Genomic DNA, 72,089 nt, shown 5'->3' with positions numbered 1-72,089 from the left:
CAACTTCGACACTTCTACTCTGACTAATCCTTTCAACATTTGAAATGCTTCTATGAGGTCCCTCGCCCACCTCCTCCTCCCTCCCCTCCACTTCATTCTTCTGAACTCCAAGGAGTACAGACCAGGAGCTGGCAAATGTTCCTCATATGCTAATCCTTTCATTCCAGGAACCATTTTTGTGAATCTGGTCTGAACCCTTTCCAATTTTTTTCTTAAATAAAGAGCCCAAAAGTGTGGTCTCACCAGTGCCCCAATATCACATCCCTGCCCTTATATTCTATTCTTCTAAATATGACTGCCAACACTGCATTAGCCTTCTTCACCATCAACTCAACGTGGAAGTTAACCCTCAGAATATCCTGCACGAGGACTCTCAAGTTCTTTTGCACCTCCGAAGTCTGAATTTTCTCCCCATCCAAATAATAGTTTGCCCCTTTATTCCTTCTGCCAAAGTGCGCGACCATACAATTTTCAACATTGTATTTAATTTGCCATCTCTTTGCCTCAACTCCAAATCAGATTTTCAGATTACAGAGTACGTACATAACACCACATACAACCATGAGATTCTTTTTCTTGTGGGGAAAGGAGAATTACCATTGATTGTTAGTGCAAAAAAAAACTGTGCTCAACGTACAGCTGTAAACAAATAAAGAAATGTAAATAAACTGACTGCAATACAGCTAGAAAAATATAAAATGTGCAAAGTGAGAGTCCTTAGATGAGTCCCTAATTGAATTTGTTGTCGAGGAGTTAGATGTTGAAAGGGTAGCAGCTGTTCCTGAACATGGTGGTTTGTGTCTTGTGGCACCTGTACCCCTTTCCTGATTTTAGAAGTGTGTTCTGGGTGGTGTGGACCTTTGACGTTTGCTGCTGCTCACTGAGAGATTTTTGATGGTGGGGAGGGTTTTGCCTGTGACGTCCTGGGCTGTGCCCACTACATTTTGCAGGGCTTTATGCTCAGGGATATCGGTGTCTCCATACCAGACCTTAATACAGCCTGGTCAGCACACTTTACACCACACATCTATAGAAAGTTGTCAGAGTTTCTGATGTTAAACCAAACCAATGAAAACTCCTGAGGAAGTAGAGATGCTGACGTGCTTTCTTCACAATGCTGTTAGCGATCCTCCAAGATGGTGATTCTCAAGAACTTAAATTCGCTCACCCTATTCACCTCTGATCCCCCAATGATCACTGGACAGTGTACCTCTGGTTTTCCCTTTTTTTAATTTAAAAAAAATTTTTCACACTGTGAACCATATCAATCAAAATACATACAAACATTTCCCTCTTAAATATACACAGTGGCATTTTCTCCCCTTTTTTCCCCCCTACCTTCCCTCCTCCCTTCCCACCCCCTCCCAACCCATTAAACATTCAACATATACAATACAATAAAACTATAAACAATGTCATCACGCAATGAAAAATAAACCAGAAAAATGTGTCGATCTACTTTTACACACTGGATCAAGTCGTTTTGTCTTCTTATCATTTTAGGGGTCGAAGGTCTGAGGCAAGCCCTCTCTGTTATGTTCCATGTATGGCTCCCAAATTTGAAAGCCTGCTAAAAAGAATAAATTGGGAAATAGACTGAGATTACCAGAATGAAGCAGCTTTGAATATGCGATTACAGACACAATGATAATAAAAAGATTTATAACGAACATGTACATCAAGCTGCAAGAGAAGGAAAATTATGAAATAAGCTATAAACCCAAACAAAAATTGGAAAAAGATTTAAACATAAAGATAAAAAATGAAATATGGGAAAAGTTATGCTCTGGAACGATGAAGAATATAATAAGCACAAGGTTACGCCTGATACAATGCAATTGGTTACACAGTTTATATATCATGCCCCAAAAGTTAAATAAATGGGATCCAACAGTATCAGATGGATGTTTTTGCTGTAAGAAGGAAATGGGAACAGCAGTACATGCAATTTGGGCATGTGAGAAAGTAGAAAAGTTTTGGGAAGATCTAAATTAGGTATTAAATAAAATCACAAAAAACAACATATCAAAAAATCCAGAGATCTTTCTTCTAAGTAATATAAGAAGTAAAGAATTAGGCCTCAAACTGGATGAAGCGCAAAAAAGATTTATTATGATAGCCTTTGCTGTAGCAAAAAAATGTATAATGTCAACTTGGAAATCAGAAGAGAGCCTGAGAGTACAGTAATAGTACATGGAAATGAATAAATGTATTCCATTGGAAAAAATAACATCATTTAAAAAATAAAGTCACATTATTTGGTTTTCTCTTGTTGAAGTCAACAATCAGCTCCTTGGTTTTGGTGACATTGAGTGCAGGGTTGTTGTTGTTGCACCATTTTGCCAAGTTTTAAATCTCCCTTCTGCCTGCTGATTCATTGCCCCTTTTTATACAACCCAGTGAGTAGAGCAGGGGGGCTAAAACTGCAGCCCTGTGGTGCTCTAGTCTGATGGAAATTTGGAGAAGACATTGTTACCAATCCTCACTGATTGTGGTCTGGAGGTGAGGAAATCCAGGAGCCAATTACACAGTGGGGTGTTGAGTCCAGGTCTTGGGCTTTGCTGATCAATTTTGAGGGCGTGATGGTGTTAAATGCCAAATTCTTGTTAATGAATATCATCCTGATGTATACATCTTTGCTGTCCAGGTGTTCCAGGGCTTTGTGCAGAGCCAGTGAGATGGTATCCACTGTAGACCTGCTGCTACAATAGGTAAATTGGAACGGATCCATGAGTCTTTGACTAGCAACCTGATGCTGTGAGCCCTGAGTAATTTTTTTTATTTTTCACGACTTTAACCAAACTGGTTAAAGTTTATTTTTAAGACCGTCAATTACTACTAGAAGAACTCTCATGCTGAAGAGAGTAGCTGTGAGCACTGCTACACAAATAATTCTGATGCAAAGTTCACAGACAGTACAACAGGCTTTAATTAGCTTGAACTTATAAACACCAGGTCTCAGTCCACTCCTGGCTCCATGTGTCTGCCTGCTCCCAAAGGGGCTGGCTCAAGTCTTTCTACGGGCCAGTGATAGGTGGGGCCAGCTTCCCAGGTTGTCTATCTATAGGTACAGTGGTTGCCCCTGGCAGTAAGTTGGTGAGAGTGTGGCCAGTATAGTGGTTGTATAACCACATTCATCCCCTTATTAAAATGAGTCCGGGAGGGGTGGTGTTCTCAGTACCGAATAGTACCTACATGTTCAGGCAGTTCAGCAATTGTCTGTGCCTCTGGGACCATTGCAGGACAGGCTCCTGGTTAATGGTTGGTAGGGGCAGGGGTGCCTGTGGGTTGGCTGGCTCCAGGGTGGCCGGGGCGACCGGCAGTGTTGGCAAGATGGTGTTTGGCAGAGTGGGGGTATCTACCAGTGTGGGGTGGAGGTATGGCATGGGTCCACAGGGAGTGGGGCCCTGTGGAGAGGCAGAGAGAAGGTGCTGGCTTCTGGGGGCATCCTGGATGAGCCAGGGGTGCCTGGGGTGGGGGACTTGGCACCTACTGGTTCCAGGTCTCTGGTCAAGGCAATGTCCTCACGTTCATTGGGGTATCTGACGTAGGCGTAATATGGGTTCACATGGAGGAGGGTGGACCTATTCAACCAGGGGGTCAGATTAATGGATCTTCATGTGTTTGTAGAGGAGTACTGGTCCCAGAGATGTTAGCTTTGCTGGTATGGAGATGCCAGTCACCAATTTCCTAGGAAAGGAGAAAAGGCATTTGTGAGGGGTCTGATTGGTAGCCGTGCACAAGAGCGACTGTATGGCATTGAGCACCTTGAGGAGGGCCATCCTTTTGACTTCAGGTCCAGGAGGACTGGCTTCCAGATTACCCCGTTCTCATGTTCCACCAGCCTGTTGCTTCTGGGGTTGTAGCTATTCGTGCGACTAGCCGCGATGCCTTGCACCTCCAGGTACAGGTACAGCTCCTCACTTGTGAAGCCGGACACCTGGTCGCTGTGGATGAATGCCAGGTATCTGAACATGGTGAAGATCAGCACCAGTGCCTTGATATCGGAGGTGGTGGAGATATCAGGGAAAGGAATGGCAAAGGGAAAACTGGAGTATTTTTCTATGACCGCGAGGAAATAGATGTTCTTATTCATGAAAGGCAGAGATCCCTTGAAATCGAAGGGCCAAGTGGCTTTTACTACATGGGTCTGTGGCGGGTGGGAGAAGCGCGGTTTGCACTCTGCACAGACCTTGCAGGACTCAATCATGGTCCAGACTTCTTGGATGGTGAAGGGGAGGTTCTGGGACTTAATATAGTGGTACAGGCATGTGATGCCAGGGTGCAGCACCTGAAACTGTTTGGACTGCGTACTGACACAGGTCCAGGACAGAGCATCAGGGGAGTCACTGAGCTTCCATGGCCTATACTGGATGTCACAGCTGAAAGGCCACCTCAACTCTCCAGCGCAAGAATTTGTCGTTCTTGATCTTGCCCCTGTGGGTGGTGCTGAACATGAATGCCATTGAGTGCTGGTCTGTGAGAAGGGTGAACCTTCTGCCAGCCAGGTAGTGGAGCTAGTGGTGGACTGATTCCATGATGCCTGGGCCTTCTTTTTGATGGCAGAGTGTCTGAGCTCTGAACTGTGGAGGATGCTGGAGATAAAGGGTCTGCTCCCTTGTTTGAGGGTGGCAGCAAGGGCAACATCAGAGGTATTGCACTCTACCTGGAATGAGGTGGTCTCATCCATGGAATGCATCGTGGTGTTGGCAATATCCTGTCTGATGCAGGCAAGGCCACTTGCACCTCAGTTTGGAGGGGAAAGGTGATGGCTTTAGCCAGCAGGCAGACCTTGTTTGAGAAGCGGGGGACTCACTGGGAGTAATAAGAGAAGAGGACGAGGCACCTGCAGAGGGCCTTGAGCATGTGGGGAAGGGGCAGTTGCATTAGGGGGTGCATGCGTTCAGGGTCAGGACCGATGACATCATGTTCCACGAGGCACCACAGGATGGCGAGGTGGGCGGTGATGAACACACACTTCTTGTTGTAGGTGAGGTTGAGTGCCTCTGCCGTCCGGAGAAATCTCTCCAGGTTGGCATTGTGGTCCTGCTGGTCGTGGCCGCAGATGGTAATATTGTCCAGGTACGGGAAAGTTGCTCTTACCATGTGGTCCATCTGCTGAAACACAAACTCCATTTGTGACCCCAAATGGGACCTGGCAGAACTGGTAGAAGTGTCTGTCTGCCCCAAAGGCAGTATAAGGTTTATCCGGGCATGGATGGAGAGCTGATGGTAGGCCGACTTCAGGTCAATTGTGGAGAAAACACTGTACTGGACTATCTCATTGACCATGTTGGTGATGTGGGGAAGAGGGTAGGCATCCAGCTGGGTGTACTGGTTGATGGTCTGACTATAGTCGATGACCATTCTCAATTTTCCACCCCTTTTAAGTCAAGGACCTGGGCTCTCCAAGGGCTGGTGCCGTGCTCTATAACTCCTTCCATCAGAAGCCGTCTCACCTTGGCCTTGATAAATGTCCTGTTGGCTGCACAGTTGCGCCTGCTCTTGACTGCTATAGGTTTGCAGTCCGATGTCAGGTAGTTGAAGAGGGATGGATGGGGCACCCATAGGATGGAGAGCCTACAGGAGGACTGGGGGCGGTTGCTGGACGGTGCTGTGGATGGTGAGTGGGGGGAGTGGGCACCAAAGGCTTGGGTGAAGCTGTGTGGAGGTGACACTGGAAGTCTAGTCTCAGGATAACTGGGGCACAGAGCTTAGGCATGAACCCTTGATATGTCTCCCCTCCCACTGTCAAGGTCACCAAGCAGCACCACAGTGCTGTGATGGAGTGGTCCTGGGCCGCGAAGGCGATAGAAAAGCTCACTGGGTATACTTTGAGTTTCACCGTACGGACCACATTAGGGTGCATAAAGCTCTCAGTACTACCACGATCAAACAGGCATTTTATCACCTTCCCATTGACACCGATGTCCATCATCCAGCACCAGCATCTGTGAGGAATGTCCTCCATTAGTGTGGTGAACACTAGGACTGCCTCGGGGTCTGAGTTGCTGCTCCCTGATGGTTGTGGTGAGCAGTAGCCAGTGGGTGTCTTTAGGAGTGTAGGGTGCGACGAGTGCACGGTTTTGTAAATGCTCATGTTGACCACGTCATCTGGTCAGCGAGCCAGGCATGTTGGGGTGGATGGGGGTCAACTGGCTCATGATGGCGACACCCAGGAGATGCACATGGCATCAGCGTAGTCTGGCAATCTGTCCGGAAGTGATGTCATTGGTGCGAGCGGAAGTGGCATCATCAGGGTGGGCAGAAGTTGGATGATGAAAGATGGCAGCTCCCGTAGTGAGCACAAGGCAGTGGCATGGTTGGACGACTGAGCCAGAAGTGACGTCGTTGGTGTAGGTGGAAGTGGCGGGTGGAGTAATGGCACTGTCTGGCATTTGCATGTGGGGGTCCCCAGAGGACTGCAGGGTTTGGAGAGGCACACTTTAGTGAAGTGGTCTTTCTTGCCACATCTGGAGCAATGCGATTTCCTCGAGGGCCAGTTCTTCCAGGATTGCTTGTCTGATGGACACCGGAACCCACAGTACTTACAGTGGGACTTTGTCGGCGATCATCTCTCCCACGTGGAGCTCCTCAGTGACTGCTGTTGGCAGCCAGGTTGGACGATGGGGGGGCGAGCATCGAAGACCTTTACATTGTGAGCTGCAGCTTCTAGGGAGCGGACCACCTCCATGATCCTGGCAAGGGAGGCATTATTCTCCTCCAACAGTCTCTGTCAAGTCACCCTCAACCTAAGCCCTCACACGCAGGATGAGTCACTCCACATCCCCAGCAGTCACCCCAGCTTCAATTGTGCACAGCCATGCCAGCTCTCGCAGTGCCCCCAGGTAAGTGTCTGCTGTCTCACCTGGCTGCTGTACCTGGATGCTGAGCAGGTACTGGCCATAAAGTATATTTGTTGGGAGCCAGTACATGCCTTCTAGGATGGCCATTGCTGGTTCAAAATCCGCGCAGTCTCTGATGGCCTGGAAAGTGCGTGGGCCCAGCTTGGTGCGTGGTACCATGAGTTTCTTCTGGTTTGTGTTGATGACCTCAGCCTGTGTGTGGATGATCACCTCAGTTGCATGCTTCCAGATCTCTAAGTATGTTGGAAGGTCCAGGTGCTGAGGGTTTATATCGAGCCTCTCGATGGTGAGGAACCTCTCCATGGTCTTTTAATTTTAAGCTAATTAAATTGTGAGAACTGCTGCGCGAATAATTACAACAGGCTTTAATTAGCTTAAACGTACACACCAGGTCTCAATTCACTCCTGGCTTCACAAGCCTGACTGCTCAGAAAGGGGCCGGCTCAAATCTTTATATGGGCCGATGATTGACAGTGGGCAGGTGGGGCCAACCTCCCAGGTTGCCTACCTGCAGGTACAGTGGTTGCCCCCTGCAGTAGGCTGGTGAGAGTGCGGCCAGTGTAGTGGCTGTATCACCGCAGTAGCCAAAGTACATAAATTAAAAATTATGAAAGAAAGAGAAGAGAAGGAAGAAACTTAGATTGAACAGGACACTCTTCTGGCATTTGGGATGGCTACTAAAGTGATTGGAAAGCAGGCACTGGATATTAACAAAGCTTTAAAAATGTAGGTCAAAGAAATTGAAAAGGAACTTTATACAGTTTTGGACTCACTACCACAAATAGAAGAATGCCTGACTGCATTGGAAACCGATGGCATCACGGTGAATAATAGGCTGAATAAACTTGAGCAACAAAATGTAGATTCTGATTGCTAATAAGAATAAGTTAAAAGTTTGAGAATTGACATTACAAGGACAGAGTCATCAAAATGATCTTTGTATTTTAGATCTGAATGAGGATGTTGAAAAGGATAAACCACCGATAAAGTTTTTGTGGGGGGGGGGGTGCGTGTGGCATGATGGCATAGGTGGGAGACATGAAAGGATATCTCTCCCAAAAGAATTGCTAAAAACCCGACATTAAAAGTTTTATAAACTTTAAAGTAAAAATAGATATTTTTATAAAGTGATATTAACAGCAATAATGAGAAAGACAAAGGCACAAACAGTAAAACAAAACCAATCCAAAACAACCTTCAAGTACTGAAGAATTTGGGCCTACCTTCGAGATGGAGCCTGGGAATTCGACTTCTCTTCACCTGTGTCCGCAACGACAATCTTCGGTGAAGGTACAGTTGACTCCAGTGCCGACTCCTTGGAGTGCCGGGAAGATGGTGCCAGAGCCTGAAGATGACTTCCTCTGGACTATGAGGAATAACCGCGCATGCATGGCATTATATCAAGTTCAACTCGTGTTGCAGGGAGAGCCGACCCCTCGGGGCCCAGTGATGCTGGACCATTAAGAGAGAGGACCAGTACCTGCTGACGGGTGGAGATGCCATTGATTTCTTTAGATGAGGAAGAAGGGGATATCATTTGTGGAACTGAGGAAGAAGATGTTTACCCAGGCACAGAGGAAGAAGAAACAGTGATATACAAGGGTAAGCCCTTACCTGAGTATATTCAAGGGAAGCCTGATGTTTCTCATGATGCAGATACTTTATCTAAACAAATTGAAACTATGTCAAAGAAGATGAATCAAGGTTTTTTTTTATTTTTGAAAGATAAATTTACTGGCATGAAGGAAGAAATGTTAACTATTAAGACTGTTGGGACAAAATGTCTGAAGCTGGTGGATAAAGTTAAGAAGATTGAAGAGGATTTTTTGAATGTCATGATGGTGTAGAGCAACGTAAAGAAAGGATGGGACAGATGGAGGATTCTTCGACTGGATGGGAAATTCCAAAAAATGATTTATTAAAGAAGATTGATGCTTTGGAGAATCAGAGTCGAAGGAATAATGTTAAAATTGTCGGGTTGCCGGAAGATTTTGAAGGTCAGGATCCGGTGCAATTTTTTCAGAAATGGATCCCTGTGTTTTGGGAAAGGAATATTTAGCAAATGGTTCAGAACTTCACAGAGCTCATAGAGCAATTAGGAAAAAAGCCTTTTCCTGGACAATCGCCATGCTCTATATTAATTAGATGTTTGCGTTATCAAAATAGAGAATTGATTTTGTGTGTAGCAGTTCAGAATGCAAGAAAAAATCAGGGTCCTTTGGTGGTTAAGAATAGTTGAGTCTTTTTCTGTGCAGACTTGAGTCAGCTATTGTTAAATGTTGTAAAGAGTTCAATTCTGACAAAGCTGTTTTGTGGAAGAAAGGATATAAATTTGTTTTTAGATATCCAGCTATTCTTAAAGTTTTTTATGGAGATTTTTAATCCCAGTTGTTTTAATGATGAATTTGAAGCTCTCACATTTGCTAATTCTTTGCCTGATAATAAACAGAAGAGAAGCCAAGAACGTCTTTCTCAACATCTGAAGCCAACTCAAGAAGAGAAGAAGAATGGTGTACAGGAGAGGGAATGCCATCAATTGGTGGAAATTGACATTAATGATGATCAAGTCAATAGAGACTTGGAGGAAGCTTACTATACCTGAAATGATTTACATGTTTTTTAATTGATCTGCTCGTGGGAGGTGGATTTGTTGCTTCTCCTTCCGAAGTTGTTGGCCACTTTGTGGCATTGGTCACTTCCCATACATTAGAGAGAGGTAGTACTGTGGTACAGTATTTTTTTAGGTGCTTTTTTTCTTTATATTTTTTTTCCTTTTATTGAGGTCTATACTTTTCTTTCTATTGAGGAGATGTATTTTTTTTTGCAGAATAATTATGGATTAGAATCCCACTACATTAGGCATAGAGGTTTATTTCTGTTATAATTAAAATGATGTCTAATTTAAATTTTGCCACTTTTAATGTTAATGGGCTCAATAATATGATTAAGAGAAAAAATAATTTTGACGTATTAAAAAGTGAGTGTTGATATTGCTTTTTTGCAAGAGACACATTTAACTGAGAAGGAGCATCAGAAATTGAAAAGAGATTGGGTTGGTCAGGTTATAGCTTCTTCTTTTAATTCTAAAGCAAGAGGTGTAGCCATTTTGATTAATAAGAAATTATCATTTAAGTTGGAATCAGTAAATGAATCAGTTGGAAGACTTTTGGTTGTAAATTGTAAAATTTATTCAGAATCATGGACAATGATGAATATTTATGCCCCTAATGTGGAGGACGAGAAATTTATGTTATATTCTTTTCTTAATTTGACACAGGCATATGAAAAAGTTATGATTGGAGGTGATTTTAATTATTGTTTAGATCCATTATTAGATAAATTTCCAAAAACAGTAATTAGGATTAAAATGGCAAAAGAGTTATTAATGTTAATGAAAGAAAAAAAAGTTTTTGGTGGAGTTGCTTGCTGAAGTGGTTGGAAATGATTTAGTTCTGGAAAGGCACACCGCTCCTTATCTTTAAAGAATGCTTTGGAATATCCAAGAGCAGTTATATTATGCTTTCATCATTCTCAAAAATAGGAACTAATCTTGAGAAGATTATGGCTCAGAAGTAATTGCTCTGTGCAAGGTCTACAATGAGGTAATGGTGGAGCTGTATAAAAATGATTTCAAACATGTCTTATTCTATCCGGCGAGATTGAGGATTATGCAAAGAGATCAGAAGATATTTCTACATTCACCTGAAGAGGTTTGGAAATTTGTGAAACGAGAGACTGCCGTGATACCATTAACCTCAATGTCAAGATGAGTGAACTTATCATACTTGAAACTGGCTGATTTCATTTAAAAGAGGGAGGATATTTACTTTCTTTCTCTTTCTTTGGTATTCTGAAGTAACATGTTTGTATAAGGGAAATTACTATAGCTGGGAAATATTCTTGATTTATATATTTAATCAATTATACATTAATAGTAGTATAAGATACCTTTTGGCACTCTGTATCTGTCAGTTTTACCAATCATTGATTTTTCTGGGCACATGTGCCTAGTACTTCTTTGTTCATATTACTTTTGGGAGATATATTTGCTTATATTTAAAAGTAATGTGAAACCATTTGATAATAAATTGTTCACGAGTGATAAATGGTCTGGTTGTTCAAAATGTTTCTTTTTAAGATATTTATATATTTTAACATTAAATGTTATAAGTGATATTTTACCAACTAACTGTTGCTAAATGAATGGATATGCACAAAGGGAAATTTGGAATATTTTTCTGACACTAGCAGGTGGTTATCAATGTTTTGATATCTTTGGTCTTATTAGAGGGAAGAAAATAAAATACATTATGTGCTTAATTAGGAGCCATTGCAATAACAATGGAAGCAATGGGGGTTGCATCAGATTTTTTTGAGCTGGTCACATTTTCTTTCAGTGACCTAGGAGGGGAGGGCTCGAAGGAAGGGATCTGTTTGGTTTTTTTAAGGTACAAGGCTGTTACTAACAATTTACTTTTTAATCTTTTGTTTTGTGCAATGTTTCACAGCTGTGGCCCCTGGAGTAAAGATGAAACATGTCCCAATGCATCCATTAATTTTGTTCTATACTATAAATTATTTGAATGACAGCACATATTAAAATTATATCATAGCTTAATGGACCCATAAAAAGGAGAAGGGTCATATTAAATACTTAAAGGCAGATATTATTTTTGTTCAAGAAACACACATTAAAAAGGCAGATTAAAAATAGTCTAATGTTTAAATGGGCAGGACAATGTTACCATCCATCTTCAGAAGCTAAAATCAGGGGTGTCTTCATTTTAATCCAACAAAGTGTCCCATTTCTTCTCCATAATAGCATCATGGATAAAATGAGATGCTATAACATTCTCATGGGGACAATACATAATAAATTTATTGTGGTGGCTAATACTTGCACATCGAATATGGATGAACCAGTGTTTTTCTTTTCAAAAATTATTTTGTCCTATACTGGATTTATCTAAATGTTCATTAATTTTATGTGAGGATTTTAATTGTTGTCTAAACACTGTGTTAGACCTTCAAATAGAAAGGTAAATCCTTCAAAATTAGATTTGGAATACAATCTTTCTCATCCGGTATGAGAGTGTCTGATGTATGGAGATTTTGAAATCCCACTAGTAAAGATTATTCTTTTTTCTTGAGTGTGAACCATGCTTATACCAGGATAGACTATTTTTTAATTGATAATCAATTGATTAAATCATGTGAATATCAAGGCATAGTTATATCAGACCATACTTGAGTAATTTTAAATTTGGAGTTTCCAAGAATTCCAAATACTAAAAAACAGTGGCAATTTGATACCATATTATTTAAGTGCAAAGAGTTTTTGACTTTTTTGGAAAATCAGATTAATTATTTTCTTGATGTTAATTCAACCGCAGAGATTTCCAATTTGATGATATGGGACGCAATGTAAAGCCTACTTACGTGGTCAAATTATTTCATATCGAGCTAATATAATCTAAAAGACCTGGACAGAAAGAATGGATTTGATCAATCAGATTAAACAGATTGACCTATAATTTGCCCAAAGTAGAGACCCAGAGTTATTTAAGAAGAGAAGTGAACTCAAAATCAAATTTGATCTACTTTCCATTAGACCAAATGAACAAAAGATATTGAGAGCTAAAAGTCAATTTATATCCATAGATAGAAATCTGGCAAATTGCTAGCCAATCAACTGAAAACTATTTTGATTTAAAAAAAAAATCAAATTAATAGGATTTCTCTCCCTGATGGTACAATAACTACTGATCATTCTAAAATAAATGTCTTTAGAGATTTCTATTTTAAACTTTACTCTTCTGAATTTAACAATGAATATGACCTGATGAATGATTCTTTTTTAGATCATTTGGATATCCCCATGATATCGCAGGAAAATCAACAAAGTTTGGAAGCTCCAATTTCACAAGAAGAACTGCAAATAGCAATATCCTTTCAGCAATCAGACAAATCTCTGAGTCCAGATGGATTTCCAGTGGAGTTTTACAGATTATTCTCTAAACGACTTATTCTGCAACTAAACCTAGTACTAAATTATTCATTTAGAGAAGATCCCATTTCAAGACGGGTTTTCATTTCTGAGTTCAGCCTATTCTAAATCTCTGTAGTCAATTGAAGCGGTTGTGGCTGGTTATTATGTTTCTCCTGTAATAGGGGAAAAAGAAGAACTCTTTGCAGTAACCTGGAAGAAAAGGTTATCTTTTGGAAAAACCCAAGAGGGGGCAAATTTCTTTGGTAAGACACCTCAGTTGTTAATTGAAGGAGATCAGTTTGTGTCCAACGAACAATGGATATCACTCTAGGCCACACATGTCAAATTCAGGCCCGTGGGCCAAATTTGGCTCGTGATATAATTATATTTGGCCCGCAAGATCATATCAAATATGTATTAGAGCTGGCCCGCTGGCTGCCACGCCAGTATAGCGCATGCACAGCTAATATTACAAATCCCAGAATGCTTTGCAAATGCGTTGGTGCCGGCCCGTCAGCCCGCTAATCGCCCCCACCTCCTCTCTTTACTTTCATTAGCACCTGTGACCTGTCGCCCAACTCACATGTAATAAACACCTTACGAAAAATGGCCAAACGAAAGACAGAAAACAGGATCTTTCAAGACAGGTGGGAGGAAAACTCTGACCCCAGAGTTTGATGAACTTGCATCTAAGAAGAGATGCCAAGTATCTGGTTTAGACCCAGGTGCATCAGAGTAAATCACAGTGTAGTAAGCTAAGCTTGGATTAATATTTTCTTTGGTTAACTTTGGACTGTTCATAGTTGAAAGATTGGATTTTCATTGAACCAAGTTGTTTTTTTTTTGACTTGTTGCCTTGTGAAAAAAAATACATTTAAAAGGAGCTTAAAAGCTATAGAGAAATATTATTTATTGAATATTTTATTTCTCATTTGTTAATGCTTCTTCTGGAAAGAGTTTAACCAAAACTATTATTAAACATTTATTTTAATAAGAAAAAGTTTAACATTACATATGTTGAAAGAAGAGAAAATATGCAGATGTTGAAAATTTTCAATAAATATTTAGTTTGGCCCACGACTTAGTCCAAGTTTTTAATTTTGGCCCTCTGTGAATTTGAGTTTGACGCCCCTGCTCTAGGCACTTTCAGGTGGCCAATTGCCCTGCATGTAAAGCCGCATGTTTAGGCAATATGCAGCTGTTTTGAGGCCACCTGAATGTTCAGGAGGTGCTCTTGAGGCGAGCTACGTAATCCTCCTCCGAGAGGGATAATCAGCTCAGCTCACTGGCTCCCTCAGCCACCTGCATGCAGCTGGCTAAAAGCGGATGTTAAAGGGTCAGGCTGCTGATCACAGCTGACACTGGGCAGGAGCCGGAGTGTGCTCAGAGTCGCATCCTGTACAGCTGTGTCCTTCAGGTGGCCAGCGTTGCGCTTTAAACGCTGCCACCTGAACGGCAATTTAAAGGGCCGCTTCTGCATCTTCAGGTGCATTCTACACTAAGAATGCACCTGAAAAAGCCTTCTGAAACCAACAAAAATCTTCCTAAGCGATAACAACTTAGGTTAAAGCACCAGAGCTTGGTGATTATAATATCTGTTCAATTCTGTGCATAGTATGGAAGATTGCCCGATATCAGTGAACTTGGAGGAGTGAAAAATGAATGATTAGACAGTGAAAATGAACTTTCTTGAACACGTAATCATTGCATACATGTGTGCTTAGAATTAGAAGTTAGGTTAAGTTAATTTAATAGTAATAAATTAAATATTGACCTTATTATTGTCTATTAAGAAAATAAAACCAGTTTTGTTTAAGTAAACATTGTCTTGGTGAATTTCTGTTGCTGCTGGTTTTTGAATCTTTTGAGCTTGTCACAAACCATGCCTCTTTTTTACTCCTTATGAACAGTAAAATTCCAAAAATCCAGACTGCCCAGGTGTTTGGGTCGGTCCGTATTTTCAGATTTTCTGGATTCTCATGCAGTAGATGTAAAATTAAACTCTAAGAAAGAGATGAAATGGTAAATTATGATACCTTATCAGTGGACACAGCATGCTTCATTTATCAAAATGAGCAGTTTAAAAAAAAAATAAAGTTAATACTTGTTGCTGTGCCTCTGATGATTACACATGTATGTACACACAAAATCATGTTAAATTTTAAAAGTTTGAGAGTTTACAGATTCTTGGGTGGTCCAGTTTTCTGGCATCTGGATGTTTGGACTGTCTTCTTTGGCTTGGCTTCGCGGACGAAGATTTATGGAGGGGGTAAAAAGTCCACGTCAGCTGCAGGCTCGTTTGTGGCTGACAAGTCCGATGCGGGACAGGCAGACACGATTGCAGCAGTTGCAAGGGAAAATTGGTTGGTTGGGGTTGGGTGTTAGGTTTTTCCTCCTTTGCCTTTTGTCAGTGAGGTGGGCTCTGCGGTCTTCTTCAAAGGAGGCTGCTGCCCGCCAAACTGTGAGGCGCCAAGATGCACGGTTTGAGGCGTTATCAGCCCACTGGCGGTGGTCAATGTGGCAGGCACCAAGAGATTTCTTTAGGCAGTCCTTGTACCTTTTCTTTGGTGCACCTCTGTCACGGTGGCCAGTGGAGAGCTCGCCATATAATACGATCTTGGGAAGGCGATGGTCCTCCATTCTGGAGACGTGACCCATCCAGCGCAGCTGGATCTTCAGCAGCGTGGACTCGATGCTGTCGACCTCTGCCATCTCGAGTACCTCGACGTTAGGGGTGTGAGCGCTCCAATGGATGTTGAGGATGGAGCGGAGACAACGCTGGTGGAAGCGTTCTAGGAGCCGTAGGTGGTGCCGGTAGAGGACCCATGATTCGGAGCCGAACAGGAGTGTGGGTATGACAACGGCTCTGTATACGCTTATCTTTGTGAGGTTTTTCAGTTGGTTGTTTTTCCAGACTCTTTTGTGTAGTCTTCCAAAGGCGCTATTTGCCTTGGCGAGTCTGTTGTCTATCTCATTGTCGATCCTTGCATCTGATGAAATGGTGCAGCCGAGATAGGTAAACTGGTTGACCGTTTTGAGTTTTGTGTGCCCGATGGAGATGTGGGGGGGCTGGTAGTCATGGTGGGGAGCTGGCTGATGGAGGACCTCAGTTTTCTTCAGGCTGACTTCCAGGCCAAACATTTTGGCAGTTTCCGCAAAGCAGGACGTCAAGCGCTGAAGAGCTGGCTCTGAATGGGCAACTAAAGCGGCATCATCTGCAAAGAGTAGTTCACGGACAAGTTTCTCTTGTGTCTTGGTGTGAGCTTGCAGGCGCCTCAGATTGAAGAGACTGCCATCCGTGCGGTACCGGATGTAAACAGCGTCTTCATTGTTGGGGTCTTTCATGGCTTGGTTCAGCATCATGCTGAAGAAGATTGAAAAGAGGGTTGGTGCGAGAACACAGCCTTGCTTCACGCCATTGTTAATGGAGAAGGGTTCAGAGAGCTCATTTGTTTGGACTGTACTTAAAAAAAAAAGCTTTCAGTATCCTTTTTGAAATTATTTGATTGTTTCCTTTCAACATTCATATCTTCCTTCCCAATGACCTTCTTAATGACCTCATTACGATTTTAAAAACCTCCCAGTCCTCTATCTTCCACTTAATTTTTGTTTCTTTGTATTCCCTTTCTTTTGCTTTTACTTTGGATTTAACTTCTCTTATCAGTCATAGTTGTGTCAATTTTCCCTTCAAATATTTATTGAATGTAAGAGGAATCTTAAGAGAGGAATTAGGAAAGCTAAAAGAAGGTATGAGGAAACTATGGCAAGCAGGGTGAAAACTAATCCAAAAGAGTTCTACAAATATGTTAATGGTAAGAGGAAAGCTAGAGACAAAATTGGTCCCTTAGAAAATCAGAGCGCAAAACTGTGTGTGGAGCCTAGAGAAATGGGGGAGATATTGAACAGTTTCTTTTCTTCGGTATTCACTAAGGAGAAGGATATTGGGAGATGTGAGATAAAAAAAGCAAATTGGGTAAATATGGGGAATATAGAGATTACAAAAGGTGTAGTTTTAAGGCTTTTGAAGAATATAAAGGTGGATAAGTCTCCGGGACCAGACGGGATCTTCCCCAGGACATTGAGAGAAGTGAAGGAGGAAATAGCAGAGGCTCTGGCGGTAATTTTCCAAATGTCATTAGATATGGGGATAGTGCCGGAGGATTGGCGCATTGCGCATGTGGTTCTGTTATTTAAAAAGGGTTCAAGGAGGAAGCCTGGCAACTATCGGCCTGTAAGTTTGACGTCTGTGGTAGGTAAATTAATGGAGAAAATTCTTAGAGATAGTACTTATAAACATCTGGATAGACAGGGTCTGATCAGGAGCACTCAACATGGATTTGTGGGAGGAAGATCATGTTTGACCAATCTGATTGAATTTTTTGAAGAGGTGACTAGGAATGTGGATGAGGGTAGCGCAGTGGATGTTGTCTATATGGACTTCAGTAAGGTCTTCGATAAGGTACCACATGGAAGGTTAGTTAGGAAGGTGCAGTCTTTAGGTATAAATTTTGAGATAGTCAAATGGATTGAAAGGGAGAGACCAGAGAGTGGTAGGGGATAATTGTCTGTCAGGTTGGAGACCGGTGACCAGTGGTGTGCCTCAAGGATCTGTATTGGGCCCATTGTTGTTCGTTATATACATTAATGATCTAGATGATGGGGTGGTGAATTGGATTAGTAAATATGCAGACGATATTAAGATAGGTGGAATAGTGGATAATGAAGAAGGTTTTCAAGGATTGCAGAGGGATTTGGGCTGCTTAGAAAAGTGGGCTGAAAAATGGCAGATGGAATTTAATGCTGATAAGTGTGAGGTGCTTCATTTTGGTAAGAAGAATCAGAATAGGACATGCGTGGTAAATGGGAGAGCATTGATGAATACAGAAGAGCAGAAAGATTTGGGAGTAATGGTACATCGTTCCCTGAAGGTAGAAACTCACGTGAATAGGGTGGTGAAGAAGGCTTTTAGTATGCTGGCCTTTATCAATCATTGCATGGAATATAGGAGTTGGGAGGTGATGTTGAGATTGTATAAAACGTTGGTGCGGCCTAACTTGGAGTTCTGTGTGCAGTTCTGGTCGCCTAATTATAGGAAGGATATAAACAGAGTGGAGAGAGTGCAGAGAAGGTTTACCAGAATGTTACCTGGGTTTAAGCATCTAGAGTATAGGGAGAGATTGGACAGATTAGGTCTTTATTCTTTGGAGCGTAGAAGGTTGAGAGGGGATTTGATAGAAGTATTTAAGATTATGAAAGGGATAGACAGAGTGGATGTGGATAGACTATTTCTGTTAAGAGGAGGAAAGATTAAAACAAGAGGACATGAGTTAAGAATTAAGGGGCAGAGGTTTAGAGGTAACATGAGGGGGAACTTCTTTACTCAGAGAGTGGTAGCCGTGTGGAATGAGCTTCTGGGAGAAATAGTGGCGGCGGAGTCAATTGTATTATTTAAGAAAAGGTTGGACAGGTATATGGATGAGAAGAAGATGGAGGGTTATGGGCATTGTGCAGGGAGGTGGGACTAGAAAGGGGTGTTTGGTTTGGTGTGGACTAGAAGGGCCTAATGGCCTGTTTCTGTGCTGTAATTGTTATGTTATGAATATACCTGGGCTACACCTTCCTTATTTCTCACAGAAACTCAAGGCACTGCTGCTCTGCTTTTCTCCCAGCCTCTGTGCCTTTCCAATGAACATTTGCCAGTTCTTCTCTCATAATGTTATAGACCCCTTTATTCCACTGGTACACTGACATCTCTGGTTTTAGCCTTTCCTTCTTAAACTGCAGGGCAAATTATATTGTATTAAGATCACTGCCTCTCAAGGGATCCCTTTCCTTCAGCTCCTATATCAACCCTGGTTCATTACACAATTGCTATTTCCCTGGTTTGGCTCAGCTACAAGCTGTTCTAAGAAGCAATCCTGAAGGCATTCGATAAATTCCTTCTCCTGGGATCCAGCACCAACCTGGTTTTCCCCATCAAGCATCCTCCATGATGATTGCTCTATTTGTATGTCTTCTCTAATTCCTTCTGTAGTATGCACGCCACATCCTGGATACGCCTTTGAGGCCTGTATACAACTCCAATCATGGTATTTTTACCCTTCCAGTTTCTTAATTCATCCCGCAGGGATTCTGTATCTTCTGATCCACTGTCTCCTCTCTCCAAAGATTGAATTTCATTTTTAACCAGGAGAACCACCCTACCCTCTTCGCTAACTTCCCATCCTTCCAATTCACTGTGTATTCATGGATATTTATTTCCCAGCTGTGGTCATCCTTCAGCCATGACTCTGATGACCACAATGTCAAATATGCCAACTTCCATCTACACTACAAGATCATTAACCCTATTTCTGATACAAGACCTTCAGTGCTGCATTCATCTCCCTTTTTTAATTTTGTTTCCAAAGAACACCATATTAAATCCTTAATCTTACACTTGTACTTTTGCCCTATTGATTGCCTTCCTCACAATCTCACTACACAGTGTATCTTCTGCTATACACTGCCCTCTTATCCTTTCTGACAATAATTTAACTATACTACCAATAATTTTCAGCACTGGGGTATTGAAATGTAATTACTGGGTGCAGGTACTTTATGCATTTATACATTTAGGCCTGCACTGGCTTTGGTGCATAGAGCTGCAGTTCCTAGAAAATGCCATGAAGGGATATGATCTGATACAATTCCTTTTCAATCTCAATGTGTCTCTAACAGTCTTGTTGAAGCACCCTTTGAAGTTTAGGCACTGTTGCAACAAGGGCGAATACTAAAAAAGATAAGGTCCAAAAAACTATTTTCCCTAGAGCAAAAGAGGCTGAGAGTTTACATGGCAGGGATACATAAAATTATGAGAGGAATAGATAAAATTCTGGTAAGTTGATAGCCAGTGCCTTCTTCCCTGGTGTGGATAAAATTAGAGGGTGTAGTTTTAAGATCAGAGGGGTGAATTTCAAAGGTGTGCTAATGGGTAAGTGTTTCACACAAAGAGTAGTTGGTATCTGCAATGAGCAGCTGGAAGAGGTGGCGGATGGGGGAAAGTGACATTTAAGAGCCAATGGGAGCTCACCTTAAACTTGTGCCCTCAAGTTCCACACTTCCCTGCCCCAAGAAATAAAAACTGCCTCATAATTTTGTAAACCTCTATATAAAGTCAACCCTCAGCCTCCCTTGTTCCAATGAGAATAAACCCAGCCAGTCCAATCTCTCCTAATAACTACAGCCCTCCACTCCAGGCACATTCTGGTGAATCTCTTCTGTACTCTCTCTCTCTTGGTACCACATCTTTACAGTAGTGTGCCCACCATGGTCAACACAACACTCTAAGCATGTTTTGAAAAGTTGCAACATGCTGTGGTCATGGTTCTATTCAAATGTCTCAGGACTTCTTCAGTATGCAGTCAGTGGCAGAAGGATCTCAGTCCCTTTTTATTCGGATGCCTGTCTGCTTTCTGCTCATAAGTAAAACACAAAAGTCTGTAGACATCATGATTGAAGTAAAACCACTAGGCTGAAGAAATGCAGCAGGTCAAACAGTGTAGTGTAGTTTATGTAGCAAAGATACATAACCAACATTTTGGGCTTGAACCCCTCATCAAGGTGAGCACAATGTAGGCAGGCACTTGAACAAAATGGTAGGGGGGGGGGGGGAAGATGACCATGGTCCCAAAGGCAAAAGGTGGATAAGGGAGGAAGATCATGCTGGCAAGCAGGGGAAGGAGGGATGCCTCTATGAATGGAGAGGGAAGGGGATGGAGAGCTCCTCCCTCCCTTATCCCACCTATTACCTCCTACCTTTTCAGAACATGCTCCTCCCCCTCCCCACCTACCATTTTGTATTTTTTCATACCTTGATGAAGGGCTCAAGCTCAAAATATTGTTTATATATATATTTATATTTGCCACAGAAAATACACTGCTGCCTTTCACCAGTGTTGTGTTTTCACTGTCTTTGCTTTCTGCTCACACATTGATGAAGTGCTCAGGCCCGAAATGTTGGTTATATAGCTTTGCTTCCTATGGACACTGTGTGACCTGCTGTGTTTCTCCAGCACTTTTGTGCATCAAGTTACAACCACAATGTCTGCAGGCGTTTCAGTTTAACCCTATCATTCACTATTCTTTTTTTCCTATCAAAGAGCAAATTTTTACTCTGACAGGGTCCCAGTTAATACTAGGGCATTTGAAATCCCCCTACTATTAGTACTTTAATGATTTTACACTTCTCAGAAATTTGACAACAAGTTCACTATCCAAACAGAAACACCCTACCACAATGACCTCTACCACCAAGGGAAGCATGTACATGAAAGCACCAGCCCCTTTCTATTCCCTTCGAGCCATACATTATCTTGACTGACTCAGAGAGTCTTCATTGCTGCCAGGTTTAAATCTTGGATCTCCCTGCCCAACAGCACTGTTAATGAAGTTCACTCTCAATAACATCTCCTTTGACATCCCACTTTCTCAATTAAAGGGTTGGCCATGGATACCCACATGGGTCCCAGCTATGCCTGCCTTTTAGGTTGCTACATGGAGCAGTCCATGCTACAAACATTCACAGGTAAGGTTCCTCAAATCTTTCTCCGCTGCATTGACATTACATTGGTGCTGCTTCTTGCACCCATGATGAGTTCATGGACTTTATCCACTTTGCTTCCAAATTCCACTCAGACTCAAATTCACATGGTAATCTCTAGCAACACCATCCTCTTTCTCAATCTCCCTGTCTCCACCTCAGGAGCCAAGCTCTTGACAGACATTTTCCATAAAACCATCAACTCCCAGTTACCTCAACCACACCTCTTCACACACTGTCCCCTCTATGGATTCTACCCTTTCACTCAATTCCTCCATCTTCAGTGCATCTGCTCCCAGCATGATGTCTTCCATGCGAGATCAACTGGGATGTCCTACTTCTTTAAAAAATGTGACTAATCTACTACCATTGACTCAGCCCTCACTTGCATATCCTCCATTTCCCACAAATCTGCCCTGACCTCCTCTACCCCAGATGCTACAAGCACAGGATTCCCCTTGTTCCACCCCACCAGCCTCCACATCCAACATATTATCCTCCACAATTTCCATCACCTAAAACATAATTGTACCACCAGATACATCTTCTTTTCTCCTGACCTCTCCACTTTCCGTGATGCCCTTGCATATTCGTCCCTTTCTTGGTACCTACCCCTGTGACCACAGGAAATGCTAAACTTGTGCTACACTTCCTCCCTCACCATCATTTGGGACCCCAAACAGTCCTTCCAAGTGAAGCAACATTTCATGTCTGAATCTGCAGGGGCTGAATCCGGTGCTCTGTTTGTGGCCTCCTCTGCACTCTATATTGGTGAGATGACACAGACTGGGAGAGCATTTCGTTGAGTACCTTTGCTCTATCCACTGTAATAGCAGGGATCTCCCAGGGCATTTCAATTCCCTGCCCCATTCCCTTGCCAGCATTTCTGTCCATGGTCTCAGGCACTCCCAAACTGAGACCACTCGCAAATTGGTTGAATAATACCTCATTCTGTCTGGGTACCCTCCAAATGGATGTCATTAATATCAACCTCTGGTTTCTGACAGGCACTTGCATTTCGCCCTTTCCCTATCCCTCTGTCTCCTGCTCTGTATTCACAGAGCTAACCCCTCCCCTGATCAATTCTCAGCTTTTCTCTCCTACCCTTCTATCCATGTCTACCTATGGCCTCTGGGCTGTTGGTGTATGCTCCTCCCCCTGCCCCTCCTTCCCTCCTCCCCCAGGCTTTTTATTCAGGCCCCTGAAACGTTGGTTATATATCCTTGCACCCTGTGGACCTGCTGAGTTCCTCCAACACTTTTGGAGTCTTAAGTCCAATCAGAGCATTTGCAGTCTTTCTTGTTTCACAGCAGTTCAAGAAGGCTCTGCTCTCCTTCACTTTCAGAAAGGCAGTTAGGAATGGCAATTAATGCTGGCATTACCAGCAATGCATAGATCCTGAAAATGAAAAAAAAACCTTCTCCCATACCTTTAGAATCACCGATAAATACCATTCCCTTGAACCTTCTTCCTGTTTCTTGTACAGCTGAGCTACCTTTGGTCCTGAGGTCATGGACACTTTTGGTTGCCTTCCTGGAGGGACTTGCCCTCCAGCTTCACTCAGTACTGTATTCTGGACAGAAAGAAATATGCTCTGAAAAGATAATTCATTTTCTTTGTATTTCTGGAATGTGAATTATAACATATAACCATATAACAATTTACAGTACGGAAACAGGTCATATTGGCCCTTCTAGTCCACACTGATTTACATGAAACTCCACTAGTTTCACCTACCCACTCCCTGCCCAAAACCCTCTCACATCCATGTACTCATCTAACCTCCTCTTAAATTGATCCTGCCAAATCTACTTCTTCCGGAAGATCATTCCACTCAGCCACCACTCTCCAAGCCTGAGAAAGGCTGCATTTGCCCCCAGTTTACCCACCTATTTTTAAATTATTATTTCTGTCTAATTTTTGATCTTCCATGTCTGTGACATACATTTCAAGCATTTATCATTTTATAGGTCAAAGGTTTGGCAAGTATAAGCTTCATGTTCGATATGTTACTGCTGCTTGCCTTTAGCTCCTGTTTCTGGCCACTGTAGCGTAACTTATCCTCTGATCCCCCCCCCCCCCCCCTCCCTGTGGATTGGAAATGTATTCCGTGTGGGGAAATACTTCCTCACCCTGTTTCTTGCCAGTAACCATAATGTTACCGCAGAGCCCACCTCACTGACAAAAGGCAAAGGAGGAAAAACCCAACCCCAACCCACCAATTTTCCCCTGCAGCCGCTGCAATCGTGTCTGCCTGTCCCGCATCGGACTTGTCAGCCACAAACGAGCCTGCAGCTGACGTGGACTTTTACCCCCTCCGTTAATCTTCGTCCGCGAAGCCAAGCCAAAGAAGACAAAACTAGCATAAAACTTCAATGTCACCATTTTTTTTCATATGACCTTTGTATCTTGAATAATTATGTACATTATTTTACACTTTTAATGAAGAGGGTCTTTCTGCACCTCTAATACTCTTGGACTTTTCAGCCACCTGCAGTTTGACTTAAGATGAACCTGCACAAGATCATCTGTTTCCAAGTAATTTTGGATTAATTAGGAGAGTGGAGGGCACGGGTCTGTGTGCTTTGTCATTCTGCACAATTTACTTCTCTCACCTTGTGCCCAGAGACAATGTATATTATTTTACCAAGGGAAGCACATGCTTTTGAGATTTCAAGACACAAGGAAATAATTGCCCATAAGTAAGGAAGAGAGCCATTATTTAATCAATAGATTGTGACTGCTGAGGAAAAGATTTCCCTAGAAAAAACAAATATTAAAGCTTTCACATTCTACAAAAACAAGGAAAGATTACTTACAGATCTAAGAACCCGAGTCACTGGTTTGATGTTGACATTGGGAACTGACAATTTCAAGGTAAAATAATATGGAGAAAATTACATGTAATAAACAGGGTTGGTGGTTTGGATTTATGAAACAAGAACGGTGATTGAATGGGTCAACTGTTTATTATGATTAAGCAGGTGGTATTCAGATATTCTGAACTCATAGTAAATTGGACATTGCATTCCTGGGTATAATATCCAATGTGAATTGTTAACTAATGCTTTTAGTATGATGTAAAATGGTCATAATGTACTTGCTGATCAAAGATTCCATACACACAGTACAGTTTTTGTGTGATAATTTTAAACAGATGAGTTGTTTAATCTGAAATCCGTTAAGTGCACTGAAGAGCAGCACAGAATGTAATCTGAGCTATTGTAGCTGAACTTTGTTTGGAAAATATTTATTTTTATGTACACTTTAGAGGTGGCACAGTGGTACATCGAGGAGAGCTGCTATCTCCCAACTCCTGCGGCATCTTTGCATCTTCTCCCTGTGACTATGTGCTCCAGATTCCAGGTGCTCCATTTTGTCCCAGGGATTGTAAGTTAATTTACAGGTTTGCAGGTTGATTTAACATATTAAATTGCATCATGCAATACTACATAGATGAATCTCAGAATTGGTGAGAGGTGGGGGAGTTGATGGGAATGTAGAGAGAATAAAGAGGCTCATGGTAAGATTAGAGTAAAAAGGGGTGTGTGAATCTCAGCAGAGACTCCGATGGGCTGAAAGGCCTTTTCTTTGTCCACTTAATTCAACCAATCTAAGGTTTACAAAAATGAGACTTCTTGGTGAGAGAGCGCTGAGAATACACAGAGGCTTATAGGAATTCAAATTGAATGAAGGTGCTAGAACAATAAGTTCAAGGGGAAATCTTTATCTGAGGTGCCCCGAAGGACTCTGTCTCTGAGGCAGACATGAAATTTCCACTGACTAGATACCTCTGCATTTTCCACCCAAGACAAGGAGTGACCTCCCAACCTCTCCGATATAGTACGTTTATTCTAGGTGGCCAAATCATTCTCCAGGTGATGCCTTTGACTCTGACCACTGATAATTTGCCATTTAGCTTGTTTTACTTGTTGATCCACCACAAAATAGAAACGTGGACAATGCTTGCTGAGAGATATCCTAACAGTCAGTACTGCCACTTCATGACCCTTGGACAATGATGTCACAATTCTTCAATGGACGGTGTGCTTGGAAGTGAGGCTGGTGCACATTGTTTGGCTATAGAATGATATGGGTGAGTTGGTAAAATGGGCACAAGAATGGCACATGGAACCTAAACCTGATAAGTGTGAGGTGATGCACTTTAAGGAGACTAAATAGGTTAGGGAATATGTACTGTAAGGGAGGACCTCAGCAAGTATTGAGGGAAAGCGGGACCTTGATGCACATGTGCAAGGATCTCAGAAGGAAGTAGCATAATTTGTTTAGATAGTGAGGAAGGATTATGAAGTTCTAGCCTGCATTAGTTGGAGCATAGAATATAAAAGCAGGAAATTATGGTATTTAGTTATGGTACATAAATGTGTTGGAGAAACTCAGCAGGTCACACAGCACCCATAGGAAGTAAAGGGTAACCAACATTTTGGACTTTTGTCAGGAAGGGCTCAGGCCTGAAGCATGGGCTACCCTTTACTTCAGATTTCAGACTTATTGTCAGAGTACATACAACCCTGAGATTCTTTTTCTATGGGTGAGGCAGAATGACCACTTATTGGTAGTGCAACAAAAACTGTACACAGCGTATACATATAAACAAATAAAGAACTGTAAACTGATAAGGAATGTAAACAAACTGACTACATAATATCGAGAAAATAAAAATATCAATAAAGTTCACAAGTAAGGGTCCTTAAATGAGTCCTAGATTAAGTTTGTTGTTGAGAAGTCTGATGGGGGAGGGGTAGAAGCCGTTCCTGAACATGGTGGTGTGAGTCTTGTGGCACCTTGACCTCTTTCCTGATGGCAACAGCAAGAACAGAGCATGTGCTGGGCGGTGTGGATCCTTGATGATTGTTGCCATTCTCCGACAGCAGTGTCCCCTGTAGATGTTCTCAATGGTGGGGAAGATTTTTCCTGTGATGTCAGGGATGCGTCCATTACTTTTTGGAGGTCTTTATGCTCAGAGTTATTAGTGTCCGCCTACCAGACCATGTTGTAGCAGCTCAGCGCACTTTCTACCACACACCTGCAGAAATTTGCTATGGATGCTGCGTGACTTGCTGAGTTTCGAAAGCACGTTTGTGTATTCTTTGTTGGAGACGGCTTTGCACCTCCCAAGCCTACCTGACCAGAGGTTTGCTCAGTCAGGGCCAGGGCATCCCCAGTGTGAGTGGCTCCCAGATTTTCCTGTTGTCCAATGCTCCAATCCCTCAGTCTGAACGATTCAAACCATTTTGCTCCATCAATCGCTGACACATGTTCATGGCCTGTAACAAGCATCTGTTTCCACTGGAAGCCCAACAATACACCATATCTAGAAAACAGAGAGTCTGATTCTGTTTTGATTTGCAACCACAGAGAGTGATTGAGATATTTCTGCAACTGATCTGGGCCTTCAATAGACTTGATTTTCTGCAGTAACATAATGCACACATGCCATTGCTTCCTGAAGGAGTCCTCAGCTGTTCTATCCTTATCACTTTCTCACATGTCAGAATCAGAATTAGAATCAGAATCAGAACCAAGATTTATTGTCATGAACAAGTCATGAAATTTGGTGTTTTTTGTGGCAGAATCATAGTGCAAACATACATATTATAACCATCTTACCATATAACCATATAACCACTTACAGCACAGAACAGACCAGTTCGGCCCTACTAGTCCATGCCGTAGCAAATCCCCACCCTCCTAGTCCCACTGACCAGCACCCGGTCCATACCCCTCTAGTCCCCTCCTATCCATGTAACGATCCAGTCTTTCCTTAAATGTAACCAATGATCCCGCCTCGACCACGTCTGCTGGAAGCTCATTCCACATCCCCACCACCCTCTGCATAAAGAAATTTCCCCTCATGTTCCCCTTATAATTTTCCCCCTTCAATCTTAAACCATGTCCTCTAGTTTGAATCTCCCCCTTTCTTAATTGAAAAAGCCTATCCACATTTACTATGACTGTCCCTTTTAAAATCTTAAACACCTCTATCAAGTCCCCTCTCAATCTTCTACGCTCCAGAGAAAAAAAAGCCCCAGTCTGCATAACCTTTCCCTGTAACTCGTGAACCTTCTCTGCACTCTCTCTATTTTGTTTATATCTTTCCTATAATTTGGTGACCAAAACTGTACACAGTACTCCAAATTTGGCCTCACCAATGCCTTGTACAATTTCAACATAACCTCCCTACTCTTGAATTCAATACTCCTATTTATGAAGGCCAACATTCCAAATGCCTTCTTCACCACACCATCTACCTGAGTATCAGCCTTGAGGGTAATATTTACCATAACTCCTAAATCCCTTTGTTGCTCTGCACTCCTCAATTGTCTACCATTCAATGTATATGACCTATTTAAATTTGCCTTTCCAAAATGCAGCACCTCACATTTATCTGTATTAAATTCCATCAGCCATTTCTCAGCCCACACCTCCAGCCTTCCTAAATCACCTTTTAATCTACGGTAATCTACCTCACTGTCCACAACACCACCAATCTTTGTGTCATCCGCAAACTTGCTTATCCAATTTTCTACCCCTACATCCAGATCGTTAATATATAAAACAAATAATAGTGGACCCAGGACCGAACCCTGAGGAACTCCACTAGTCACCGGCCTCCAATTGGACAAACAATTTTCTACCACTACTCTCTGACACCTTCCATCCAAACACTGCTGAATCCATTTCACTACCTCCTTATTTATACCTAATGCTTCCACCTTTTTTCCTAACCTCCTGTGGGAAACTTTGTCAAAAGCTTTACTAAAGTCCAAATAGACAACATCCACAGCTTTCCATTCATCAACCTTTTTTGTAACCCCCTCGAAGAACTCAATCAGGTTTGTCAAGCATGATCTACCCCTGACAAAACCATGCTGATTACTCCCTATCAATCCTTGTACCTCCAAAAATTTGTAAATAGCATCCCTCAGAATACTTTCCATCAATTTGCTCACTACAGACGTCAGACTTACAGGCCTATAATTCCCAGGTTTGCATTTGGACCCTTTCTTAAACAGAGGAACTACATGCGCCACCCTCCAATCCTTTGGTACTACCCCCGTGGCCAGTGACATCCTAAATATCTCTGTTAATGGCCCCACTAACTGTCCACTAGCCTCCCTGAGTGTCCTAGGGAATATTTTGTCCGGTCCGGGAGATTTATCCACCTTTATCTTTTTTAACACAGCCATCACTACCTCCTCGGTTATCCTTATATGCTTCATGACCTCCCCACTATTTTTCTTTACTTCAACTGGTTCAACATTTTTTTCCCTAGTGAATACCTAGGCAAAGAAATCATTCAAAATTTCCCCCATTTCCTCAGACTTCTCACTCAGCCTACCCTCGCTATCTACAAGGGGTCCAATTTTATCTCTCACTAATCTTTTACTTTTAATGTACTTATAGAAACCCTTTGGATTTATTTCTACTCTGTCAGCCAAAGCCTCTTCATGCCTTTTTTTGGCCTTTCTAATTAAGATTCCTTCTACACTCCTTGTAGTCCTCCTTCAACTTCTCAGTTCCCTGCTCTTTATACCTCTTGTACACCTCCCTTTTTCTCCTAACCAAATTTCCAATATTCCTCGAAAACCAAGCCTCCCTATGACTTCCAGCCTTTCCTTTGATCCAGACTGGGACATAACTACTCTGTACCCTCAAAATTTCTTTTTTGAATATCCTCCATTTTTCATTAACATCCTTACCTGAAAATATCCTGTCCCACTCAATAGTCCCCTAATCCCTTCTTATTCCTACGAAATATGCTCTTTTCCAATTCACAACCTCAACTTTAGGCATCTCCTTGCTCTTCCTTAAAACTACCCCAAAACTAACAGAATTATGGTCACTAGACCCAATTGGTTCTCCAACATTAATGTCCGCTACCTGATCTAGCTCGTTCCCTAACAGGAGATCCAGTATTACACCATCCCGAGTCGGTTCTTCTACTAACTTATTTAGAAAACAATCCTGAAAACACATTTAACGAACTCCAGCCCATCCAGCCCTCTAACCGTATGGGTATCCCAATCAATGTGTGGGAAGTTAAAATCTCCCATGATCACTACCCTATGATTTTTACACATATACGTTATCTCCCTACAAATTTGTTCCTCTAATTCCCTTGGCCCATTTGGTGGTCTGTAATACACCACTATTAGCACCCTCTTGCCTCCTCCACCCCTCAATTCCACCCAAATAGCCTCACTGGTTGATCCCTCCATACCATCCTGCCACCTCACGGCAGTAATGTCCTCCCTAACAAGCAGAGCAACTCCTCCTCCTTTTTTACCCCCTGATCTATCACATCTAAAACAAATGTATCCCGGAACATTAAGTTGCCAGTCCTGCATTACAACATTACTATATATTTAAAAAACTGCATGAAAAGTGAGGGAGTGTCTTTGGTTTATTGATCATTCAGGAATCTGATGGCAACGGGGAAGAAGCTGTCCTTGTGCCACTGAGTGCTCATCCTGTATCTTTTCCCTGATGGTAGCAGAGTGAAGAGGGCATGACCTGGGTAGTGGGGGTCTTTGAGGATAGAGGCTACATTTTTAAGATACCATCTCATGTAGATGTCCTCGATGGAGTGAAGTCTAGTGCCTGTGATGTCACCGGCCGAGTTAACAACCCTCTGGAGTTTTTTTCTTGTCCTGAGAGTTGGCGCCTCCATACTAGGTGGTGATGCAATCAGCCAAAATGGTCTCCATGATACACCTGTCGAAGTTTGCGAGAGTCTTTGGTGACATACCAAATATATGGTAAATACTGTTCCATTTTTCTAGCTTGACCTCCTCATCATCTGAATGAGTGGATGGTACCACATAGGATTATTCTCTTAGCTTGAAAATTGGGACTAATATATATTCCTCAAGGCCTTAATCCCCTTTGCAATATGTGATAATAAAAGCACCAGACCAACTTGACACTGAATTGCTTCCATAATTTACCATGGCAAAGTTTTGTTTCTACCCATGTGACCTACTGGTTTATTTCTGAACTCCCTCATAGTATCCAAATGACTTGGCTAGGAAGGAAGACCATGTTGTCATTATTATTCCTATAAACTTGTTGTTTTCCTGCACTTGGTGATCAGTGACTTTTTCCCCATTTTAAAAAAATGTTTGCAATATTATCCACTTCCCTTGAAAGTTTTCCAGTCTATAAGATGGGGCATTGCATTCAAGAGTAGGAAGGTAAGGCTTCAAATACTTCCACTTGGTGGACTGCCTGCCCACTTGAGACACTATATATGTCCTTGTAGAGGATGATTCTTGAAACTTAAATATTTCACCTTAAAATCAGTGTTGTCTTAAACAAAGGAAAGATGAGTTGACCAACTAATATGGGGGTGTGCCCATCCTGAAGTGCAAAAGTCTCTTATAGGGAAGGATAGCTTGAAGCTGGCTGAAGCTATAGACACAGCCAGAGCCTTTGAAGCCATGAAGATGCAAATGAAATCCCCATCTATGCACAAACCCACCCACAGCAAAGGAAAGGAAGGGTTTTATGCAATAAAGAACACAATCAGAATAGTGGAAATCCCCAAGATCTGCAAGGAGGTGTGGCAGGCAACACTCCTTCGATGACTGAAACAAATGCCCCACATACAGTTCTGAATATAGAGCCTGTGGTAAAGCAAACCACTGGGCAAAGGTGTGCAAGACTGGTATGAAGAAAACAGTAATACCAGTGAAGAAAAAAGACAAAAAGAAGATCCACCATATAAAAAGAAACAACAATGAGGACCCCGACATCCAGATACTGGACATAGAATCCATACACCTTCACGAGATGTTGGGTGAGATAAAAGAAGGAAGTGAGTTGCACTCAAGGATCCAAATACAGAGAACAGTCCAGAACAGCCTGCGATATTTAACCTAAAGGTGAAGCTGGATACTGGATCACAAAGCAATGTCCTTCCACTCAGACTCTACCACCAGATGTTCCCAGAGAACATCATAATAGGGTATCCAAAAGACAGGCATTGGAAACAGCAAATGTCACATTAGCGGCCTATGGTGGACCCATGATCAAGCAGCTAGGGAGAGCCAAGATCAATGGCTGCCATAAGGGAAAAAACATCCTCTGTACATTCTATGTGGTAGATGAAGACAGACCGGCAATTCTAGGTCTGGATAGCTGCCAGAAGTTTCAGTTTATCTCTGTCAATTATGAGATCCAGATGAAGAAGATATCCAAAAGGATCAACAGAAACACACAACAAAAAGAGAAAATTATTTCCACAGAAGTACCTGCCAGGCCATGGCACCCAGTATGAGCAGACGATCACCGAGGGTGGTACTTAATAGTAGCTTGTTCCTAGTCTGTTTCCATTCATCAAAAGGGTGAAAGAACTGAGAGCATCAACTATCACCTCAGAAATGAGAGTACTCCTTGCTGAACAAGGAATACCCGAGCAAGTAATATGTGACAATGGAACACAGTTCACACTGCAAGAATTCAGAAAGCTGGCTGCAGAATATAGGTTTGTTTTCACCTCATCATCCCTATACTACCCCAAAGGTCATGGGATCATTGAAAGACAAGTGCAAACTGTGAAACGCACAATAGTTAAATGTCACCAAACAAAAGACGACCCATACTTAGCTCTTCTATCATTACGAACAACACCTTTAAGGGCTGACATGAAATCCCCGGCAGAACTTCTAAATGGCAGGAGATATAAAATAACTCTGCCAAGCAAAATACACCCTCCAGAAGACCAAGAGGAAACCAGAAGAAGACTGGCTGACACGCAAGAAGAAAGACACACGAATTATAACAAACATCCACAAACATTGCCAGAACTCTTCAGAGGGCAGCATGTGCATATTCAAGAGCTGGTATTGAAAATATGGATCCCATCAAAGGTCATTGGAGAAGCTGAGACACCAAGAGCATGCATGGTCAAGACAGACCCTGGCAATCAGCTGAGGAGGAACAGAATTCACAACCGGACACTTTAATACCACCAAAGCCTGCAACACCAATATCAAGTGAGGTATCAAGTGAAGAGCAGCTGTCAGGTGAAACGCAAGCTACATCACCAACACAAGTACCAGCAACACAGAGCCCAATAGTCACAGCCAAATCCACAAGATGTTGAAGCAACCTACTGCTGCCAGCGTGATATTTCTAAGAACTGTTTAAAAATAGTTGTGTAAATAAACTAGAGTACAAGTTCAACTAAAGTTGTACTGGAAAGAAAGTGATAAAGAACACTAATTTTTTATTTATCTTGAGAAGGAGACAGATATAGTCAGGATAATGTGAACTATTTTGTAACTGCGTAAGAATACACCACTGTGGGGCATATGTATATGTGAGTGTGTGAATAGTTTCCTGTGATGGTGGAAAGCATCAGTAAGTAAAGTCTCTTCTGTTATTGAATCTTGCATCTCTAAGTTATTTAAGAAGCCTCCCAAGTAACACAAAGACATAACAATGGGAATATGTGTGCCATCGATGGCACCAGCACACATTGCAAACCCCAGTTCTGCAAATCCCTCCACGTCGCCTGAAAATGTGCATCACTCAGCAGGACAACTTTTAAAAAGGGTCCTCTTTAATGCTCCAGTAACTTGGCATACAAACACACACACAGTGGTGACACTGAGACTGAAAATACAACTAATGGATCAATATTCATGTGAGGTATCATACCACCACAAAACAACGGCAAGTCTAAGACGAGGTTCCAGAGGCTGTCGCCAGTTTGTTGCCTTGCGCCTCAATGAGTTCCAATACAAAGTCAAAAGTGTTCCGAGACATACGAAAATGACTCAACCACTCATTTTCATCAAAATTGTTGAGAATATTAGACCAGAACACCATGTGGTCTCTCTCGCCTTGACATTATTCTATCCAAGACCACCACGAATTGACTCATAAGAACGAAATGTCTATGGTCCGCATGCCTTTCTGCCTCAAACAGCTCCCTGTTTCTCTTCAAGTTCCCCTCCAGCATATTTCTGATTGCATGAACATATTGTTCTCATGAATCCACCATTCTACACATCAAAAAGTTGTGTACGATGCACAGCATATTTGCTACTGGGATCCCAAAGGTTTTGTTTCTAATGTAACACTTTTTCTCTGTTATTTGTGGCCACAGTCAGCAGGGCTGCACGGTGCATGTTTAGCGCTCATTGCAACAGGGATAAATGGAGGAATAAATGCTTGAAAAGCTAAAATTGAAATAGGCAGCAACAACCAGCATTCAGTTCAAACCTAAACAATAACCAAATTTGGCAGGATATTTGATTTAATTTTTTTTCTCATCAACATTATAACCAAACAACATTGAATGAAATAACATTATTCGAGGACATATTGTATGGGAAAAATTCTGCTTAATGAAATATAGTACTTTAGTGTAGGATATGGTTATCCAACTGCACGAAAACCAACAAGGTTGGGTCAGATACAGCAATGAGGTCTCTGAACCCTTCTCCATTAACAATGGTGTGAAGCAAGGCTGCGTTCTCGCACCAACCCTCTTTTCAATCTTCTTCAGCATGATGCTGAACCAAGCCATGAAAGTCCTCAACAATGAAGACGCTGTTTACATCCGGTACCGCACGGATGGCAGTCTCTTCAATCTGAGGCGCCTGCAAGCCCACACCAAGACACAAGAGCAACTTGTCCGTGAATTACTCTTTGCAGACGATGCCGCTTTAGTTGCCCATTCAGAGCCAGCTCTTCGGCGCTTGACGTCCTGTTTTGCGGAAACTGCCAAAATGTTTGGCCTGGAAGTCAGCCTGAAGAAAACTGAGGTCCTCCATCAGCCAGCTCCCCACCATGACTACCAGCCCCCCCACATTTCCATCGGGCACACAAAACTCAAAACGGTCAACCAGTTTACCTATCTCGGCTGCACCATTTCATCGGATGCAAGGATTGACAACAAGATAGACAACAGACTCGCCAAGGCAAATAGCGCCTTTGGAAGACTACACAAAAGAGATTGGAAAAACAACCAACTGAAAAACCTCACAAAGATAAGCGTATACAGAGCCGTTGTCATACCCACACTCCTGTTCGGCTCCGATTCATGGGTCCTCTACCAGCTACGGCTCCTAGAACGCTTCCACCAGCGTTGTCTCCACTCCATCCTCAACATTCATTGGAGCGCCTTCATCCCTAACATCGAAGTACTCGAGATGGCAGAGGCCGACAGCATCGAGTCCACGCTGCTGAAGATCCAGCTGCGCTGGGTGGGTCACGTCTCCAGAATGGAGGACCATCGCCTTCCCAAGATCGTGTTATATGGCAAGCTCTCCACTGGCCACCATGACAGAGGTGCACCAAAGAAGAGGTACAAGGACTGCCTAAAGAAATCTCTTGGTGCCTGCCACATTGACCACTGCCAGTGGGCCGATATCGCCTCAAACTGTGCATCTTGGCACCTCACAGTTCGGCGGGCTGCAACTTCCTTTGAAGAAGACCGCAGAGCCCACCTCACTGACAAAAGACAAAGGAGGAAAAACCCAACACCCAACCCCAACCAACCAATTTTCCCCTGCAACCGCTGCAACCGTGTCTGCCTGTCCCGCATCGGACTTGTCAGCCACAATCGAGCCTGCAGCTGACGTGGACATTTACCCCCTCCATAAATCTTCGTCCGCGAAGCCAAGCCAAAGAAAGAAAGAAGAAAGTTATTAGAACTACACATGGACATATTTCTCAGTCAATTAGACCTGGCAAATAGATCAATGAAAATTTATACCTTCTCTGTTATTGAGTGTGCTGGACAAGATAGCCCTTTTTTTCTGCATGGTGCTGGATATCAATAAACTCACACCTGTAGTGGTTCTCAACCTTTTTCTTTCCACTCACATACCACTTTAAATAATCCCTATGGCATCGGTGCTCTGTGAATAAAGAGGGATTGTTTAAGGTTGTGTGTGGGTGGGAAGGGAAGGTTGAGAATCACTGCTCTAGACCCAATTGTTAGTGAAATATTTTTCTTGAGAAAAATTGTCATTGGCCCATTTCCTTTGGAGGTATGACACCGTGCACATAACGAGTCAATGAGTTATGATTAAAACAGTGGTTTTCAAACTTTTGCTTTCCACCCACATACTACCTTAAACAATCCCTTACAAATCACACAGCACCTGTGGTATAGAGAATAGTTAAGGTGGAATGTGAGTGGAAAGGAAAAGGTTGAGAACCACTGTGCTAATGTATCAAAAACAGGTACCGAGAATAACAGAATATACACTGAATTGTGTTCCTTTCATCCACATATCATTGTGTGTAATGGGAACATACAACATAATCTTGATAGAAGATCCATAAAAGTGGCAAGAGAGGTCAAGGAGACAGTAGTGTGGCACTCCACTGCATTTCCTGCTCTAGACTGAGTGAATCTGTGGGAAAGTTAAACTCAAAACTGCAAGGAAGTGAAAGTCTACAGCTGTCTGACTTGAATAGTACTGCAATGCTGAGAAATCCTGCGACGGGGCAGGAAGCAGACGTCTATCCACTACAGACTCATTGCACAGAATCTCAAAGCCCTACTTTAGTTGCCTGATGCTTGTCCTGGCCTTTGCAGTCCACAGCTTGGCCCAGACCTTAACTGCATAAGTGGCTCCAAGTGTTGACATGGGAACAAGTTGGAATGGTTCAGAACCTTTCACCCAAGTCTCATTTAGGATTATTTGTGCAGTAAATTGAATCTGATTTGATGTGGTCAAGGTTTTTGTTTTTTAGGTAGTTTTCTCAACCGAGCAGACTGTTCAAAATAAGGAACACTTTTTGTTACAGTGTTTCATTTGTCAAAGAATCTGTACTTTAAGTATTCCTTCCTTAGGATTGCACATGAACTTTGATCAAGTTTAAATTAATGATTTTTTTTCCCTGAAGTTTAACTTATCTAAATGAATGAAAATCAAATTATTTGAAAAATATATGTGCAGAAGTTATGCATTATCTTCATTTAGATTCATGGAATCATAGACATAGAGCAGAGATCAGGCTATTTGTCCTACTGAGGCTACCACAATTTTACACTAATCCTACTCATATCCATTTTATTTTCCTTGTATTCCCATAACTCCCTCCTCCCCCAGATGTTGTCACACACTTACAGCTAAGAGGTAATTTACAGCAAAAGCACACAGAAATGCTGGACGAACTCAACCAGTCTCACAGCATCTGTAAGATATATTACTGACGTTTCGGGGCTGAGCCCTTCTTCAAGGACCAAGCAAAGAACAGGAAGACTTCAGAATAAAGACCAAAGACTGGGAAGGGGAGGAGTCCAGCCCAACAAAAGGTGTTAATTGGATATGATAAGTCGAGAAATGATTTTGGCTCTGTGAAAGGAGACAGAGGGAAAAGGGGGGAGAGCGAGAGAGAGAGAGAGAGAGAGAGAGAGAGAGAGAGAGAGAGAGCGGGAGAGAGAGAGAAGAGAGATCTGGGGGAAAGGTGAGAGGAAGAAGAAGAGACGGTGGGGTTTAACGTGAACTGGAGAAGTTGATGTTAATGCCATCTAGTTGGAGGATGCCCAGACAGAAGATGAGATGTTGTTCCTTCAATTTGCAGGTGGTCTCAGTCTGGATGTACGAGACCTGAAATGTCGGTCATATATCTTTACCTCCTATGGACATTGCGAGAATAGCTTAGTTCCTCCAGCATTTCTGTGTGTTTTTACTACAATCACAGAATCTGCAGACTTCTGTGTTTCACTCAGGTAATTTATAGTGGCCAGTTAGTTAACCAATCTGCATAACTTTGGTATATGGGAGGAAATTAAAACACCCAGAGGAAACCTGTGCAGTCATAGGGAGAAGATCAGGAGTGAACCTGGGTCACCAGAGTTGTGAGGCAGCAGGCCTACTAGCTGGGCAAGAGAGCTGCCTTATTTCTGGTGCATGCAGGGTATGGATGACCTCTATCTTGCGGATAATACCAGATTGGTTAAATTGGATAAACTTGGAAAACTGATGTGGAGATTGCAGCACATGATGAAAACACATTGCTTTCTGGCTTCATAAGTAGGGGCGGCACGGTTAGTGTAGTGGTTAGCGCAACGCCTTTACAGCGCCAGCAATTAGGACCATACTGGGGTTTGAATCCCATGCTGCCCATAACGAGTTTTTACGTTCTCCCCACGTCTGTGTGGGTTTTCTCTGGGGGTTCCGGTTTCCTCCCACCGTTCAAAAACGTACCAGTGGTGTAGGTTAATGGGGTATAAAGTGGGTGGCATGGACTTGTAGGGCTGAATTGGCTTCTTACAGTGCTGGATGTCTAATTTTTAAAAAGTAGTGCCATCAATCTGCACTTAAATACACTTAAATATATCTCGGAAACCGAGCAGGCTCAGCACTGGTCAGTATGTGGAGGGGAGACCACCTCGGAACATCAGGTGCTGTAGATTTCTATGAGGGGCGCTGGACAAGCGGAGACTCTCTGTCTGCCTTACAAAAGTTGAACAATTTCTTGTATTTTGCATTCTAAATGTAGTATTAAATGAAAATAATGGAACTTTAGCCAGTTTCACAAGAAGCTAGTCCTTTTTAAAGGGTGGAAGGCAGGCATACAGCTCACTGATAACCATAAAACTCTGGGCCTTCAAGGCAATGAATGTTTTATCTAATTTCATACATATTTTCACATCTTTTGTTGAATAACCATTCTTCCTATTAGAATCAATGGGAGAATTAACATTCCCTCTGAAGGTTATCCTGTCCTCTTGAATCCTCATCCATTATCAATGTTCAGTTTCACTGCAATGGAGCAAAGCAGTTCTTTGTTGTTTTCTATTTCCTTGTTCATGGAGACGGAATGGAGCTGTAAATTTACAGAGAAAAAAACTGTCCATGCTTCGTTAAGCCATCTAATTCAATTTCCCTGCTGGACATGATGCAGGCAGTTCCTGATGTACAATCGATCTTAATTTTATAGTTCTTGTGATCACCCTGAGGGAAAACATTGAGGGATGCTCTGTTCATTGCTCTTTGATATACGGTGGGCACAAAGCAATAGACTTTCATTTGAAGTGTTGTGAACAATTACTGATTGGATTTTGTGGCAAAAATAAGCCTGGCGTTGCCTAACAGAAAAGACATACAAAAATGCATACTGAATTTGAAAGCTCTTAACGAGAGGTAACATTCAACACATGTTCAATATGGCTAATTCAAATGATAGTCAATCTTTCATTGACACTGCTTCAATTCCCCATGAATTTCTCTGTGATGCTTCCTCTGTATTTTGACTCATCATAATGCACCCAAATAAAAAAATAATATTATAAATACTTGAGCAAAAGTGCCCTTCTAAATTGCCCTATAGCATCCTAAAATAACACCCTCAGCAAAGTATTCTTTCAGCGTGAGCATGAGAGTTTCATCTCCTCTTCAGGTCCTCATGAATTTTGAAGTTGATGCTTTTCATTAATTATTATACACCTGGTTAATCTTATCTCATCACAGATTCCTACCTCCCATCCACTGAAGATATTTACTTTATGTGAGGCACTGCCTCACGAAGGCATCGATATCATGAAAGATCCCCTTCACTGGTATTCAGCAAGTAAGAATTTCAAGGTATATATATATATATATATATATATATATATATGTGTATGACAGTAATTTTTTTATCATTATCTTCATTGTGAATAAAGGAATTCAAAGCCAGTGAACACTCAGAATACCATATAACCGTTTATCGTGCGGAAACAGGCCACGTCGGCCCTTTGAGTCTGTGCCGGTTCACTTGAACAACTCAACTAGCTCCCTCCCCAACTCTCCGCCCATAACCCTCCAACCCCCTCACATCCAACCTCTTAAATGACAGAAGGGACCCTACCGCAACTATCTCCTCTGGAAGATCATTCCATTCTGCCACTACTCTCTGAGTGAAAAAGCATCCTCTAACATTTCTCCTAAAGTTTTGCCCCCTTACCCTTAACTTATACCCTCTTGTTCCAACCTCCCTGCCCTCAGGGTAAAGAGTCTATTTATGTCGAGTCTATCTATTCCCTTCATAATTTTAAATACCTCTATCAAATCCCCTCTCAGTTGTCTACATTCCAATGAATAAAGTCCCAGTCTCCTTAATCTTTCTCTGTACTCTAGATGTTGTAAGTCAGGCAACATCCTTGTAAATCTTCTCTGCACCCTCTCCACCTTATCTATATCCTTTCTATAATTTGGAGACCAAAACTGAACACAATACTCCAAACCTGGCCTCACCAATGCCTTAAACAGCTGCAGCATCACTTCCCAGCTCCTATTCTCTAGCATACATATGCCTTCTTAACCACCCTGTCTACATGGGAATCCACCTTCAATTAACTCTGTACCATAACCCCAGGTCCCTCGGTTCCTCTGCATACCTCAATTCCCTCCCCTTAATTGCATCTGTCCTATTTTGGTTATTTTTCTGAAATGCAGCATCTTGCACTTGTCTACATTAAATTCCATCTGCCATTTTTTTAGCCCACTCTTCCAAACAAACCAAATCCTACCATAATCCAAGAAAACCTTCCTCACTATCCACCACTCCCCCTATTTTTGTATCATCTGCATATTTGCTTACCCAGTTAACCACACCCTTCTCCAAATCATTAATATAAATGATAAACCATGGAATCACAGCAACATTTATACATGATATACATTTTACTTTCTTTTTAAAATATTTTTATTAATATTTAACTTACAAACAATTGAACAATATAAGTATAAAGGATTTTTTTCCCCCCAAATATGAACACAATTCAAAAATCAAAAGGACACTGGTAATAGTATAACAAAAAAAAACCAACCCAAAGGAGAAGGAAAGGGAAAGAAAGAGAAGTTAGTGAGCAAATAGCAGCGGCTCTGACAGTGATTTTTCAAATGTCATCAGAGACGGGTATAGTGCCGGAGGATTGGTGTGTTGCTAATGTGGTTCCTTTGTTTAAAAAGGGTTCGAGGAGCGATTATAGGCCTGTAAGTTTGATGTCTGTGGTTGGTAAGCTAATGAAAAGCATTCTTAGAAATAGTATATATGTATCTGGAGAGGCAGGGTCTGATCAGGAATACTCAACACGGGTTTGTGTGTGCAAGGTCATGTTTGACCAATCTTCTTGAAATTTTTGAAGAGGTGACTGGGAATGTAGATGAGGGGAAAGTAGTGGATGTTGTCTATATGGACTTCAGTAAAGCCTTCAATAAGGTTCCACATTGAAGGTTAGTTAGGAAGGTTCAGGTGCAAGGTATTCACTTTGAGAGAGTCAAATGGATTCAACAGTGACTGGAAGGGAGATGCCAGAGAGTTGTAGTGGGTGACTTTTCATAAGGCTGGAGGCTAGTAACAAGCAGTGTGACTCAGGGATCTGTATTGGGTCCCTTGCTGTTTGTCATTTATATTAATGATCTGGATGATGGGGTGGTAAATTGGATTAGTAAATATGCGGATGATACTAAAATAGGTGGAATTATGGATAATGAAGAAGGTTTCAAAGATTGCAAAAGATTTGGATTGCTTAGAAGAGTGGGCTGAAAGATGGCAGATGGAGTTTAATGCTGAGAAGTGTGAAGTGGTTCATTTGGAAGGAATAATCAAAACAGGACATACATAGTAAATGGGAGGGCATTGAGGAATGCAGTGGAGCAGAAAGATCTAGGAATAATGGTGCATCATTTCCTGAAGGTAGAATCTCATATTGATAGGGTGGGGAAGAAGGCTTTTAGTATGCTGCCCTTTATAAATCAAAGCATAGGATACAGGAGTTGGGAAGTGATGTTAAGACTGTTCAAGGCATTGGTGAGGCCAAATTTGGAATACTGTATGCAGTTCTGGTCACCGAATTATAGGAAGGATATCAACAAGGTAGAGAGAGTGCAGAAAAGATTAACAAAAATGTTACCTGGGTTTCAGAATCTAGATTACAAATGAAGATTGAGCAGATTAGGTCTTTATTCCTTGGAGCGTAGAAGGTTGAGGAGGGATTTGATAGAGGTATTGAATATTATGAGGGGGATAGATAGAGTTGATATGGAGGTAGGAGAGATTGAAACAAGAGGTAATGAGTTAAGAGTTAAGAGCTAAGGGGGAAAAATTTAGAAGTAACATGAGGGGGAATTTCTTTACTCAAAGAGTGGTGGCAGGTTCCATTTTGTCATTTAAGGAAAAATTGGATAGGTTTATGGAAGGGTTATGGGCAAGGTGCAAGTAGGTGGGACTAGAGGAAAGAACTAGGATTGGTGCGGACTAGAAAGGCCGAGATGGTCTGTTTCCGTGCTGTAATTGTTATATGGTTATGAATTCTTTTCAAAAGTTATAAAATTTATTTTTATTAAAAAAAGTTTACACTTCTCTTCCTTTCTCTTCTCCTATAATAATGTTATCAATGTTTATGTTATTTGCAGTTGAACAAAAAAGTTATTTATTATTTTATCAAAATTAAAAGAAAGGAAAAAAAGAAAATCCCAAACCAAAAAAACACCCTTTTACAAAACAAAATGTCTTCAGGCACCATAGATGAACATTATCAAATCAAAATTTGACACCAAGCAGGAAGAGAAGATACCAAGGAGGGTGACTGAAAATTGTAAATGGGTTGTCTTAAACAATAAAAAGGAAATACTTGGAAATGTTTCAGGAAGGAATTCCAGAGCTTGGATCTTTTGGACATTAAAAGTCTGGCTTGCAATGGTGGATTTATTAGATCTTAAGATAGTAAAGAGACTGGTATTAGAGGAAAACAGATATCTTGGAGGTTATTGAACTGGTAGAGAGTAGATGTAGGGAGGAGTGAGGCCATAGGATGGTCTGAAAACAAAGGATCAAAAATTTGAAGAGGTGAATCATCTGAATCAACATCTGCCTGCTGCTCACCACTTGTTCACTGTTGCTAACCATAAGCAGTACTGGTGTGTTTCCAACTGAATGTTACAGACTATCTCTCTCTGTGAGGTGGATTTCCAGCATCTGCAGATTTTTAGCTTTTAGAATCATAGAACAGAACAGCGCAGAACCGCACGGTTGGCGTAATGGTTAGTGCAATGCCTCTGCAGTGCCAGCGATCGGATCCAGATTGGGGTTTGAGTCCTGTACTGTCTGTAAGGAGTTTGCACATTCTCATCGTGTCTCTCTGGGGTTTCTCAGGGAGTTCCGGCTTCCTCCCATCATTCAGAAATGTACCGGGGGTGTAGGTTAAGGGGGTGTAAATTGGGTGGCATGGGCTTGTGGGCAAAGATGGCCTGTTACTTGCTGTATGTCTAAACTTAAATTTAAATTTAATAAAAATTTAAAGAAAACACACCCTTCAGCCCTTCTAGACTGTACCAAACTGTGGGCACCAACCTGCATCCAGTCCATAGCCTCCATACCCCTACCATACATGTACAATGCCTGTCCACATTTTTCTTAAATTTGAAAATTGAGCCCGCATTCACCACTTCAGCTGACAGCTTATTCCACACTCCCACTACTCTCTGGGTAAAGATGTTTCCCTAATGTTCCCCTAAACCTTTCCCCTTTCATATTTAACAAATGTCCTCTGGTTTATATCTCACCTACCCTCAGTGGAAAAAGTCTATCTGCACTTACTCTGTCTTAACCCCTCATAATTTTAAATACCTCTATCAAATCTCCCTTCATTCTTCTATGCTTCTGGGAATAAAGTCCTAACCTGTTTTACGTTTCCCTGTAACTCAGTTCCTGAAGTCCAGACAATTTCCTAGTAAATCTCTGCACTCCTTCAATCTTATTGATATCTTTCCTGTAGTTAGGTGACCAAAACAGTACACCATATACCAAATTTGCTCTCACCAATGTCTTCATTATAACATTCTAACTGCGATACTCAATACTTTGATTTATGAAGGCCAATATGCTAAAAGCTCTCTTTAAAACCCTATCTGCCTGTGATGCCACTTTCAGGGAATTATATATCTGTATTCTCAGATCTCTTCAGTCTGCCGCACTCCTCACTGCCCTACAATTTTCCGTGTACGTCCTACCTTGGTTTGCCATTCCAAAATGCAATTCTCTACACTTGTCTGCATTAATTTCTAGCTGCCATTTTTCAGCCCCTTTTCTCAAATGGTCCAGATCCCTCTGCAAGCTTTGAAAACTTTTCTCGCTATCCACAAAACCTCCCGTCTTTGTGTCATCTGCAAATTTGCTGATCCAATTTATTGATATGGATGACAAACAAGAATGGTCCCAGCACCGATCCCTGAGACACACCACCAGTCACAGGCCTCCAGTCTGAGAAGCCATCATCTGCGACCACTCTCTGGCTTCTTCCGTATAGTCAATGTCAAATTTAATTTACTACCTCACCATGAGTGCTAGGCATCTGAAACTTCCTGACTAACCTCCCATGTGGAACCTTGTTAAAGGCCTTAAGTACACAAGATCCATAGTCTTACCTTCATTAAAGTTCTTGGTAACCTCCTCAAAAAACTCTATAAGATTGGTTAAACACGACTTATCACGCACAAAGCCATGTTAGCTATCCCTAATCAGTCCCTGGCTATCCAAATACTGGTAGATCTGATCTCTTAGGACACCTTCCAATAATTTACCTGATGTCAGGCTCATCGGCCTATAATTTCCTGGGTTACTTTTGAACCTTTTTTTAATCAATGGAACAACATTACCTACCCTGCAATCCTCTGGCACCTCACCTATCATTTTAAATATTTCAGCCAGGGCATCTGAAACCACAAAACCCCGGAACATTGAGCTGCCAGTCCTGCCCCTCCTGCAACCAAGTTTCACTAATGGCCGCAATGTCATTATTCCATGTGCCAATCCACGCTTTAAGTTCATCTGCCTTTCCTAAAATATTCCTTGCATTGAAATAGATATACCTGAGAACATTTCCACCACGTACAGCCTATTGACTTCTAACATTGCATGCAATTTTCACATCATCTTCTCCCTCCTCCACTCCTCTATCTGATCTGGCACTCTGGTTTCCATTACCCCTGGAAATATAGTTTAACCCTCCAAATCCCCCCCCACCCCAGCAGTACTAGCAAACCTTCCCACAAGGATATTAGTCCCCCTCCAGTTTAGATGCCAACTGTCCCATTGGAACAGGTTCCACCTTCCCTGGAAGAGAGCCCAGAAATCCAGAAACCTAAAGCCCTCCCTTCTGCATCATTTCAATTCAAGCTCGTAGCTGAGACTTAAGTGAATGGTTGACCTTTCTGACTCTTGTAAGCCTGAGTTCCTGGCAGCAGCAAATTGACCAAGCTCACTGCTCTCTTACTGCTGTTAGATGTTCCAGTTGATCTTCTGGAACAAAACTATCGCTCCCCTAGGTGAGGCCTTGCACAAAGTGTCACCTTCTGATTCGAAATCCTTCTCCGTCCGCAACAAAAGCGACTTCCCCATAGCCAACCATTTCATTTCTGAGTCACACTCTCAAGATCACATGTCTGTCCATGGCCTTTCACACTACCCCACCCTGACCACCCACAGATTGGAGGACCAACACCTCATTTTTCATCTGGGCACCCTCCAACCCCAGGGCTTGAACATTAAGTTCATTGCATTCCACTAATCAGCTTGCTTTTTTTCCCCCCTCCCCCCACCCCAATTTAACTAGTCATTCCATTTTCTACTTCCTTTCTCTCTCCACCTACCCTAGACTCTTACCACCCCCCCCCCTTCCTGTTGTCCTGACCCCTCCACCTATCATCTCCCGCCCTCACCAACCCCCTCCCGCCCTTCCCCCCTTTTGTTTGGACATCTCTCATGTTCCCCCACACCCTGATGAAGGGCTCAAGCCCAAAGCGTTGTTGATGTATCTTTACCTTTGCTACATAAAGGGACTGTTTGATCTGCAGAGTTTCTCCAATATTTGTGTGGGTTTTTTTTTTACACAACCACAGTGTCAACGGAATCCTATGTTTTTTACCTCTGGATATTTTGAGTGTCAGTTAAAACAAATCTCTGGCACTGCACAGTGACTTGAATGTTTGTGCAAATGTGCAGACATTCAAAAATATCCAAAACCTGTTAAAATAAGCACTTCTAAAAGTTTCAGAGCATCCAAAAAAATGCAAAACATTTGAAAGTTTTGAAAAACTTTAATAAAAAGGTAAGTCTACCTGAAATTGACCTCCCTCCCTTGAAGGCATTACTTTCCTTTGAATTAAAAGAGATAATTAAACCAGTGCCTGTTCTAACCGAGCACTAGTTCTGCAGGCATATTTTCAGGGAAGCTGCATTAAATTGGGGCTTCATTTCTGGCTTCCATGATGGATCCAGTATCAGAATCCAGTCAGGAAATTGCTGGCAAGAACATGTCAGGAAACTGTGTCTGTGTAAGATTCGTGATTTCTTGACACATGTGGAGAATTATTGAAAAATTTCCATTGAAATATTTGCACTTCTCAGAAAAATCTGGGCTAATTAATCAACACAGTTGATTCAATTTTAAAATGTCTTTATAATTAAAATATAGAATGCAAAGATAATGGTTAAGCTATCAAGTTTGTATGAAGCCTTTTGGTTTGTTATGAATGATGAAGCACATAATAATGTTAAAAGATAGTTATTGAAGTACCATTCAAAGGTCAACCATTCACTTAAGTCTCAGCTACGAGCTTGAATTGAAATGATGCAGAAGGGAGGGCTTTAGGTTTCTGGATTTCTGGGCTCTCTTCCAGGGAAGGTGGAACCTGTTCCAATGGGACAGTTGGCACTGAACTGGAGGGGGACTAATATCCTATGTTTTGATGCCTTTGGGAGAATCTAGGTAATTGGATATTTTCAGATTGATGAGATACAGATATCTACAGGGATTTGTGCAAGGACCCTTTGTGTTCTATTTATTTAGTGAACAATCTTGTACAACAGAGCAGTAATTCCAAAGTATGGGATTTGGCATCGTGAACATGTCAACAATTAGTAGAGTGGGGTGGGGATGGTAACGACTGTGCTCAATGGAGAAACTGCATTTAGAGAACCATGGAGTTCGTGTACAGTTGCACAGATCCTTTCAAATGTTTCTGCAAGCTGTAAAGGCCATGCCTCTTAGGATCACAGCACAGAATGCACCCATTTACCAACATCCAACCTTGTTATCCCATCAATTCTCATAGATTCTCTGACACAGCAGGTGAAATTTACAACCTGCACATCTTTGGGATCTGCAAGGAACCTGGAGTATTTAGAGGAGACATGTGATCTCTGCGAGATCCCAGGGGATGCACTTCTGTAGAGTGTGGTTGAAACAGAGTCACTGACATATTTAATATGTCTAGATAAGCACAAATTGCCCCAGCATAGAAAGCTACTGGAAGTTGGGATTAGTATGGATCTGTGTCCATTGGTCTGGCTGAATAGCCTGTTGTCATGCTGTGTAATTTGATGTGAATGTGCAAACTCCGCACAGTCAGCACCAGAAGTCAGGATTGAACTCAGGTCACTGGAGCTTTGAGGCAGCAACATGATAAACTGATCACTGTCCCACCAACTGTCTCTTATGGTAAGAAAAATTGGAGATGAGAGAAGAAAAAGCATGATGTGATTGGATCGGGATGTTTGCCATTCTGTTCATACTGTTATACTCAGGTATTAGAGGAGGTGTTGGATCAAACTGCTGCTTCCTTGGTTACAAATTATTTAACTCTCTTCCCTTCCACTTTCCAGATCCTAACTATATTTCGGTTTCTTTCATTCCAGCCATCTGAACAAAACTTTCCCATGCTCCAGAAAGGAGCAACAGAATCACAAAGACGATGTTTCAATGTGGAGAATCCCACCAAGAGTTGAATCTGAAGATGAAACATAGAAAATAGATGTAGGAGTAGGCCATTTAGCCCTTCAAGCCAACACCGCCATTCATTATGATCATGGCTGATCAGTACCCGGTTCCTGCCTTCTCCCTACACCCCCTAATCCCCTTGGCCACAAGGGCCAAATCTAACCTACAAATATCGACAGAGAACCGGCCTCAACGACTTCCTGTGGCAAATAATTCCACACATACCGTTTCTGTTTTGAGGTAGGTTGGGATATGGCTTGAATTATTCGGGTGGCAATTGTCTACCACAATTTTAGATCTGTGACCAGAACCAATGAAACTGATGTTGGTAAATGGAATAAATCACCCAGACCAGCAAACTGTTTATTCTTGGTACCCTCTCTTGAGGACTGTTAAAATATATATAATTAAATATAATTGTGCAGATTGATGAGTTTCCCAGTGAGTGTTTACATTTGCATGTAAGAAAAAACTTCTGTTGTCATTGAACATTCTCAAACTGAGGAGTTTTAAGATTAAGTACTGTATGAAACGAAAGGGGGTCTTGTGAAAGGGGAGTGCGGGGTTGGGAGGCTGTGAGAGGGAGCTGACAGGATGTGGTGAGGTCAGTGATGGTGCATGAGATGGCGGCTTGATGTTTCTTAGTGGGGTCTTGTTCAAGGTTACCTCTGCAAGGTAGAGGCCAGTGAGCCAAACCGCAAAGGCACTATACTACCCTTATCTGTGGGTTTGAGGTTGGGATTGGTGCAGAGAGAGTGGAGGACCAGGCGTTCTGAGGGGATGAGATTAAAATACATAAGTGGAAAAGGATCCAGACCGGAAATGTTGGTTACACTTTGCTTTTCATGGATGATGTATGACCTGCTGAGTTTCTTTAGCATGCTTGTGTGTTGTGCTAAATGAAAGATGTTCAGACTGCTGCACTGAGGAGTCTTTTCAACATTATAATTTCACCCCCTTTATAGCTTCCCTGTCAGCTCATTACAAATATGTCTACCTTCTGAGAGTACAATAATGATACATTTATCAAGATGCTCTTTATCAACCACATTTTGATATTTAACACCATCATCCCCTCAAAACTGATCAACAAACTACAAGACCTGGGGCTCAATATCCTACTGTGTAATCGGATTCTGGATTTCCTCACCTCCAGACCATGATCAGTGAGGATTGGTAAGAACATCTCCTCCACCATCTCTGTTAGTATGAGAGCACTACAGGGCTGCGTTCGTAGCCCCCTGCTCTACTTACTTTACACCTACGACTGTGGGGCAAGAACCATCTACAAATTTGCTGACTATGCCACTGTAGTAGGTTGCATAAAGAAAGGTTAAGAGTCAACATTGAGGAGGGAGATTTAAAATTTGGATGAATGGTGCACCAACAGTAATCTTGCACTCAATGTCACCAAAGCTAAGGAGCTGATTGTTGACTACAGGAAGGGAAAGCCAGAGGTAGACAATCCAGTGATCATTGAGGGATCAGAGGTGGAGAGGGTGAACAAATTTAAGTTCTTGGGAGTCACTATCTCAGAGGATCTTTCCTGGATCCATCACACTAATGGCATCATGAAGAAAGCATGTCAGTGCCTCTACTTTCTCATGTTTTGCAGAGGTTTGGTGGGACACTAGAAACCCTGGGAAATTTCCACAGATGTGTGACGGAAAGTGTGCTGACTGGCTGGTATGGGGACACTAATACCTCGATCATAAAGCCCTCTAAAAGGTAGTGGACACAGCCCAGGACATCACAGGCAAAATCCTCCCCACTATCAAGAACATCTACAGGGATTGCTGCTGTCGGAGAGTAGCAGCAATCATCAAGGATCCAGACCACCCAGCACATGCTCTGTTCTTCCTGCTCCCATCAGGAAAGAGGTATAGGTGCCAAGAGACTCACACCACCAGGTTTAGGAACAGCTGCTACCCCTTCACCATCAGACTCCTCAACAACAAACTCAATCAGGGACTCATTTAAGGACTCTTACTTGTGCACTTAATTGATTTTTAAAAAAATCTTTCTGTATTGGTCAGTTTGTAAACATTCATTATCTGTTTACAGTCCTTTATTTGTTTACATGCATAGGTTATGTACAGGTTTTGTTGCACTACCAATAAGTGATAATTCTGCCTCACCCACAGAAAAAGAATATCAAGGTTTCATATAATGTCATGTATGCATCTGACAATAAATCTGAAATCTGAAAAAAATTGCACCTCAGGTCCTTTTTAAATCTCTCCCTTCTCACCTTAACACTATACCATCTGTTCTATAATAATCTACGTGGGAAATAGAATGTAAACATTCACTTTATCCATACCCCTCATGATTTTATAAATGGCCATAAGGTCACCCCCTCAGACTCCTTTACTACAGGGAATAAAGACCCAGCTGATCCAACTTCTCTCAATTATTCAAGCCCTCCAGTCCTGGCAACATCCTAATGAATCTCCTCTGCACCCTTTCCAATTTATCCATAACCTTACAAGATCTTGGTGACCAGAACTGCATTCAGTACTCTAAGTGTGGTCTCACCAGTGCCTTGGTACAGTTGTAACATGAGACTCCAACTTTTATATTCAATACCCCACACCTTATACCAGGCTAAGAACTTTGGTTACCCTTTACTTCCGGCTGTGTTTCTCCAGTACGTTTATGTATTGCATTTGACTGTAGCATCTACAGACTTTCTTGTTTAATTTGTTTTTGCCACCACCAGTTCACCTGAGTTACTAGTTTCATGGAATAATGAACCTATACTCCTGGGTCTCTGTTCTATAACACTCTTCAGTGCCCTGCCATTTACTGTGCAAGTATTACCCTGGTTTGACCTACCGAAGTATAGGACCTCACTCTTGTCAGAGTTAAATTCCATTTGCCACTTTATCCAAATCATGGACTTAACAAACAATGCTGGATCCAGTGCTAACCCCTGCTGCATGCCTCCAATTAGAAAAGAAACACTCCATTACTACCTATCATCTGGTTCCACTGTCAGTTTCAAATCCATTTGGCCAGCTCATCTTGGATCCCAAATTTTTAACCTTCCAGATTAATCTGCCATCTGGGACCTTGTGATAGGCCTTGCCAAAACCCATACATACAATGTCCACAACTCTGCCCCCATCAAACCTCTTGATCACCTCTTCAAAAAATTCAGAATTGAAACACGATCTCCCAAACACAAAACCATGCTGACTACCTCTCATCAATCCCTTCCTATCTAAATGCTGATCGTTCCTCCCCCCTAGAATCCCCTCCAGCAACTTTCCCATGACTGATGTTAGGCTCACTGGCTTTGTTCTTGCTGTCTAATTTAAATAACAAGACAGTGGACTCAGCCCAGTACACCACAGGCAAGGTTCTCCCCACCATTGAGAATATCCACCTGGAACATTGCAATCAGAGAGCAGCATCAATTACCATGTATCTGCACCACCCAGGACACGCTCCATTCTCGCTGTTGGCATCAGGATGGAGGAATAGATGCCACAGAACTCTTTCCACCAAGTTCAGGAATAGTTGGTACTCCTCAACAATTAGACTCTCGAACAACAGACTCTATCAGGGACTCATTTAAGGGCTCAGGTGGTTGTTATTTATTACTGTATGTTTATACCTACATATGTATTTGCACAATCAGCTTATTTACATTTCTTGATAAGTACAGTTTACAGTTACCAGCATAGAAATAACTAAGCCTGGTTCACAGAAACTAGAATCTCAGTGTTGTATGTAATGCCACATATGTACTCTGAGAATAAATTTGAACTTTGTTCTTTGAATGTTAGCACCCTCCGTTCTTTTGGCAATTTACCTGAGGCCAATTTCTTCCCTAGCTTTCAAGATTCAAGATTCAATTTATTGTCATGTAATTAAATGTGTCATATTACACAAAATTGTTTTTTCTGCTGTAAGGCAGACAGATTCGCTATTGGCAGAAATTGCTTGAAGTGCCTCTTACAGTCAGAGAAAAAGAAGCAAAAGGGAGTCCCCCCAGAGTCACTGAGTGTCTTTAGATTTGCCTCCAGTGCTTCTGCAGCCTCCGCAGCCACACAGAGTCCAATGCAAACCATTGGCGACCCGATCTCCAGATCCGAACCTCTGGCATGGTTAGGGATCCTTCAGCACCTTTGGCAACCCCTTGCATCCCGGTTCTGATATCTGGTATCTCTTCAGTCAGTTTCAAGTCAGTCTCTAACAGTCCCACAGTTTCGAGTTAGTCTCTATGAGGTGCAAGGATGCCCACCTTAATGCACTTCAAGGCCACCAACTCTTCCCTGATACTTCTTATATGGTCCAGGCAATTACAATGTAACCTTTAATTCCTTGGTTGCCATCTCTATCTAAGCAAAGACTGATGAGAAATATTGATTTAAAATTACATCAATTTTCTGTGGTTCCACACAAAGGCAGCCATGTTGATCCTTAATGGGACCAATTTGCTCCCTGTCCACCCCTTTTTCCTTTAATGTGCTTGTAGAATCTTTTTCCTTTATCTTGCCTGCCATCTCCATCTCATGTCCTCTGTTTTTGCCCCTGATTTCCCTTTTAAGTGCACACTTATACTCACCAAAGGATCCTTTGATCTGAATTGCTGGAGTCAAATAACATAATGTTATATGCCACACCAGCTCAAGTGTAAATTTTGTTAAGGTCCTGCAAATACCTTAACAAATACTTCTTAATTATCTGGGTTTCGGGGTCATTGCAGAGACGATTAACAGTCAACCACATTACCATAAGTCCATGGTTACATAAAGGCAAGAGAATCTACTTAATAAGTGCCCATTTTGCACTGAGTAATACTTAGCGTGAGTTTGGCCAGAAAGTTCCTAATTTCAACAATGAACATTAACAAGTTCCATTTGCTGAATCAACCCTAATAGTTAGTGAAGAGAGTCTGGAGCTGCTGCATACTTCCAAGAGTTTTGTTTTTTTTGGAGTTCAATGATGCGAGTCCTGTTTCAGTTGTGTGTCAAGTTGAAGCTCTGGCAGGTTTATTTTCCTTTGCTATATAACATGGTTTCTATATTCCAGTTTTCAGCATTAATGAAAACAAATCTTGAATCTGAAATTAAAGAGTTGCCTGTAAAATGGAAGAACTTTTGCTGCATTGTGAACTTTGGAATACATTTGGACAATAGAAACACTCAGCAATTATCTTTCAAGTTTCTGTACCACAAAGAAATTTCTATAGGTTACAGTGACAGCCAATTTTAACAAGAGACATGGGTCAGAAAATAAGATAAGGATGCTAATAATGATAATAATGAGCTTATTTTCATGCACATTGTACAATGTACATATGCACTAAATTTTTTACTTGATACTTTGCGAAAAAAATGAACTGCAAAGCCAACTACATTTGGGGGTGGCACGGTGTGCCTAATGGATAGCATAACACTATTACAATGTCAACAACTTGGGTTCAAATCTGGCGCCGTCTGTAAGGAATACAAGCGTTCTCCCCATGCATTAACATCAACTTCTCCAGTTTCTGCTAGCCTACTCCCAGTTCTCCACTTCTTCCTCATCTCTCTGCCTACAGCTCTCCACCTTTTCCTTCTCCATTCACAGAGCTTTCCCGCTTCCCCTTGCTTGTGTGTGCCTCCCCCCTTTATCCACCTATTGCCTCCTGCCTGTGGGATTGTGCTCCTCTCCCTGCCCTTCCCTCCCACACCATTTTTTTTTCAGGCGACTGCCTACATTTTGCTCATACCTTCATTAAGGGCTCAAGCCTGAAACGTTAGTTATGTATCTTTATCTTTGCTATATAAAGTACACCATTTGATCTGCTGAGTTTCTCCAGCATTGTGTTTTTCTCCCTGTGTCTGCATGGGTTTCTTGCGGGTGCTCTGGTTTCCTCCCACCCTTCAAAATGTATCGGGGTTAGAAGTTGATTGGGGTATTTGGGCAGTGTGGGCTCATGGGCCAGAAGGTCCTGTTACAGTGCTGCATGTACAAATTAAATTTAATTAATTAACTTGAATGAAAAAGAGACAATAAATGCAAAAGGAGGACCGATAACAAAATTCAGCAAAAATATGACTGGAATTGAGCAGACACTTCTTTTGTGGTGTTGGAGCAGTCCCTCGTTAGTGTAATAAGGGGAGGTTCAAGACTTTGAGAGCTGTTGGAAAGAAACCGTTCTTGAATGTGGAAGTAAACAAGAAAGTCTGCAGATGCTGTGATAGCAGGTCATACAGGAACCATAGGAAACAAAGATATATAACCAACATTAGGTATATATACTTATTTTCTATGAATGCTATATGACCTGTTGTGTTTCTTCAGCACTTTTTTTGCATTAAACTTTAACCTAGAAGTGCTGGTTTTGAGGCTTCTGTCTAAGGTGGCAGATTGAGAGCAGGTAGTGTTTGGGGTCATTCAGGATGTTGGTTTTTTCTTGAGGAGGTACCTCAATTGCCGGGATGTCAGAGCCTGTGATTGTTCTAGCTATGTTTGTTATCTTCTGGAGCCTCTGCATTCCTGGGCAGTCAAATTCCCAAATCAGGCAGTGTGTGATGCAACCTGTCAGTATAATAAGTCGTGATTCAGAGAAGATTCAACAAGATGAGGCTGGATAGGCAAGGCTTTCTTTTCCCTGGAGCATAAAAGGCTGAGGGATGAACTTATAAAATCACGAGTCCAATGAATATAGTGAATAGCCGCATCTTTTCCAAAGCATTTTAGAACTAGAGGGCATAGATTTAAGGTGAGAAGAGAGAGATTCAAGAAGGACTTGTTTGATACAAAAAGTAGTCAGCCTAAGGGTAGTCCATATCTGGGATGAGGTGCTCGAGGAAGCTATAGAAAGGGTGGTTAAGAAGTCATATGTTATGCTAGCCTTCATAAATCAAAGTATAGAGTATAGGAGCTGGGAAGTGATGCTGCGACGGTTTAAGGCATTAGTGAGGCCAGGTTTGGAGTACTGTGTTCATTTCTGGTCTCCAAATTATAGGGATATAAATAAGGCAGAGAGGGTGCAGAGAAGGTTTACAAGGATGTTGCCTGGCTTACTGCATCTGGATTACAGGGAGAGATTAAGGAGGCTGGGACTTTATTCATTGGAACATAGATGGTTGAGAGGGGATTTGATAGAGGTATTTAAAATTATGAAGGGAATAGATAGACTAGACATGAGTAGACTCTTTCCCCTGAGGGCAGGGGAGGTTGGAACAAGAGGGCATAAAATAAGGGTAAGGGGGAAAAACTTTAGGAGAAATGTTAGAGGATTCTTCTTCCCTCAGAGAGTAGTGGCAGAATGGAATGATCTTCCAGAGGAGATAGTTGTGGCAGGGTCCTTTCTGTCATCTAAGAGAAAGTTGGATGTGTACATGGATATAAGGGGGTTGGAGGGTTATGGGCAGAGAGTGGGAGGGGGGAACTAGTGGAGTTGTTCAAGTGAACCGGCGCGGACTCGAAGGGCTGATATGGCCTGTTTCTGCTCTGTAAATTGTTATATGGTTATATGTTATATGATATTTGTACATATATAAGGGCAAAATGCAGGCAAGTGGGACTACCCCAGAATACCAACTTAGTTGGCATGGACAAGTTGGGCTGAAGGGCGTGTTCCATGCTGTGTGACTCTATAAATCCATTCCTTGTTTTGTACAAATTTTGTAAATGCCCAGAACCTGGGGAAATTTATCATTGCAAGAGAGAAGATGGGAAGAATAAATGATTTGTAAATATTCTTAAATTTTTTTTTCTTACCCTTACTTCAAATGGGATAGGAAGCAAAAGAAGATTTGATAATAGTTTGACAATGAAATGTGGATATCTTGAAGTCAAGAATGCTAAAAGTGGAATTGTCCAATAAGGCAAAAGTGAGTTAACCAAATAAACCTGCTCAAAAATGACCTCTGTTAACCCTGCCATCAAGGGTAGTAGAATGAGTCTCCATTGAGATGGTGTTTAGATAAACCTGAGCCAGACATTGTCTGCCCTAACTCTCAGATGCTCCCATGGGACTGGTAGGGCTAAGTAGCACAGCTTGTTCTCACATTAAAGTTCTTGGTAAACAGAACTTTGGGCAGAGTGACTTGAGCAAAACAGGTCTGATCAAGTTTCTGCTCCACGGATAAGGATTAAAGGTCACAAGCTCAGCAAATCAGTCTGACACAAAAAAGTGAAAGTAAATTTAACTGTTAGTTTAAAGGGGTTGCATTAATACTTTGGGGTGTTTTCTTGGCAAGTTCATTTCCTTAAATAGCCCGCAAAAGCCTAAATGATTCACTGCAGTACCAATCTTCTGCAGTGTTGTTCTTTTTGAGTTAAAAACGATATACTTTGAATTGACCTCAATCTACCTAGTTGGTGAAATGTTTCCATTTTGCAGAGTGACCAAGCCTGTGAAATGGTATAGCTCCCTAACAGCGAAAGACCAAACTTTCATCAACCTTGGGCAAAGGGCTGAGTTCCTCCAGCATTTCTGTATTTTTACTGCAATCGCAGGGTCTGCAGACTTTGTATTTCACTACAATTAACGTTTAAAATGGTCCTTGTTCTTTATCAAAATGCTTCCAACTACAGATAGGGAGCTAACTGCATGATGGGCTGGTGGGTTGAGGGGGCAGTGCTGGCTGACATGAAAATGGCATTGTGGAATTTCTACCTCCTCCGCTTTCAGCTGTTGTTGAAGTTTCTGTTAAAACACGTCCCTTGAAAGATTTCAAGCTTTCCTATTCAGTGACATGTTTGTGGGCCTGTAGGCTGCCAGCATGTTAACGGGGCTTGGTGACCAACACCAGCATCTTATGACAAGCTCCCTTTGCACAATTTGCAGATATCACTGAAATCCCCACCACTTTTGGGCAGTACTTTCTGAGATCAGTCTGCATTGCAGGCCTCAGTGTCAAGCTGTAGCCTGTGTTATTAGTTTATAATTCTTGCCTTGCCAGTGCCATGGCTACAGGCACTCTGCTGTTCTGAGAATGCATAAAGCAGCAGAAAATGAAATGATGCGAATTTTAATATTGATAAAAAATGTAGTGTTAAATTAAAGAATGTTTTTATTTATGTTTTATTAAAACAGTTAATTAAATACATTATCTCCCTTCCTGTGCCATACACACAAATGTTCTTGCAACAGGATCTAATCTCATCAGATCAATTTTGTATTGTTACTGCACAACAGTCTTACTGCCTGTGGGAAAAAAAGCTGTTTCTCAGCCTGGTGCTTCTAGCTCTGATACTCCTGTATCTCTTAACCATATAACCATATAACCATTTACGGAGCAGAAACAGGCCATGTTGGCCTTTCAAGTCCGCACCGGTTCACTGATTTTGTGCGCCCTCTTCAGGCATTGGTCCCAGTAGATCTTCATTCAATAACAATGGGCGAATTCAATGCAGGTGGAATCTTATTGAAATTGAAAGCGAGATTGTTGTCCTGGCACCACACAACCAGATTCTTGATCTCCATCCTGCTTTCTGACTCATGCATTAGCTCTGTCTATGGGATTAGCTGAAAGATGCTGTGTGCAGGGTGGTATGGGTCCTTACTGATTTTGTGAGCCCTCTCTCGACAACGATCTCGGTAAATTCCATAGATGGAGGGGGAGTGGGGTTGAGGGAGACCCCATTGATCTTCTCTGCCGCTCTTATGGTCTTGTGGATTGACCTCTGATTTGATGCTCTACAGCAATTCTACCATACTGCGATGCAGCTGGAGAGGAGATTCCTGTAGAAAGTTGACAGGCTGGTGTCAACTCTCTTCACTATCCAGCTATAAATGTGTAATAGACGGTGGTCTTCCCTGGTCCTCCTGAAGTCCACAATCATCTCTTTTGTCTTGTCCATGTTGACACTCAGGTTGTTATTTTTGCACCATTCCATGAGAATTCCCATTTCTTCTCTGTAGTTGTTGCTACATGAGGCCAGGTCATCTGCAAACTTACTGTTGGGGCTGGATCTGGCCATGCAGTTGTGGATCAGAAGTGCGAACAAGAGCAGGCTGAGCACACAGCCCTGAGGTACACCAGTGTTTAGCGTGATGGTGCTCGATGTCCTGTTGCCAACCTAATAGGAAGCCCAAAATCCAGTCACAAGGAGGGGTATTGAGTCCCAGCGAGGACCGCTTCTCCACGAGTCTCTGGGACATGATCGTATCAAATGCTGATCAGAAGTGACTTTTAGATTTAGTGCAATAAAGGTGGCACATTTGTATATTTGTTTTATGCTTTCAAATGAAAGAGCTAATGTTACCTTTGGATGCCGTTTCTTTTGTTTTTTTGAATATTTTATTTTGAGAAATGGTTTTTCTTTCTTGAGTACATTTTTTCCCCCTTTTTGAGCTCTCGAAGTTGCGGTTGAGGCCAGCATTTCTTGCCCTTGTGAAATTGATGGGCAGCAAGCTCCAGGAACTAGAACCACATCCCAATAAAAAAGCAACAACATTTTCCAAAGTCAGGATGGTGTGTGACTTGGGGGCGGGGGGGGGGGGTGGGGGTGGTCACAGTCCATTTTATAGCTGCTGAATGCCAGTTGTAGAGGGAATATTTATCTAAGATGGCAGATGAGGTAGAAATCCATTGGGCTTCTTTGTCCTGGATAGTGCCGATGTTAATCCAGGCAAGTGAAGAATATTCCTTCAAATCCTTGATTTTTATCTCGTAGAGTGTGGCAATGCATTGAGTTATCAGGAGATGTGCATCACTGCAGGGCATTCATCCTCTGAATGGAACTGTATTTCTGTAGTAGGTCCATTTGTGTTTCTAGTTAATGGTGAGCTCAAATTCAGCTATAGTAATTCCATTAAATATCAAAAGGTAGGAGGTTGGATTCTCTCTTGTTTGTTGTCTAAGCTGACAATTTGATACAAGTGCAGTGGTGAACTCTTGGACGTTCCAACTTCTGGACTAAATGAAGGTGTCTCAGGAGAAAATAAAAGATCCTGTATCATTAATCAAAGAAGTGCAAAGGAATTCTCTTTTTATATCATGGCCAATGAATCCCTCAACCATTTTTTAAAATAGATGACCTGACCATTGGTGCTCTTGTTTGTGAGACCTTACTGAATGCATTGTCCACAGCAGAGCCATGTTAGAACTGTGATACTACTTCAGCACTTCTTTTGCTTTTAAGCACTCAATGAAAGGTGTTTTATAAATGCAAGTCCTGTTTTTCATGTGAAGAAACAGCACAGAATTGACTATTTCCTAGACATGTTGAGATCAGCAATAAAGCAGCCAGTCTGTTCCAGTCTGCAGGTGAAAGCAGAGATCGTCAGGGGCATGGTGTAAACTCCACTGTCAAAACGACTAACAGTGGAATCCTTCTAAGATGACATCTCAAGAACATTGGACCAAATTGGGAACCAATTTTATAGTTCTCACGGATTATTCATTCTGCAGATGCTAGAATCTGGAGCAAAAGTCAGACCACTGAATGAACTCAGCAGGTTGAGCAGCGTCTATGGAGGGAAAGAAATTGTTGACCGTTCAGTTCAAGACTCCCCCTCCTTCCCCAACCCCCTCCTCCCCCGCCACAACCTGCTGATTTTCTTCAGCAGTTCGTTTTGTTTTGCTTCCCAAAAGTTATGCTTGCTTTTGGTAAAATTTGGCACCTTCTTTTGTTAAGGATGCCATGCTGTGTGTAAACCGATTTTGTGCTTGTTTTGTTAATATCATGCCTTTGCTAATTTATAGCATGACGCAATTCAACACAGGAAGAAATACTGCACTGTAAACACAGATGTTTATAACTTTGCCAAAATGGGACCATATCCCAAAGTTCAAAATAACTGGAGGGGATTAAGAAAGGTAATAGGTACTGTTTAATGCTCAATGCTGTGTGCAACTGATGAAAAGCAAATGATGTGCATTCCTACTTCGACAATTAATTATACTTTTTACATAACTTTTCCATTTCTAAACTGTTTATTGCTGTAATTATTTAGCTTTTCTGCACTGTTGCTTTATAAAACCAGAGACCAAAGAAGACCTGTTAATGAAACGGAGACAAAACTTTCCCAGCACAATTACAGAGGCAGTCTTTATCCATCAATCATGACACGTCCATTTATTTATAGCCCGAAGGAAATAAGTTGGACTGTTTTACAAGCAACAACCGATTAGCTACTGCCCACAACTGATCTGTAATTAGAGACTAAAACCAGTTCATGACAAATTTGCAGTTTTATGGGAATCTGCGGTCTATTCAGAATTTGGCCTGGCTAAGGCATTTGAAAAATTTATAGAGGTGTTTTAGGCAACTGAAGTTCATGTCCTTCTAATCCTCAAACCTAGATTCTTATCTATAAACAAATCTCTATATTTTCTCATTTACTTGACATAATCTAAACCTGGCAAGTGCATGCAACTAAATGCTCCAATGATTCACATTGCTCTGCTATGCTCTCTGTATTAATCCACTTCATCTTTGGCTTGGCTTCGCGGACGAAGATTTATGGAGGGGGTAAATGCCCACGTCAGCTGCAGGCTCGTTTGTGGCTGACAAGTCCGATGCGGGACAGGCAGACACGGTTGCAGCGGTTGCAGGGGAAAATTGGTGGGTTGGGGTTGGGTGTTGGGTTTTTCCTCCTTTGCCTTTTGTCAGTGAGGTGGGCTCTGCGGTCTTCTTCAAAGGAGTTTGCTGCCTGCCGAACTGTGAGGCGCCAAGATGCACAGTTTGAGGCGATATCAGCCCACTGGCGGTGGTCAATGTGGCAGGCACCAAGAGATTTCTTTAGGCAGTCCTTGTACCTTTTCTTTGGTGCACCTCTGTCACGGTGGCCAGTGGAGAGCTCGCCATATAACATCCACTTAATGTTTGTTAAAAGGGCCAAGACATGTCATGTAGATATGTAAACTGTGTGTCCACTGATATTTTGCATTCTAAGTTTTCCCTGGAGACAATTTAAAACAGATGCCCACCTCTTTCCAGCCAGAAGTCTGGCTCAGTAGACTTGACCTGAGGCGGCTGGGTGAGAGGTGGAAACATTTCTGTTGGATTATCAAAAGTTTTCAGGGAAATGCTACATGTCCAGATTGAATGTTACACTGGACAATAATTTTTTTTTCAAAAGGTTTGCTTCCTGAAAGAAGACTGGGGATCATGATAAGCAATGTCAAAATTAGCACTAAGTTAATTGCCGATTTGCTGTATCATGTAGGAAGTTGGAGAAACATTAAATGACATTTTATTGAATTTAGAATGTTTATTCACATAATGATGCTGAAACATTGTGTCAATTCAACTGATTGAAAAATGTTTTGCTGCTGATTTTCATTTGTACTCAGCATCTGATGCCTCTCATGTCAGTGTCCAACAATAGTTAGTCAGCATTGATGGATTCCAGTTGCCTTAATACCACTTTTACATGGTTGCAATGTCCTAGTGAAACCTTTCACCATGTTTATCACTGACTGCACCAAGATCAGGAGGGAAGAAGTTCAACTGTGAGTGCAGAAAATGAATTTTCAATGACATGTTGTTTTGTATGCTTGAAGTAAACTTAAAATATGACAGGAAATTACAAAAATGGGTTATACCTAAAAAAAGGTATGTGATAGGAAAATGTTAAGGTGATTTTTGTGATCAGCAGCCCAAGATTCATAATGTACACCTGAAAGTGTTCAGAAAGCAAGATCTTCATTGTTGAGTGTTATTGCCACATTATACCTGGTGCAGTGTGAATGGTTATTTAGCAAGCAGTTCACCAAGTCAACTATAACATGCATACAACCGTTGAAAGAGGAAAGCAAGAGCACAATTACAGAGCATAGCGTTTCAGAGAAAAGATCAATTGACTTTTTTCTCTGGAGCGTAGAAGATTGAGGGGGGACTTGATAGAGGTGTTTAAGATTTTAAAAGGGACAGACAGAGTAAATGTGGATAGGCTTTTCCAATTAAGAGTGGGGGAGATTCAAACTAGAGGGCATGGTTTAAGATTGAAGGGGGAAAATTATAAAGGGAACATGAGGGGAAATTTCTTTACGCAAAGGGTGGTAGGGATGTGGAATGAGCTTCTGGCAGACGTAGTTGAGGCGGGATCATTGGTTACATTTAAGGATAGAGTGGATAGTTACATGGAGAGGAGAGGACTGGAGGGGTATGGACCGGGTGCTGGTCAGTGGGACTAGGAGGGTGGGAATTTGTTACGGCATGGACTAGTAGGGCTGAACTGGCCTGTTCTGTGCTGTAAGTGGTTATATGGTTATATGGTTAATTAGCACCCAGCAAGGGCAACACGAGAGCAGCTCTGTTGTGAGATTCATTATGAAGCCTGACGGCTGAAACTTGCCTTTTGCCTGTTGGTGCATTATTTCCCACTCTTGAACTTTGTAATGGGAGGAAGAAGAAGAGACAGTGTTGGGGTGCGATGGGTTTTTCAGTATGTTGACTGCCTTTCCCAGACAGAAGGAGGTGTTGATGGAATGAAGGGAGGTTTCCATCATCTCCAGAACTACATTAATCTCCTTCTGTACCTTCTTCCAGTCTTGAGCAGAGCGGCATCCAGACCTCACTGTGATGCATATTGCTGGCACAGTTTCAATGATATGCCTGTAAGAGTTGTTGAGGAAACTTCATCGGCCTTCCAAGAAAGTAGAGGCCTTGTATGCTTATTGACCATTGTTTCAACCTGGTTGGTCCATGTCAGGTCATTAGAAATGTTTACTCCCAAGGCCTTCAAGCTGTATGTTGAAGCTATCAATTATCTCCACTTCAGCAGCACCATTTTTTTTAAAAACTTTATTTAAGATTTTATAACATGAATAACATATAGGATTACATTTTTAAAAAATTAAGAATAAAATAATAAAATTACAATACAGTATCAGTAATCTAAATAAACTATACCCTCCCCAATAATTATTACACATTAATAACACAACTCAAATTAGTCCAACCCCCCCTTCCCCCAAAATAAAGAATTAATAAAGTTAATAATATATGTGAGAAAAAAACCCACTTACAAAAAAAAACAAAAACATAACCAATTAAAATACTAACAAAAAGAAAAGTAATTAATACTAAGATATCAGACTTAAAAAACATATTTAAATCAAACTTAAATGCATATATTTAACAAACGGAGTTAAGATGAAACATATATTTAACTCAAACATAATATAAAAAATTAGTAAAGTTAGTAACATTATCTATCAAAAATTCTTAAACAATAATCAATTCTTAAAAAAAAAATTGTAGCATGAAAAAAAAGATGAAAAAAAACTTTCTCTATAGAAATAAATCTTCACCAAATATCAACTAACTTCACATCTATCATCATATTAGTCACATAAACCACCATCTTAAAACAAAATTCAAACCTCATTAAGCATTGTACAATTCAATTTTAGTACTCTTCCACCATTTTTCCCTTTTACTCTTGAATAGTTATCCAATAAAAGCTCCAATACCACATTTAAATATCCCCAATCATTACGTTAAAATTCAGATATCCAAATAATAAAAACACATCTACAACAAAATCTATATCTTCAACAAATGGAGCATAAACCACAAACAAAATTCAAGCCTCATTAAGAATTGTACAATTCAATTTATAACTTTCACCATTATTCCCTTCGTTCTATAACTAAAATAGCAAAATAATATACACCAGAATTACCACTCCTTTCACCTTAAAGTTAAAGAAAAAATATAAAAAAAAACTTATCCATCCCATTCACATTTAAATTTCAGATATTCCTTATCTACTGAATAAACTTTACAAAAAAACCACATCAATTTTTAGTTTTTTAAGCAATCAAATACTTTCTTATGCTTTTTTTTATATTCAAACAAAAAAAACCCTTCACTCTTTAATCTAATAATACAAAAAAAGGAAAAAAAACAGGTAGGAGGTTAAAAATACCCCCTCCCGTCTAAACCGCGCAATGAGGTAACTCCCAAAAAAAAATGGGTGTGAGATAACTCACACGTGGCAGATGACTTTCAGGAAATAGTGCCTATCCAGTTCTCTCCCCCTACTCTCACTTCATCTTAAACTAACATCATTATGTATTAAACTAACAAAAAAAAAAATTAGAAAAAAAAAGGACAACTCTTCTTTTAATCAGCTCCAACTGCCGAGTCACCATTACAACCATTCCTTCTTGGAGCACGGCTCTTTTCTTCCATCTCTTGTCTCCTTAGAGATCGTGGCGGACTATGTCTCTGTTGAAACTGAGTAATTGGCAGCCCTTGAGCAAATGCTATAGCTTCCTTTGGAGAATCAAAGAACTTTGGTTGGTAACCATCTTGAAAAACCTTCAAAACAGCTGGATATCTAAAGGTTGCCTTGTAACCTTTCTTCCACAACAACTCTTTAGCAGGATTGAATTCCCGTCGTTGGAACATATCTTCTTGACTCAAATCCGCATAGAAGAAAACTCGATTATTTTGAATCATCAAGGGTGATTTTCTCTGTTGTGCATTTCTAATAGCCACTCGTAAAATTATTTCTCTGTCATAATAATTCAAGCAACGAACCAAAACAGGTCTTGGACTTTGACCTGAAATAGGTCTTCTACGCAAGGCTCTGTGAGCACATTCCAGTATTATACCTTCCGGGAAATGTTCTTGACCCAGCACCTGTGGAATCCATTCAGTAAAAAATTTTCTTGGGTCTGGTCCCTCCATACCTTCCGGCAAACCAATAATTTTTATATTGTTCCGTCTGGATTGGTTTTCCAAATAATCAATCTTTTTCACCAAATTTTTATTTTGAGTTTGTAAGTCTTCGACCATTTTGGTCACATCAAAAACTTGATCCCGTATTTCGTCTATATCTTCTTCACACGAATTAAATTTATCTCTCACTTCAAGCTTAAAAGCTCCAAACTCAGCCATCTGTTAAGAATGTATTTTCACCAGAGTATTAAACCTAGTACCAAGTTCAGTCATAATCTTGGATAATCCCTGCATTGTATAAGATAATTTAGATTCAAGATTCACAAAAATCTTTTCAATTGGAAGAGATTTTGGCTCAACAGATTCCTGCTTCTTCTGCATAACCAAAGGATCTTCTGTTCCTTCCTTCATTCTGGTTGCCTTCCTTGTAGTATGACTGCGTGTGGAAACCCCAGCCACAGCCTCTTCAGCAGTGACTGGAGGACACTGGCCGGGGTTTTTCCCAGTCCATAATGTATTAAATTCTCCCAGTACATCAAGTTGTATAGGTTCTTCTATCTCAAGAGATGCAGTTTGCAGCGCCACCTCTACAGTTGACAAATGTCTTTGAGTAACTCTTTGTTCTAAAGGCTGTTTGGCGCCCTCTTTAGGGGGCTCTAATGTAACATAGAGCTCGACATCCGAACACTGTACCTCTCTCCTGGGATCCATTTCACGCTGAGTCCCGGTGTCTTTCCTGTAGGTAGGCTCCAAAACTTGAACTTTTGGAAAATGTAGTTTCTTGATGATCTGTTGTTGTTTTTTTTTTGCTCTTTTTCACCAATTGTACCATCATAAGTTAAATTAACAGCACTGAAATTATCTAAACTTTTAAAGAATTTTAATGGGGATTTCTAGACAAAAAAATAAAATAGAGTCAGGAGAGGACTGGAAGGCACGTCTGATCCTTACGCCATCTTTCCACGCCCCTTCAGCAGCACCATTGATGTGGACAGGGCTGTGGGTTCTACTCCCTCTCCTGAAACCTATGACTAGCTCCTTTGTTTTATTGATGTTGAGAGACAGGATGTTATAGAACAGTAGTTCTCAACCCTCACATACAACTTTAATATTCCCTTTGCTCTAGATGCTCTGTGATGAGTAAGGGATTGCTTAAGGTGGTACGTGGTGGAAAGAAAAAAATTGAAAACCACTGTTTAAATCATACCCAATTGACTCGTTATGTGCACGGTTTCATAACTTCAAAGGAAATGGGCCAATGACAATTTTTCTCAAGCAAAATATTTCAGTTACAATTGGGTCTAGAGCAGTGATTCACAACCTTCCCTTCCCACTCACATACCATCTTAAGCAATCCCTTACTCATCACAGAGAACCAAAGGTATAGGGATTACTTAAAGTGGTATGTGAGTGGAAAGAAGAAGGTTGAGAACAACTGCTATAGAACAAAGGAAATAGAACGCAACAGCACAGTACAGGCCCTTCAGCCCACAATGTTGTGCTGACCTATTTATAGCTACCAAAAAAAAACCTAAACCCTCCCTACCTCATAACTCTATATTTTTATTTCATCCATGTGCTTGTCTAAGAGCTCTTAAATGCCCCTATTGTTCCAGCCTTCACCACCACCTCTGGCGATGCACCCACAACCCTCTGTCTAAAAAAAATCCCTAAATCTTCCTACTTTCACCATGTACAGATGTCCCCTGGTGTTTACTCCTCCTGTCCTGGGAAAAAGGACTTATTTATGCCTCTCATAATCTTGTAGACTCTATTAAGTCACCTCTCATCCTTCTTTGCTCCAAGGAGAGAAGCCCTAGCTCTGTTAACCTTGCCTCATCAGACATACAGTGCTCTCCATAATGTTTTTGACAAAGACACTTCCCTTCCCTTACTTGCTCCTGCACTCCACAGCTTCAAATCCGCAACCAAACAATTCACATGTAATTAAAATGCACATTCCAGATCCCACTCAAGGCCATTTGTACACATCTCGATCCATGCCACTTATCTTGGCACCATGCCACTTAATTCTCAATCTCCTTTCTGTATTCTATCTTATATAATTAGTTGACATTCAGCCTATGACTGTGGTGTTATCAGTGAACATAAAGATGGAGTGGATTGGTACTGTATTTGGTTGTACATTTGTGGCTATAGAGAAAGATTAGTAAGGGACTGAGGACATATCTTGATAAAGTGCTGGTGTAAAATATGATTACGAAGAAGATGTTGTTACCCATTTTCACTATTGTTTCTGTCAGACAGGATTAATTTGCAGAGGGAGGTGTTGAGGCAGTGATCCCTGAATTTGGAATGATTTTGCCAATAGACTATGGCATTCATTGAAAGTGGTGTTGTAGATGATGATTCCCCCTTTTGAGAAGGAGAAGCAGAGAAGACAACACAGCAGGGCTTTGTAGATGATGAACACACAGTCAGTGAGCTGCTGGTGACTTGAGGTGAAGAACCCACTTAGGCTGTGGGCTGCTGGCAACTCCAGTAAAGAACTCACATCAGGTTGTTGAATGCTGGAGACTGGCTTGAGACTGGCTGAAGGGGTATCAGGTATCAGAACCAGGAGGCAAGAGAGTATCAAGGGCTTTCTGATTGTGTCAGAGGTTTGGACATGGAGCTCGAGTTGCCGATGGTTTGGACTGGATTCTGGGTGCGGAGGCTACAGGAGCGCTGGAGGTGAATCCATGGACACTCAGTGACTCTGGGGGACTCTCTTTTGCTTCTCTTTCTCTGACTGTAAGGGGTGACAGACAATTTATGCTGATTGTCTGCATTAGGGCAGACTGAAGTCAATTTCATGTTTTATTACATAGCAATGAAGGAATCTTGAATCTTGAACAGTTACCTAACATAGGTATCTTTGGCATCCAGGTGTTCCCGGGATGAGGGGAAGACCAAAGAGGTGGCATCTACTCTGGACCTGTTTCGCTGGTAGTCAAATTGAAGTGCGTCAGAGGTTGCTGGGATGCTGGAGCTGATGTAAGCCATGACTAGCCTATCAAAACAGTTCATGATGATGGATGTCTGAGTTAACCTTTGGTAGTCATTTAGGCGCGTCATTTTCCTATCTTTTTGGTACTACTATTATGTTGGCCTTCTTGAAAAGTTGGGGACTATGGGCTTCTCATGTCAAGTCACCTTTATTTATCGTTGATACCATGCTCACATGGTAAAGAAAAGACAGTGTTTCTCCAGGACCATGGAGCATATTTACATAAATATGTTAGAACAGAAGTTAAACACATTAAAATATTAAGACGTACACAGTAACGGTCCACCGTACCCTATCCCCAAATGTTCTGGGAGTTCTGGAGTCTGATGGCTTGGGGAAAAAGCTGTTGTCCAACCTGGACATAAGGGCCCGAGTGCTACAGTACCTCCTTCCAGATGGCAGAAGGGAGAACAGTTTACTTGAGGGGTGTGTGGAGTCCTTCACCATGTTTATTGCCTTTTACCTGCATCAAGTGTTGTAGATGTCCTTCATGGTAGGAAAAGAGCCTCCAGTGATCTTTTCTGCTGATTTCACTATCCTCTGCAGGGTCTTGTGGCCCAAGGAGGTACAGCTTCCAAATCAGATGGTGATACAGTTGCACAGGATGCTCTCGATAAATCCTCTGTAGAATGTAGTGAGGTTGGAGTGTGAGAGATGGACTAACCTCAGTCTTCGCAGTAAGTAGAGGCACTGCTGGGCTTTCTTGGCTATGGAGCTTGTGTTCAGGGACCATGTGAGGTTCTCCACCAAGTGTATTCCAAGGAACTTGATACTCTACAGGTAGAGATTAAAGATATCTATAAATACACCCGCCAGTTGATCTGCACGGCACTTTTCCTGTTTCAGAGGCTGTAGGACTATGCAAATCAAGTGGCCAAGAAGCTTTTGAAGGATCCAGTTTGGATGTGAACTAGACTGAGCTGACCCCTCTAACACTTTACCCATTTGGGGCAAGGTGTTGAGCTAAATCACTCATCTCTAAAGAAGCCATGATCAGCTGCTCTGGAAATGGTCTCATACTTTCACCTCCATTCCGTCTATGGCATTCAGGCGAGCAAGCAGGTTCCAAAAGAGTTCCCTTCAGCTGTGTGCCCTCCAACCACACCCCTTCTTCTCCTACCAACCCAGGCTTGAGCTGTCAACTGACACAACACAGGATTTATTCGGCCTCTAACATCTCCTCTTGCCACATGGCCAGAGGAGCAGCTGGTTTGCCTTGAGCAACTGACTCGTTACATTTAGTGGTCTGGACCTGAAGATGTCTGAGTGAGCTCACTGCTATCTTCAGGGTAGTTACTCTGTTGACCACACACATTTTAAACCTACTTTTAAAAGATGGCCACATCCCTATCCAAGATGCCTATTTCATTCTTTATTTTCTCTTTGAAGTGTTTATTTTCATTTATTGGGCTATTAGTTCATTTTCAAAGATACATTACAATGAGAATTTCCAAACCTATCATTGCAGAGTTGATCCAAACTTTTAGATAGATTTCTCAACTTCTTGGTCCTATTCAGCTCCCTAAAATGAAATTACTTTGATGTTATTGTTCAATAAAAAGAGAGATGGTTATTGGAACCTGAACCTTTAAAGGGGGTCTGATGATAGTACTGTTCTCTCTCATTTATCTTGTTAATGGACTCAGTTGCCCCTCCCTGGGTTGAAGGTCTCCTCTCACAGTTAAAATCTACAGACACATTTGCTACTTCATTTCAATTTGTGATACTTTTGTATTCATTTTGGAATCTTCCCCCTGTTTTCATAACAACATTCAAAGCATTCCACTTGCACTCTGGCTGCATTCCTCTTTATTTCATGTCATTCACAAGCGATCATGGAATGTGGCTGCAAATCCTTAGGGCTCAGGCTAACTTTCCTGTGTCCCATCACAAAAAGTAACAGGGTCAGAGACACTAAGTAGGTCTGAAATGAAATATTTGTTACCTGAAAACTATCCAAACAAATCTGCATTCCATTTGTGTACAGCACAACCAGAGCCAATCTGGCACATGGACCGTGGAAGCTAAATGGCACTTTTATAATTAACGTTCATCTAATTCAGTTAACAGGGAAGCTCAAATTTTACAAAACTCGTATCTTCTTCTTTTCACAAGGAGCCCCAGCCTGAAGGGGGGGGGGGGGTGGTGGTGGAGGGTTTTGGGGGGGGTGGTTCTGATGTAACTATTAAATTATGAAAGGAATAGATAAGATAGAATCAGGGAGGTTATTTCCACAGGCAGGTGAGACAAGAACTAGGCCTCAAGATGGAGTAGATTTAAGAAAATGATGGGGAGCAACTGCATCTTGCAGAGAATAGTGAACCTGTGGAATTCTCTCCCAATGAAGCAGTAGAGGCTGTTGCATTAAATGTACTTAAGCCACAAATGGATGGCTTTTTGAAGATTTGGGGAATTAAGATTTAGGAAGAATAGGTGGGTACATGGGATTGGGTCCATGGCCATATCAGCCATGATCTTATTGAATGGGAGAACAGCCTCGATGGGCCAAATAGCCAACTCCTACTCTTATTTCCAATGTTCATATGTTCTTATGAAATGATGTTGACTGGCCGTTTCTCTCCGTGGATGCTGCCTGTACCACTGAGTATTTCCATCCTCTTGTTGTTCACCCAAGGTTCCAGCATATGCAGTTCTTGGGTTTCCCTTCAAGTCAGTAACAAATTGCTTGAAGTCAATAACGTGGCTCAGCCCCTCAATTTTAATTCAAGGGCTGAGCCATGAAGACAGGCACCAGCAAATGGGAGTGCATTGTCTCAATGTAAGAAGATAGAAGGGGTGACAAAAATAGACTCCAGAACTCTAGGGCAGCATGGTTGGCGTAGCGGTTAGCACAATGCCTTTACAGCTCCAATGACTGGGACCGGACCAGGGCGTGAATCTTGCACTGTCTGTAAGGAGCTTGTATGTTCTCCTCGGGACTGTATGGGTTTTCTCTGGGGGCTCCAGTTTCCACCTCTATCTTCAAAAAAATATATACCAGGGGTGTAGGTTAATGTATAAATTGAATGGCATGGATCTGTGGCTGAAATGGCCTGTTACCGTTATTTAACTCTGAAATAAACGTGCTAGAAGTGCTCAGCAGGTCAGAGCATCTATTAAGAGAGAAAGAGAGATAGAGTATTACATCTGACCTTTCATTAGAACAGTCATTGAACTGGAATGCTAATTCTGTTTCACCTTCCATAGAAGACCAAGGAGATGTATTAGTTCAAAATAATAAAGACAATAGACATGGAAACAGAAACAATGGCACTGATGTTTAAGGATCGAGATTTGAGACATTCTTAAAGTTTGGGATTGTCAGACATTTTGGGAAAGTTATCATTGGATTACCACCTGTCAACCAGGCAGTTCTAAAGTCAGGCGATGGTCAGGGTTGGGAGGTTTATAGTGCACAGAACCAGTTGAGGACTACTGGACATTTTTCCTGCAACCAGGAAGGTGGTAGGTAGGCTTAGTGCACGAAAGGAAGTTGGAAGTTGCTATGCTGAGGTTGGCAGATAGAACAGTGAGATTACAGGGGAAGAAAGATTGCCTGGGGAAAGTGTAAGGGATGGAGAGATCACAGGGATTGAGTTCACCGTGAAGGCAGAAGAGATGGATTGAGTTTACTGTGAGGAATGAAGAGATTGCAGAGGTAAGTTCACAGTGAGGAAGGGAAAGAGATTACAATCAGGGAATGCAGAAAAGAGATTGCAGGTTGGGGAGTTACAATTGTAGAGAAAAGGACATGGCAGAAGAGTGGCGAACTTGGGGGTGGAGAAGTATTTTTAAAAAAATATTTATTTTTCACACTATGAACCAAAATACACACAAACATTTCCCTCTTGAATATACACAGTGTCATTTTCTCCCCTTTTCCCCCCTCCATTCCCTCCTTCCTTCCCACCCCCCTCCCTACCCACTAAACATTCAACATATACAATACAATAAACCCATTAAACAATGTCATCACACAATGAAAATAAACAAGAAAATTATGTCATCTACTTTTACACACTGGGTCAGTTCATTTCGTCCTCTTCTTATTCTATCATCTTAGGGGGTGGAGGTCCGCAGTAGGCCCTCTCTCTTGTGTTCCATGTATGGTTCCCAAATTTGTTCAAATACTGTGACTTTATTTTTTTAAATGATATGTTATTTTTTCCAATGGAATACATTTATTAATTTCTATGTACCATTGCTGCACTCTCAGGCTCTCTTCTGATTTCGAAGTTGACATTATACATTTTTTTGCTACAGCTAAGGCTATCATCGTAAATCTTTTTTGTGCTTCATCCAATTTGAGTCCTAATTCTTTACTTCTTATATTACTTAGAAGAAATATCTCTGGACTTTTTGGTATGTTGCTTTTTGTGATTTTATTTAATACCTGATTTAGATCTTCCCAAAACTTTTCTACTTTCTCACATGTCCAAATTGCATGTACTGTTGTTCCCATTTCCTTCTTACAGCGAAAACATATCTGATACTGTTGGGTCCCATCTATTTAACTTTTGGGGTGTGATATATAGCCTGTGTAACCAATTATATTGTATCATGCGTAACCTCGTGTTTATTGTATTTTTCATAGTTCCGGAGCAAAGCTTTTCCCATTTTTCATTTTTTTATCTTTATGTTTAGATCTTGTTCCCACTTTTGTTTTGGTTTATAGCTTATTTCATCATTTTCTTTCTCTTGCAGCTTGTTGTACATGTTTGTTATAAATCTTTTAATTATTGTTGTTTCTGTAATCACATATTCAAAGCTGCTTCCTTCTGGTAACCTCAGCCTACTTCCCATTTGTCCTTTAAGTAGGTTTTCAGTTGGTGGTATGCAGATATTGTACCGTGAGTTACACCATATTTGTACTTCATTTGTTGAAAGATAATAAATTATTTCCCAAAAAATAATTTTCTATTCTTTTGATCCATTTTCTCTCCCATTCTCTAAAGGAAAGGTTATCTATTGTGAAAGGGGTTAGTTGACTTGCGTCAATAATAATTTTGGTAGTTGGTAATTTGTTTTTTTCCTTTCTACATGAATCTTCTTCCAAGTGTTGAGCAGATGGTGCAGTACTGGTGAACTCCTATGTTGCACCAGTTTTTCATCCCACTTATAAAGTATATGATCTGGTACCTTCTCCCTTATTTTATCTAGCTCTAATCTGGTTTTTCCCTTGTTTGATAAAAATCTGATAGATATCTGATTTGTGCTGCTCTATAATAATTCTTAAAGTTTGGTAGCTGTAAGCCCCCTTGTTTGTACCATTCTGTTAATTTATCTAGCAC

General features: G+C 41.6%; 1 long non-coding RNA gene across 1 annotated transcript; it reads left to right on the top strand.

Moving 5' to 3' along the window:
- Positions 1-25,487: 25,487 nt before the first annotated feature.
- LOC138759828 (uncharacterized) lies at positions 25,488-47,513 on the top strand. Its single transcript, XR_011355128.1, has 3 exons — positions 25,488-25,532; positions 38,905-39,018; positions 47,114-47,513. It is a non-coding gene; the product is annotated as an uncharacterized lncRNA (long non-coding RNA).
- Positions 47,514-72,089: the final 24,576 nt, after the last annotated feature.

Source organism: Narcine bancroftii, chromosome 4 (genome assembly GCF_036971445.1).
Source record: "Narcine bancroftii isolate sNarBan1 chromosome 4, sNarBan1.hap1, whole genome shotgun sequence".
In the NCBI taxonomy this organism is placed as follows: Eukaryota; Metazoa; Chordata; class Chondrichthyes; order Torpediniformes; family Narcinidae; genus Narcine; species Narcine bancroftii.
The sequence above is the reverse complement of the archived record's forward strand: the minus strand, read 5'-3'. Positions and strand labels throughout refer to the sequence as shown.